We start from the raw sequence: 72,089 nt of genomic DNA, 5'->3' as shown, positions 1-72,089 counted from the left end.
GCGGTTGGAATTTCCTCATGAACAGATGGAGTGGGATGACTTTCTTCAAAGCCCATCTGAACTGTGGTTGCCGGGGACTGAGGAATTTGTTGGATAGGTGTGAATGGAGGAGTATTGGGATGCTGACTTTCCCAAAAGTCATCGTTCATCATAGGTGTGGTGCATCCAATATCCACATCTTCATCTTCAATTTCCTCAACACCAGCCTCTTCAGCTGTGAACTGAGACGGAGGTGAGGAAAGGACTGGCGTTGAAGGGTTTGCGTCCACTTCAATTTCATCATCAAGCTGCTCTGACGTAGCAGCAGAATGGTTTTCTTCATCATATCCACTTGGGATCTTGTAGTCTTCTCCATAAGGAACAATTTCCTTTGATGACATGGAGGAAATTGGAACAACATCAATAGGATTTTCAAGAGAGCTGGTCATTGGCTTCATCTTCTTCGCAGCCGAAGAATTTGACGCAGCTGATGCCTTCCTTTTCTTCACTGCAGCTCGCTCTGCAGCCTTGGTTTTCTTCACTTCATAGGCAGAAGGAAGAATTGGAGTTGGTGTAGGCGCGGGAGGAGCTGAGGAATCTGGTTGATTTTCTTCAGGCGCAACTGGTGCAGTTGCCCTGATCTCTTCAGTTTCTTCAGGCGCACCACTAGTGGATGCCCTGGCAATTTCTTCAGCGGCTGGGATGGAGTCATCAGCCCTGGAACTTGTATTTTCATCAGCAGGCTGAAAGTCATCAGCGGTGCTGGCATGTTTCTTCAGCAGGCTGAGCAGAGTCTGCCACCTGAGGGTTTTCTTGTTGCGATGGGGCTGCAACAGTTGTCATTTTCTTCGTCAGGTTGACGAATCTCACTTTGGCTCCTTGCCAATCAGCATTGTATGCATCAAAGTCTTTGCTGAGGGCTTGGATTTCAGATTGAGCCTTGAGAAGTTCCTCAGGTGTCATTCTGACAACATTTTTCTTCAGGACCTTCTCCTTTCTGTATTGAGCTCTCTTTATCTCTCTTGCCTTCTCAAATTTCCATTTCTCTTGAGTGATGAAATGGGTCAGCATGTGACTTTGACCGGGAGTCAGAGGCAGATCAGGCATTGGAGTGTTTGGATCCTTGTGCCAGAGATCAATGTAATCGAGGATCTTCTTCGGATCCAAAAGCAGTGGCACAGATGTGCCTTTGGCTCTAGCGGCCTTCACTTGTCTGTCTCTGATGATTTCTGCAAGTTCATCATCAGAAGCTTCATCATCAGAGGGCACTTGGAATGCGACTTGTTTCTTCCTTGGACTTGGCCGAGGACCGCGTCTAGCTGTTGCTTTTGTCTTCAACAATGTAGGGCCTGATGAGGACATTGGTGCAGCTGAGGAACTCACTGAGACACCAGAAGCAATTGAAAAACCCGTAGTCCTTTGACATGTAGCTAGATGCACAGGAGTTGAGGACTTTGGTGGAATAGTAGCAGTCTGAGGAATTTGCCGTGAGGGCATTGCTGAGGAACTTGGCCGTGAGGGCGCTGTTGGTGAAGCACTTGGCTTGCGAGCAGGCTTCTTTGGCATTGATTTCCTCGGCTTGACCGAGGTCTCAGCAGCAGCAGCAGTGGCAGAATCCTCATTGAACTTCTTCACTGCCTCCTTGGCTTGTCTTGCCAATTTGGCTTGGCGCTTAGCCCATTCTTCAGGAAAGTCCTCACCACTTTTGATGCTAGTGGGATCAGCTTCTTGGCCAGGTGCCAATGGAGCTCTTGGGCATGGAGGATTGAGGGCGAATTTCTTCATGTACTTTGGAGTAACATATGGATATTCCCTCCATTCTCTTGCCCATCTCCGTTCAATCCTCTGTATGCGCACCTTACGCTGATTTTTGTTCTCTTTGCCAAACTTGGCTTCATCAGGTGTGCAATAATCCTTGTATATGTCATCAGGGATCTCGAAAGCAGTCATGACCTCAGGCCTCTTTCCTCCTTTCTGCGGTCTCTTTCCTTCAGCCATATTCTTCAGATGAGGAATTTGAACAATAGAGCACTCTGAAGAAGTATGCAATTTTTCTTCAAGGAACGCCGAACTAAAGAACACGACGAACTGAGATGAACAGAGGTGAAGTTCGTCAAGTTAGATCTCCCACGCCCTAACTTGGTAGAGGGAGACAGCTACGGCGGCAACGGAGTGAAGATTTCCACAACCGGCACGAGTACGACGGCGACGAGGTCGAGGCAGCGAAGCTCTTCCTCACCGGCGACGATGGAGTAGCGGTGGCGCTAGGGTTTGAGGAGCTCAAGCGAGAGACAGCGACCGGGCGGAGTAAATGAAGTGAGGAAGGGGAGAAGGGTATTTATAGCCACGGTGAAAAACTGTTCGCCCGAAGATTTTGGGACGAACATGCCCCTGCCCTTTCTCCTTCACGCGACATGTGTCACCCACGTACTGAGCAGATGAGATCGTGTAAGATCGTGGGTGAATATAATAATGCATCGTGGGATGCGGAATGGTTTGAGCGGTAAAACCGAAAATCTGGATAAGATTTGTTTTAAAGTTTCATTCGCAATTTCTTCAGCTGACAAGGACACAGTGAAGATTTTGAACGAGTTTCAATTAGAACGCACATGAAGAATTTATGAATAGATTGGGTTGAGTATAGCATAGAGGGGGAAGGGTCCGATCACATTCACTTAGCAGAAAACACAACTTGAAGAAATAGCCATAAGTGAATGCTGTAGAGGACATAAACTCCTATATATATATATATAGCCATTGAAGAACAACGACGGAAACAGTGAAGATTTTGTAAAGTTGAAGAATTTGAAAAACTGAAGAATTTCAAAAATGAAGAAAAACTCAAATTGAAGATTTTCAACTTTTTGTGTGGTGGCGTGTCCCACCGTATAAGAATGATGATTTCAGACACCGCATACAATTGTCATAGGGTTCTGAGAATCAAATTCTTCATTAATTTCTTCACACTTAGAGTGTTATTCTTCATTGATTGAAGAAAAACGTTTCTTCATGTGTTGCACATCTAAGTCATCAATTCTACATAAGGGTTAGGATGTGTGTCCTTTTCAAAGAACATTCGAAGATTCTAAGATATTTAGCTCACACCGCAACTTGCTAAATCTCTTCTCATCCAAGGGCTTAGTGAAGATATCAGCTAGCTGTTCTTCAGTCTTCACATGCTCGATGGAGATGTCGCCCTTCAACACATGATCACGAAGAAAATGATGACGAATCTGGATGTGCTTTGTCTTCGAGTGCTGAACTGGGTTGTGAGCAATCTTGATGGCACTCTCATTGTCGCAGAGGAGAGGCACATTCTTCACGTTGACGCCATAGTCCTTGAGGGTTTGCTTCATCCAAAGCAGTTGAGCACAGCAAGAGCCAGCAGCAATGTATTCAGCTTCAGCAGTAGACAGTGATACGCAGTTCTGTTTCTTCGAGGACCAACAGACCAAAGATTGTCCGAGGAAATGACAAGTGCCAGATGTTGACTTGCGGTCCACACGATCACCAGCATAGTCAGAGTCAGAATATCCAATGAGATCAAAAGCAGAGCCCTTGGGGTACCATAATCCTAGTGTTGGTGTGTGAGCTAGATATCGAAGAATATGCTTCACAGCCTTATGGTGTGATTCCTTCGGTGCAGCTTGAAATCGGGCACACATGCAAACACTAAGCATTATATCTGGCCTAGATGCACATAAGTACAATAAAGAACCAATCATGGAGCGGTATACCTTGTGATCGAAGTCAATACCATTTTCATCAGTGCATAGATGGCCATTTGTGGGCATAGGAATTTTGACGCCTTTGCAATCTTGCATGCCGAATTTCCTCAGTACATCTTTGAGGTATTTCTCCTGAGATATGAATATGCCATTGCGCTGCTGACGAATTTGAAGACCTAAGAAGAATTTCAACTCTCCCATCATAGACATTTGATATTCTTCACTCATCATATAGGCAAATTCATCACTATAATGTTGGTCAGTACAGCCAAAGATAATATCATCAACATATATTTGGCACACAAACAGTTCACCATCATAAGATTTAGTAAAGAGAGTAGGGTCGAGTGAACCGGGTGTGAAGCCATTCTTCACGAAGAATTCCTTCAATGTATCATACCACGCCCGAGGGGCTTGCTTGAGGCCATAGAGGGCCTTATTAAGTCTGAAGACTTTGTCAGGATTCTTTGGATCTTCAAAACCTGGGGGTTGAGCAACATATACTTCTTCCTCAAGCTTACCATTGAGGAATGCACTTTTCACATCCATTTGATATAAGGTGATATCATGATGGTTAGCGTAAGCAAGTAATATGCGAATAGCCTCAAGTCTAGCAACAGGTGCAAAAGTTTCATCGAAATCAATTCCTTCAACCTGTGTGTAGCCTTGAGCTACCAATCGTGCCTTATTCCTCACCACAAGGCCATTTTCATCTTGCTTGTTGCGGTAGATCCACTTTGTGCCAATGATATTATGCTTGCGAGGATCTGGGCGATTGACCAGTTCCCAGACATTGTTAAGCTCGAACTGATGTAATTCTTCTTGCATAGCCTGAATCCACTCCGGCTCCAGAAATGCTTCATCTACCTTAGTGGGCTCTGTGATAGAGACAAAAGCATAGTGCCCACAAAAGTTAGATAAATGTGAAGCTTTTGAGCGTGTGAGAGGACCTGGTGCGCTAATGTCATCGATGATCTTCTCTACTTGCACTTCTTTTGCAACGCGAGGATGAGCTGATTGTCGCTGAGGATTTTGATCAGCACCATTTCCTCAGGATTTTCTTCAGGTGCATCAGCTCGACGTTCTTCATGAACAGAAATGAATTCTTAAGCAGATTCTTCAGTTGGAATGACATCCTCAGTTGCCTTGAACTTGATAGAATCCTCAGGTGCTGGTTCATCTAACACAGAAGGTAGGTGCTCTCTTTGCGAGCCATTAGTTTCATCGAACCGCACATCTACAGTGTCAACAATCTTGTGAAGAACAATGTTGAAGGCTCTGTAGGTGTGCGAGTCCTTTCCGTAACCAAGCATAAAACCTTCATGTGCTTTCGGTGCAAATTTAGAGTTGTGGTGAGGATCTCTAATCCAACATTTAGCACCGAAGACTTTGAAATAACTCACATTGGGTTTCTTGTCAGTGAGGAGTTCATAGGCCGTCTTTTTGAAGAATTTGTGAAGATATACTCTGTTGATGATGTGGCACGCAGTATCAATTGCATCAATCCAAAACGCTGAGGCGTTTTGTATTCATCAAGCATAGTGCGAGCCATCTCAACAAGAGTTCTGTTCTTGCGCTCCACGACGCCATTTTGCTGAGGAGTATAGGGAGCAGATAACTCATGAGTAATACCAAGTTCATCAAGATAGGCATCAAGACCGGAATTCTTGAACTCAGTTCCATTGTCACTTCTGATGTGCTTGATCTTCACACCAAAGTTGGTTGAAGCCCTCGAGGAAAATCGTTTGAAGACTTCCTGCACTTCATGTTTGTAAGTAACAATGTGTACCCATGTATATCGAGAATAATCATCAACAATGACAAAACCATATAGAGATGCATCATTAGTGACTGCTGAGTAATGATTAGGTCCGAAGAGGTCCATGTGAAGCAATTCGAATGGACGGGTAGTGGTCATGATAGTCTTCGCTGGATGCTTGGCCTTGGTCATTTTTCCAGCTTCACAGGCTCCGCATAAGTGATCCTTGAGGAATTTGACATTCTCAATGCCAATGACATGCTTCTTCTTCGCAAGCGTGTTCAAATTCCTCATGCCTGCGTGACCAAGTCGTCGATGCCATAGCCAGCCTTCTGAAGCTTTTGCAAGTAGACACACGGCTGGTTGTGGTCCTGTAGAGAAATCAACAATATACAAATCTCCTCTCCTAAAGCCTTCGAAGACTTTGGAATTGTCAGCTTCCATAATCACAACACAGCGATACTTGCCAAAGACAACAACCATATCAAGATCACAAAGCATTGAGACTGACATGAGATTGTATCCTAAGGACTCAACAAGCATGACTTTGTCCATGTGTTTATCCTTAGAGATTGCAACCTTACCAAGACCCAATACCTGACTTTTGCCTTTGTCAGCAAAGATGATATGCTTCAGAGGTGACGGTGATAAGGGAGCATCCATCAATAGATTCTTGTCACCAGTCATGTGATTTGTACATCCACTATCGAGGACCCATTCAGTAGTTTTGGGTTGATCATCCTGCAGATGAATTAGTGTAGCTTACAATCTCATATGCTTCATCAGTGAAGAATATGATATCAAGTTCATCAGATGAATTTCATCAAGCAGTAAACAGATATAGCAGTATGAGGACGTGTGAAATGAAAGTTCATTTCATCATGATTCGCCTGCGTCCTTTCAGGCATTTTGTCAGGTCCCCAGCAAATTCTTCAGACGTTAAAGCACGTCTGGAGACCTGACCCTGCAGAAGAGATTAGTTCTTTTTCTTCACCACCCACATCTGAAGGGGTGGCAAAGAATTCATCACTCTGCGAGCACCATATGAGAAAGGTGGCAAAGATGCCAAACCATTTCGTTTCACATAAGAGGGGTTAGGGTAAGCATATGAATAAGCAGAGAAATTCTTCGAGGACTTATGAACATAATGGTTTGAAGAATAATGCACATATTCATAGCCCTTAGCTCTACCCTGCGAGACAGAGTTGTTAGCACGATGATAATCATATGAGGACTTTGATCCTTTTGAGGAATTTGATCCATGTGAGGAATTTGGTCCGTATGAGGACTTGGATCCATATGAAGAATTTGGTCCATATGAAGAATTTGATCTGGGGTTCCTGTTCTTCACAGGTGGTGTCATGAGGACATTCACCTGAAGACTTTCAAGCAACTTTTGGGAACCCAGATTTTCTTCATAGGGGAACCGTTCCTGCAGTTAGTGCCAACATATCTAGCAAATACTTCACCATTCTGATTTTTGAACAGTTTATAGTTGGAGTCAAATGACTCATCAGAAGAATGAGGAGATTCACATGTAAAGCCAGATAAGTTAGATGGATCAACTGGAGGTCCCTTTGCAGCAACCCATGAGGTTTTGGGGTACTGCTCAGGCTTCCAATATGTTCCATCAGCATTGAGTTTCCTCTCAAAGGCAATACCCTCTTTCCTAGGGTTTCTGTTGAGGATCTGCTTTTTAAGCACATCACAAAGAGTCTGATGCCCTTTGAGGCTTTTGTACATGCCTGTCATGTACAATTCCTTCAGCCCTGCATTGTCAGTGATACTAGCAATGTCCTCAGATGAGGAATTAGTGATAGCAGAGGCAGATGAAGAATTTGTAACAGTTGAAGCATTTGAACATTCAGGTGAAGAATTAGCAGATTCACGTTCAATGCACTTTAAGCATGGAGGAACAAATTCTTCCTGAGAAGCGCTGATTTGTTGAGCTAGTAATGAATCGCGCTCCTTCTGAAGATCTTCATAACACACTCTTAGCTTTTCAAGATCTTCCTTTCTTTGAAGAGATTCAGAGGAAAGCTTCTCGTGATCTTGCTTTTCTTGAAGAAATTCATAAGAAAGTTTCTCATGATCAGATAAGAGAGTGTTATGATGACTTTGAAGGTTATCAAACCTAGACTGAAGTCTCTGAAGATTTTCAGTCAGGGCTTTAGTGCGATCCATTTCTTCACCCAACATATCATCACTTTTGTCTAGCATGTTTTGAACCTTTTCAAAAGCCCGTTGTTGTTTTACAGCAATCTTAGCAAGTTTAGAGTAGCTGGGCTTGAGATCCTCATCAGATTCATTTTCACTAGATTCAGAGGAGTTGTATTTGAGTACCTTTGCACCTTTCGCCATGAAGCAATAGGTGGGAGCGTAGCCATCATTATCTTCATCAGGCTTGTCGGTGGGGTCAGTTTCTTCAGTGTTGAAGATGGACTTGCTAACGAAAGCAGTAGCGAAGGCCAGACTCGCCACACCAGATTCAGATTCTTCAGACGCCTCCTCTTCATCATTTTCCTCAGATTCAGCTTCAGAGTCCATTTCCTTGCCAATGAATGCCCGAGCCTTCTTGGAGCTGCTCTTCTTGTGAGATGAAGACTTCGAGGATTTTGATGACGAAGATTTTGACGATTTCTTCTTTTTCTTTGCATCATCAGAACTGTAATCCTTGTATTTCTTCTTCTTCATTTCCTTTTCCCACTGAGGACAATCTTGAATGTAGTGACCAGGTTTCTTGCATTTGTGGCACAGCCTTCTCGTATAGTCACTTGATGAGGAATCACTGCTTCTTGAGGATTTTCCAAAGCGACCACGTCTTGAGAACTTCTGGAATTTCTTCACGAGCAGTGCTAGCTCCTGGCTCAATTCTTCAGGATCACCAAGGCTACTACCAGAATCCTCATATTCAGAGTCAGACACAGCCTTGGCCTTCAGGGCACGTGGTTTGCCATAGTTTGAACCATAGAGATCTCTCTTTTCAGCAAGCTGGAACTCGTGAGTATTTAGCCTTTCGAGGATATCAGCAGGATCAAGAGACTTGTAGTCAGCACGTTCTTGTATCATCAGTCCCAGAGTATCAAATGAGGAATCAAGCGATCTCAACAGTTTCTTCACCACCTCATGATCAGTGATGTCAGTGGCACCGAGGGCTTGAAGCTCATTTGAGATGTCAGTGAGGCGATCAAAGGTTTGTTGGACATTTTCATTGTCGAGTCTTTTGAAGCGGTTGAAGAGATTCCGAAGAACATCAACTCGAGAGTCACGCTGAGTTGAGACTCCTTCATTTACTTTGGACAGCCTATCCCAGATAAGCTTAGCAGTTTCCAAAGCACTCACTCTTCCATACTGTCCTTTACTCAGATGGCCACATATGATATTCTTCGCTTGAGAATCGAGTTGCTTGAATCTCTTCACATCGGTAGCGTTCAGTGAGGGTGTGACAGAGGGGACACCATTTTCCACAACATACCAGAGATCGTTGTCAATTGCCTCAAGATGCATTCGCATCTTGTTCTTCCAGTAGGGGTAGTCCGTCCCATCAAAGGTAGGACACCCAGCCGAGACCTTGATCATACCTGCGGTCGACATAACTAAAACTCCAGGCGGTTAAACCAAAATCACACAGAACAAGGGAGTACCTTGCTCTGATACCAATTGAAGGTGCGTTATATCGACTAGAGGGGGGTGAATAGGCGATTTTTATGAATTCTTCACTGAGGAATTTGCTGGTGAGTAAATTCCTTAGCGAAGAACTACTTGCAGCGGAATAAGTACTCAGAAGTAAGCATAACATAATACAAGCATGGTCATCATGATGAAATGAAGACAAGCACAGAGTACAGAAAGCGTAATCACAGGATAACACAAGATGAAGACAAACAGACTGAAGAAATTGAACTGAGGAAATTGAGAAAGTCTTCAGTCAAAGTCTTCAAGCACAGATATGAACAAACACTCAACACAGTAATGAGGAAATGAAAGGGTTGAGGAAATAGAACCAGTTAGTTGGTGAAGACAATGATTTGGTAAACCAATTCCAACTGCTGTCTCAGTTGTACGTCTGGTTGGAGCGGCTAAGTATTTAAACTCGAGGACACGCAGTCCCGGACACCCAGTCATTGAGCCGCAACTCAGGACACCCAGTCCTCACCGTATTCTCCTTGAACTAAGACCACGCAGGCCTCGTCCAATCACTCGTGGTAAGTCTTCAGGTGACTTCCAAACCTTCACAGACTTGGTCACTCGGCGATCCACAATTCCTCTTGGATGCTCTAGACCTTGACGCCTAACCGTCTGGAAGAAGCACAGTCTTCAAAGGTAACAAGCGTCGGATCCACGCAGGATCAATTTCTTCAGTGATGCTCAATCACTTTGGGTTTGTGGGGGTTTGGTTTTGGGATTTTCCTCACTTGATGATTTTCGCTCAAAGTCCTCGGAGGATGGGTTGCTCTCAAATGACAAGTGTCAAGTTCTCTCGGAGCAGCCAACCAACTAGTGGTTGTAGGGGGCGGCTATTTATAGCCTAGGGAGCAGCCCGACATGATAAGACATAAATGCCCTTCAATGATATGACCGTTAGGTGGATAAGATATTTTGGGACAGCCGGCGCGCAGCACAGCAACGGTCGGAAATTTGACTCTCAAATTCCTCAGGGCTATCATGTTCCTCACTGTGTAGGCAATTCGCACTGGCAAATTCCTAACTCCTCAGTCAGAGCAAGGTCCTCAGTGACCAGAAGAACTGCATCTCTGTCACTGAAGAAAATGACTGAACTGTATGAGATTTCCAATGGCTTCACTCGAAGGGATTGGTAGGTGTAGGATTTTGAGTTGAGCATCACATGGAAATTTTTCCTTAGTATTTCCTCGACCCCCTTTAACAGTACGGCGTTTCCTATGACTCAAGAAAGAGAAAATGAAACTACGAACACAAAAGTCTTCACGCTCCATGTTCCTCAAATGAATATCAAGTCTTCAAGGTCACACCAATTTCTTCACTTTCAAAGTCTTCAGAAAGTCTTCAGAATATCAAAGTCTTCAGTCAAAAAACTTCATTTTTAGGGGTCGACTTTCTCTGTAAATATCAAACTCCTCATAGACTTATAGATCTGTGTACACTCACAAATGCATCAGTCCCTTAACCTATAAGTCTTCAATACACCAAAATCACTAAGGGGCACTAGATGCACTTACATGCCACTTCACTGATGCACCAGTGAGGTCGTGCCCCTGGCTCTTTGCCTCACTGCTATTGCCTTGCAAAGCTTCGCTGCGAGTCGCCCGTCGTCGATGTGCCTCTGTTCCTGCTCCTGCTTGTGATCAGCGACACGGTTGTATAATGTGGTGTACTGGTGGATGGCAGTGTCGATTCTTCACCCTATTAAGAAATTACGATCAAAGTTAGCCATTTCATCCTCTGGCAAGAGAGGGGTGAGCAACAAAACCAAGGAGAGAATTGGGTAAAAGCAACAAGTGAAAAAAAACCCGCATGCAGGCGCATGCACATCGACAGAGAAAGGGACAGGACAAAGAACCTGTGTGCATGCAAAAAGGTGGGGGAGGAGAACGTGGGCAGAAGGATACAGTGGCTCTAAGCCGATTATTGCAACTGCCCGACGCCTCTTCCGTAGAAATCCAGGAGTAAGACAATTTGATTTTTGCTGTGGTATGCGGGATATGCATAAACGCCGAGAAAAAAGATCAGAGGCAGTACTAATACTCCAACCGCTAGTCTGTATTTTGACTACAGGAAGACCATGGTGCAGAACATTACTCCATGAGGTGGTGATACGTCCATTTTGCATCATGCTTTTATATCAATATTTATTGCATTATGGGCTGTTATTCCACGTTATGTCACAATACTTATGGCTATTCTCTCTTATTTTACAAGGTTTACATGAAGAGGGAGAATGCAGGCAGCTGGAATTCTGGGCCGGAAAAGGAGAAAATATTGAAGGCCTATTCTGCTCAACTCCAAAAGTCCTGAAACTCCACGGAATATCTTAAAATAAATAAAGAAAAATCATCGCCAAAGATGAAGGCCAGGGGGCCCACACCTTGCTCACGAGGGTGGGGGCGCGCCCTCCCCCTGGGCGCGCCCCCTACCTCGTGGGCCCCCTGGTGGATCTCCGACGCCCATATTCTCCTATATGTAGTCTTTCGATGAGAAAAAAATAGAAGGCAACCTTTCGGGACGAGACTCCGCCGCCACGAGGCGGAACCTTGGCGGAACCAATCTAGGGCTCCGGCAGAGCTGTTCTGCCGGGGACACTTCCCTTCGGGAGGGGGAAATCATCGCCATCGTCATCACCAACGCTCCTCTCATCGGGAGAGGGCAATCTCCATCAACATCTTCACCAGCACCATCTCATCTCCAAACCCTAGTTCATCTCTTGTATCCAATTCTTGTCTCCAAGTTCGGGATTGGTGCTAGTAGGTTGCTAGTAGTGTTGATTACTCCTTGTAGTTGATGCTAGTTGGTTTATTTGGTGGAAGATCATATGTTCAGATCCTTTATGCACATTATATCCCCTCTGATTATGAACATGAATATGCTTTGTGAGTAGTTACGTTTGTTCCTGAGGACAAGTGAGAAGTCTTGCTATTAGTAGTCATGTGAATTTGGTATTCGTTTGATATTTTGATAAGATGTATGTTGTCTAACCTCTAGTGGTGTTATGTGAACGTCGAATACATAACACTTCACCATTATTTGGGCCTAGAGGAAGGCATTGGGAAGTAATAAGTAGATGATGGGTTGCTAGAGTGACAGAAGCTTAAACCCTAGTTTATGCGTTGCTTCGTAAGGGGCTGATTTGGATCCATATGTTTCATGCTATGGTTAGGTTTACCTTAATACTTTTGTTCTAGTTGCGGATGCTTGCAATAGAGGTTAATCATAAGTGGGATGCTTGTTCAAGTAAGAACAGCACCCAAACACCGGTCCACCCACATATCAAATTATCAAAGTACCGAACGCGAATCATATGAGCGTGATGAAAACTAGCTTGACGATATTCCCATGTGTCCTCGGGAGCGCTTTTCCTATTATAAGAGTTTGTCCAGGCTTGTCCTTTGCTACAAAAAGGATTGGGCCACCTTGCTGCACTTTATTTACTTTTGTTACTTGTTGCTCGTTACAATTTATCCTATCACAAAACTATCCATTACCACTTATTTCAGTACCCACAGAGAATACCTTGCTGAAAACCGCTTATCATTTCCTTCTGCTCCTTGTTGGGTTCGACACTCTTACTTATCGAAAGGACTACGATAGATCCCCTATACTTGTGGGTCATCAAGACTCTTTTCTGGCGCGGTTGCCGGGGAGTGAAGCACCTTTGGTAGGTGGAATTTGGTAAGGAAAAATTTATTTAGTGTGCTGAAATTTTCTATCACTTGTTACTATGGAAAGTAATTGTCTGAGGGGCTTGTTCGGGGTATCTTCACCCCGTCCAGTAGAGCAAAGAGTTGCTCCTCAACCTACTGAACCTACTGAAAATGAAACTCCTTTTCATATTCCTTCGGGTATGATGGAAAATCTGCTAGCTAACACTTTTACAGGAGATGGAACAAAGCATCCTGATGAACATCTACGCTATGTGGATGAAGTTTGTGGACTATTTAAGCTTGCAGGTATACCCGATGATGTTGTTAAGAAGAAGGCTTTCCCTTTATCTTTGAAGGGAGACGCATTGACATGGTATGGGCTATGTGATGATATGGGATCATGGAACTATAAAAGATTGAAGTTGGAATTTCATCAAAAGTATTGCCCTATGCATCTTGTTCATTGTGATCGTAATTATATATATATTTTTTGGCCTCGCAAAGGAGAAAGCATCGCTCAAGCTTGGGGGAGGCTTAAATCAATGTTATATTCATGCCCCAATCATGAGCTCTCAAGAGAAGTAATTATGCTAAGTTTTTATGCTCAGCTTTCTGATAACAATTGCACCATGCTCGATACTTCTTGTGCTGGCTCTTTTATGATGAAGACTATTGAATTTAGATGGAATTTATTGGATAGAATTAAACACAACTCTGAAGATTGGGACCTCGACGAAGGTAAGGAGTCAGGTATGACACCTAAGTTTGATTGTGTTAAATCTTTTATGGATACCGATATTTTCCGTAAGTTTAACACTAAATATGGACTTGACTCTGAGATAGTAGCTTCTTTTTGTGAATCTTTTGCTACTTATGTTGATCTCCCCAAGGAGAAGTGGTTTAAATATCATCCTCCCATAGAAGTAAAAGTAGCTGCACCTATTAAAGTTGAAGAAAAGATGTCACTTATAATGATCCTATTGTTCCCACTTCTTGTGTTGAGAAACCACCTTTCCCTGTTAGAATGAAGGATCATGCTAAAGCTTCAACTGTTGTTCGTAAAAGCAATACTAGAACTTATACACCTCCTAAGAAAGTCAAAGTAGAACCTAATATTGCTATTGTTAAAGATCTCTTGTCTGATAATATTGATGGGCATGTTATTCAATTCTGTGGTGAAACTGCTAGAATTGCTAAACCTTGTGCTAGAGATAAACATAGACCTGTGGTAGGCGTGCCTGTTATTTCTATTAAAATAGGAGATCATTGTTATCATGGCTTATGTGATATGGGTGCTAGTGCTATGTTATACCCATTGACTTATACAAAGAAATTATGCATGATATTGCACCTGCTGAGTTAGAAGATATTGATGTTACAATTAAACTTGCCAATAGAGATACTATATCTGTAATGGGAATTGTTAGAGATGTTGAAGTCTTGTGTGGAAAAACCAAATATCCCGCTAATTTTCTTGTTCTTGGTTCTCCACAAGATAGCTTTTGTCCCATTATATTTGGTAGACCCTTCTTGAATATCGTTAGCGCTAAGATAGACTGCGAAAAGAATGTTGTTACTATTGGCTTGGATGATATGGTTCATGAGTTTAATTTCTCTGAATTTAGTAAACAACATCGTGCGGAAGAATTTCCTAGTAAGGATGAAATTATTGGTCTTGCTTCTATTGCCGTACCTCCTAGTGATCCTTTAGAACACTATTTGCTAGACCATGAAAATGATATGTTCATGAATGAAAGAAGGGAAATAGATGAAGTATTCTTTAAACAGGAACCTATTCTGCAACACAATTTTCCTGTTGAAATCCTAGGATCCTCCTCCACCCAAGGGTGATCCTGTGTTTGAGCTTAAACCGTTGTCAGATAATCTTAAATATGCTTATCTTGATGAAAAGAAAATATATCCTGTCATTATTAGTGCTAACCTTTCAGAGCATGAAGAAGAAAGATTATTGAAAACTCTAAAGAAGCACCGTGCCGCTATCGGATATACTGATGATCTTAAGGGCATCAGTCCCACTCTATGTCAACATAAAATAAATTTGGAAGCGGATGCCAAACCAGTTTGTGATCCTCAATGACGTTTGAATCCTAAAATGAAAGACGTGGTAAGAAAAGAAATACTCAAGCTTCTAGAGGCAGGTATAATTTATCCCGTTGCTGACAGTTAATGGGTAAGTCCTGTCCATTGTGTCCCTAAGAAGGGAGGTATTACTGTTGTCCCTAATGATAAAGATTAATTGATTCTGCAAAGAATTATCACAGGTTATAGGATGGTAATTTATTTCCGCAAATTAAATAAAGCTACTAAGAAAGATCATTACCCCTTACCTTTTATTGATCAAATGCTAGAAAGATTATGCAAACATACACATTATTGCTTTCTAGATGGTTATTCTGGTTTCTCTCAAATACCTGTGTCGGCTAAAGATCAATCAAAGACTAGTTTTACATGCCCTTTTGGTACTTTTGCTTATAGACGCATGCCTTTTGGTTTATGTAATGCACCTGCTACCTTTCAAAGATGCATGATGGCTATATTCTCTGACTTTTGCGAAAATATTTGTGAGGTTTTCATGGACAACCTTTTCATCTATGGTTCCTCTTTTGATGATTGCTTGAGCAATCTTGCTCGAGTTTTGCAGAGATGTGAAGAAACTAATCTTGTCTTGAATTGGGAAAAGTGCCACTTTATGGTTAATGAAGGTATTGTCTTGGGGCACAAAGTTTCTGAAAGAGGTATTGAAGTTGATAAAGCCAAGGTTGACGCTATTGAAAAGATGCCATGTCCCAAGGACATCAAAGGTATAAGAAGCTTCCTTGGTCACGCCGGATTTTATAGGAGGTTCATTAAGGACTTCTCAAAAATTTCTCTGCCTCTAACTAATTTACTACAAAAAGATGTACCATTTGTCTTTGATAATGATTGTGTAGAAGCATTTGAAATACTTAAGAAAGCATTAGTCTCTGCACCTGGTGTTCAGCCACCTGATTGGAATTTACCTTTGAAATTATGTGTGATGCTAGTGATTATGCTGTAGGTGTTTATCTAGGGCAAAGAGTTGATAAGAAATTAAATGTTATCCATTAAGCTAGTAAGACTCTAGACAATGCTCAAAGAAATTATGCTACTACGGAAAAGGAACTTTTAGCAGTTGTATTTGCTTGTGATAAGTTCAGACCCTATATTGTTGATTCTAAAGTAACTATTCACACTGATCATGCTGCTATTAAATATCTTATGGAAAAGAAAGATGCAAAACCTAGACTTATTAGATGGGTTCTCTTGCTCAAGAATTTGATTTGCATATTGTTGATAGAAAAGGAGCTGAGAACCCTGTTGCAGACAACTTATCTAGGTTAGAGAATGTTCTTGATGACCCACTACCTATTGATGATAGCTTTCCTGATGAACAATTAAATGTCATAAGTACTTCTCGTAGCACTCCATGGTATGCTTATTATGCTAATTATATTGTTGCTAAATTTATACCACCTAGCTTAACATACCAACAAAATAAAAGTTTTTCTATGATTTGCGACATTACTTTTGGGATGACCCACATCTTTATAAAGAAGGAGTAGATGGTGTTATTAGATGTTGTGTACCTGAGCATGAACAAGAACAGATCCTACACAAGTGTCACTCCGAAGCTTATGGAGGACACCACACTGGAGATAGAACTGCACATAAGGTATTGCAATCCGGTTTTTATTGGCCTACTCTCTTCAAGGATGCCCGTAAGTTTGTTTTGTCTTGCGATGAATGTCAAAGAATTGGTAATATTAGTAGACGTCAAGAAATGCCTATGAATTATTCACTTGTTATTGAACCATTTGATGTTTGGGGATTTGATTATATGGGACCTTTTCCTGCCTCTAATGGATATACACATATTTTAGTTGCTGTCGATTACGTTACTAAGTGGGTAGAAGTTATTCCAACTAGTAGTGCTGATCATAACACTTCTATTAAAATGCTTAAGGAAGTTATTTTTCCGAGGTTTGGAGTCCCTAGATATTTAATGACTGATGGCGGTTCACACTTTATTCATGGTGCTTTCCGTAAGATGCTTGCTAAATATGACGTTAATCATAGAATTGCATCTCCATATCACCCGCAGTCTAGTGGTCAGGTAGAATTGAGCAATAGAGAGCTCAGATTAATTTTGCAAAAGACTGTCAATAGGTCTAGAAAGAATTGGTCCAAGAAACTGGCGACGCATTATGGGCCTATAGAACTGCATATAAGAATCCTATGGGTACATCTCCGTATAAAATGGTTTATGGAAAAGCTTGTCACTTACCTCTCGAACTAGAACATAAGGCATACTGGGCTATTAAAGAGCTCAACTATGATTTCAAAGTTGCCGGTGAGAAGAGGTTATTTGATATTAGCTCACTTGATGAATGGAGAACCCAAGCTTATGAAAATGGCGAGTTGTTTAAAGAAAAAGTTAAAAGATGGCATGACAAAAAGATACAAAAGCGTGAGTTTAATGTAGGTGATTATGTGTTGTGATACAACTCTCGTTTAAGATTTTTTGCAGGAAAACTTCTCTCTAAATGGGAATGTCCCTATGTTATCGAGGAGGTCTATCGTTCCGGTGCCATAAAAATCAACAACTTCGCAGGCACAAATCCGAAGGTGGTAAACGGTCAAAGGATCAAACACTATATCTCAGGTAATCCTATAAATGTTGAAACTAATATTATTGAAACCGTAACCCCGGAGGAATACATAAGGGACACTTTCCAGACCGTTCCAGACTCCAAAAAGGAATAGGTATGTGGTACGGTAAGTAAACCGACTCCAAAACAATTTTTAAGGCAATATTTCTCTGTTTTGGAATATTTAGAAAAATAGAAAAATAAGTGGCAGTCCGGGAAGGACACGAGGTCTCCACGAGGGTGGAGGGCGCGCCCTACCCCCTGGTCGCGCCCCCTACCTCGTGAGCACCTCGTGTGCCCTCAGGACTTCGTTTTCTTGCACGATACGTATTTTGGTCGGTAAAAATTCATTATATATACTCCCGAAGGTTTTGACTCTCGTATCACGCAAATCTCCTCTGTTTTCGTTTCGAGCTATTTCCATTGCAGATTTAGAGCACCATGACTTCTCCCTCCTCCAACAATGAAGACAAGGATGCTTGGCTATTGAAGATAGAGTTGAAAAGAGAGGAACTAGAAGAGATCAACAAGGATGAAAGGATCAAGAAGGCCATGGAGGTGCCAGCTCCGGTGGTGAAAGAAGAAGACATCCCTCAACCTTTACCTAACCTTTTCACTCCAACAGAGATTGAAGCCTTCAAGATGATTGAGTTAGCCCGTATACAAAACAAGTATCTCACACAGGAGAATATTTTGTTGAAGGATCATATTGCTGGGCTCAAGGGCATTATCCGCAAGTTGGAGGAACTTTTACGCTCGATGTGCGATTATCCACCGCCGTCATCACCACCTCCATCACCTCCGAGGAAATAATCACCTGGGTATGGGCACTCCCCTTGGCAACTGCCAAGCTTGGGGGAGGTGCCCTGGTATTGTATCACCATCACAACTCCTATCTTTACCATTTTTCTTAGTTCGATCCTTTTAGTAGTATCTTGATTTAGTAGAATAAAGTTATGGCATGTTCCAGTTTTGAGTTTTTCTTTATGATCCTTCTTTGTAATCGAGTCTGTGAGCTATATAATAAAGATTAGTGTTGAGTCAAGGGCTTGATTATTTTGCCATGATCTTGGGTGATTAGAAGAAAAAGAATAAAAAGAATCAAAGAGTTGAGGTTGGACAAGGAAGACAACATAATGAGTTATGTTTTCTTACATCTGAGATAAAGTATGTTGTCATGGATCCTCTACCGTGTTGAGCTTGCCTTTTCCCCTCATGCTAGACAAATTCTCAACACCAAGTAGAAATACTACTTGTGCTTCCAAATACCCTTAAACTAGTTTTGCCATGAGAGTCCACCATATCTACCTATGGATTGAGTAAGATCCTTCAAGTAAGTTGTCATCGGTGCAAGCAATAAAAATTTCTCTCTAAATATGCATGACTTATTAGCGCGGAGAAATAAACTTTGTACGAACTTGTTGTGGACGTAATAAAAGCGACAGACTGCATAATAAAGGTCCACATACAAGGGGCAATATAAAGTGACGTTCTTTTGCATTAAGATTTTGTGCATCAACCCTAAACGCGCATGACAACCTCTGCTTCCCTCTGCGAAGGGCCTATCTTTTATTATTATCCTCTACCTTATGCAAGAGTCACGGTGATCTTCACCTTTCCTTTTTCATTTTATCCTTTGGCAAGCTCAGCATGTTGGAAAGAACATGATATATATATGTAATTGGATGTAGGGGAGCATGAATTATATTGTTGACATTACCCTTGAGGTAAAAGGTTGTGGGGCAAAACTATAAGCCCCTATCTTTCTCTGTGTCTGATTAAAACTCCGTAACCACAAGTATTGCGTGAGTGTTAGCAATTATGAAGGACTAAGTGATAGTTGAGTATGTGGACTTGCTTTTAAGCTCTGACATAGACTCTTTCCGATGTTATGATAAATTGCAATTGCTTCAATGACTGAGATTATAATTGTTGGTGCTCAATAAGGTTTCCGATTCATACTTTGGCTTTGTGAAAAGATCATCACTTGAACATGAGTAATCATATGACAAAATCTATTTATGTTGTTGTTATGGAAATAATCATGATGCCTTCATGTCCGTATTTTATTTTTATCGACGCCTCTACCTCTAAACATGAGGACATATTCATTGTTATCGGCTTTTCGCTTGAGGACAAGCGAGTTCTAAGCTTGGGGGAGTTGGTACGTCCATTTTGCATCATACTTTTATATCAATATTTATTGCATTATGGGCTGTTATTCCATGTTATGTCACAATACTTATGGCTATTCTATCTTATTTTACAAGGTTTACATGAAGAGGGAGAATGCCGACAACTGGAATTCTGGGCTGGAAAAGGAGCAAATATTGAAGGCCTACTCTGCGCAACTCCAAAAGTCCTGAAACTCCACGGAATATCTTAAAATAAATAAAGAAAAATCATCGCCAAAGATGAAGGCCAGGGGGCCCACACCCTGCTCACGAGGGTGGGGGCGCGCCCTCCCCCCTTGGACGCACCTCCCTACCTCGTGGGCCCCCTGGTGGCTCTCCGACGCCCATCTTCTCCTATATGAAGTCTTTCGATGAGAAAAAAATAGAAGGCAACCTTTCGGGACGAGACTCCGCCGCCACGAGGCGGAACCTTGGCGGAACCAATCTAGGGCTCCGGCAGAGCTGTTCTGTCGGGGACACTTCCCTCCGGGAGGGGGAAATCATCGCCATCGTCATCACCAACGCTCCTCTCATCGGGAGAGGGAAATCTCCATCAACATCTTCACCAGCACCATCTCATCTCCAAACCCTAGTTCATCTCTTGTATCCAATTCTTGTCTCCAAGTCCGGGATTGGTGCTAGTAGGTTGCTAGTAGTGTTGATTACTCCTTGTAGTTGATGCTAGTTGGTTTATTTGGTGGAAGATCATATGTTCAGATCCTTTATGCATATTATTACCCCTCTGATTATGAACATGAATATGCTTTGTGAGTAATTACGTTTGTTCCCAAGGACAAGGGAGAAGTCTTGCTATTATTAGTCATGTGAATTTGGTATTCGTTCGATATTTTGATAAGATGTATGTTGTCTAGCCTCTAGTGGTGTTATGTGAACGTCGACTACATAAAAATTCACCATTATTTGTGCCTAGAGGAAGGCATTGGGAAGTAATAAGTAGATGATGGGTTGCTAGAGTGACAGAAGCTTAAACCCTAGTTTATGTGTTGCTTCGTAAGGGGCTGATTTGGATCCATATGTTTCATGCTATGGTTAGGTTTACCTTAATACTTTTGTTGCAGTTGCGGATGCTTGCAATATAGGTTAATCATAAGTGGGATGCTTGTTCAAGTAAGAACAACACCCAAGCATCGGTCCACCCACATATCAAATTATCAAAGTACCGAACGCGAATCATATGAGCGTGATGAAAACTAGCTTGACGATATTCCCATGTGTCCTCGGGAGCGCTTTTCCTATTATAAGAGTTTGTCCAGTCTTGTCCTTTGCTACAAAAAGGATTGGGCCACCTTGCTGCACTTTATTTACTTTTGTTACTTGTTGCTCGTTACAATTTATCCTATCACAAAATTATCTGTTACCACTTATTTCAGTACCTACAGAGAATACCTTGCTGAAAACCGCTTATCAGTTCCTTCTGCTCCTCGTTGGGTTCGACACTCTTACTTATCGAAAGGACTACGATAGATCCTCTATACTTGTGGGTCATCAGGTGGTCAGAGGCGTCTGCCGATTGTCGGACTAATGGGCCACGGGTAGGCTAACCCGAGTTCCAGAACCTTTCAAGACATCGGGGCAGGCTGCGCCCCTCAAGTCCCGGAGGCGACTTCAAGATAAGCCGAGTCCCAGAGGCGACTCCCAGATAAGACGAGTCCCAGAGGCGACTCCAAGATAAGACGAGTCCCAGAGGCGGCTCCAAGATACGCCGACTCCAGGCCGGCGACTTCTGAAGAGGCCGGCTATAGGAAGTCGGCCCGTGACTTCAACCACCCTATTAATTAAGGGCAGGCATGGCCACAGTGCGCCGTACCCACGCAGATCTCCGTCCGGCGCGGCACTGTTGCCCTGCCGGCCTTGACATCAGCCCTTGGGGGCGGAGCCCTGTGCCCACGACGGCCTGTCTGTACGACCCAAAGACGGTGGGCCCCACCAGTCAATGGGAGCACTGAAGACGGCAAGAGCACCAAGAGACGGACCCGTTGGGAGTCGGCCCCCAGGAGTCGGCCGGCCCCTCCCTTGGGCCCCACACTCCATTAACCAGACACGACGGGGAATGGCGACAGTGATCGCCCGTCCGGCGGCGGCACTGTTGCCATGACCCCCTGACCAAGCCAGCATCATTAGAAGCATGGCTACAGTAATCTGCAGCCGGCAAGACCCGCACGCGGCGGACAAGGGCTGACGCCCCCGTACCAGGCCTGTCGGCGGGACCCGCCAGTCGGCGGGCCCCAGGAGTCGGCGGAGAAGACGACGACCTGAGAGACAGACGGCTGGCCTTGCCTTCAAAGGCCCCCATGCAAAGGGTTCGAATCCATTAGCACTAGACAGACCATATAGGAAGGAGAGAGAGCCAGCCTTGCCTTCTCCTACCTCCAGAAACAGCTCAAGGAGCAACCTTGTACTCACTTTGCCTTAGTGATCATGCGGAGACCCCGCAGAGCAGCAGTAGGGGTATTATCTCCACGGAGAGCCCCGAAGCTGGGTAAGATCCGCCGGCGTGCATGTCTTCGCCTCATCCCGTTTCTAGGCACCGGCGATGTTCTACTCGGCCCCACCATGATAAGCCATCCTTTGGCATATGTCGCACCCAACCCCCGACATTTGGCGCCCACCGTGGGGCGAGGTGCACCGTCGTCCGGAGATCTGTTCTGGACGGGAAACCTTTTCCTCCCTGGCGAGCGCAGCCAGCCAGGCTCGCCAGACGGAGTCTGCATCGACGCGCTGCGCGGTGCTGAGGCCGCCTGTGCAGCGAGGTGCCTCGCCGAACTTGTCGGTGAGGTTCGCCTCTCCGACGAGCCTGCATCCGACGCAGGCATGGGCGGCCCTGAGAACTTCCTCGCGGGCCTCCTTGACCTACTCTACATCACCGGCGAGCCTGCCGTGGACCTGGAGTCCGTAGGCTCCACCGACCCGATGCTGGTCGACTCTAACGCCGCAACGCTCGACGCGTTCCCCACCAATGTAGTGGTCTACGACGAGCCACTCCCTCATGAGGAGAGTGGCGGAAGCGCCGTCATGGAGGTGCTTGTCATCATTCATGATGAGCATTCCAGCAAGGGAGCTCATGACCCACTCGACGCGGCTCTGCAAGACCTGACTGCGCCTATCCCAGAAGACGCAGACGCCGAGACGCTGGAGGCACGCTGCCTTCAGATCATCGAAGGCGCCAAGAAGCTGGCAAGCATGAGGCGCTTGTCAGAAGCCTACCAGCGCGAGATGGATCGCGCTGTGGGCGGCTCACCGGCTCTGACTGGGCCTAGCCGCCTAGGCGCGGTCCGACAGCATGGTGCGACCATCGCCAACCTGTTCGGGGCTAATCGCCTCGTATACGCCATGCTAGCGGAGAACATCCGCGCCACCCAGGCTGCGACTGACGAGCTGAAGAACTTTGAAGGCGAAGAACGCCGCATGATTGCGGAGCGAGTCCAGCAGCTCCTCGAAGCGGTTGCCGCGCAGAATGCAGCCGACGGCCGCAAGGAGGCGCCGCAGCAACCAAACGACGACCTGCCTCCCCGCCGAGATCAAGGCGCGACGTCTCGGACGCCGACTGGCAGAGTCCGCGGAAGAAAAGACAAAGAGCCGGCTGTCAGCCACAGTCGGACTTGCATCACCATCGAGCGCGACCAAGACGGCCGCCCAAGAGCAGTGGAACGGCAGGGCAACTATCTGCCTCCCCCGCCGAGAAGAGAAAGACGAGTTTCCCCACCACCTGTTGAGCATCCGACTCTTGGTGGCCGCCTTGGCCGCCGAGAGGGAGTCGGAGAGAATGACGCCCGCCACCGGATCGACCGACTCCACCGATCCCTGGCGCTGGAAGAAGAAGACGAGCTGGGTCCGCCATGCTTCGGACCCCGCATCCGAGACACACCCAAGTATACCGGCTCCGTGAAGCCGGAGGACTGGCTAGTTGACTACTCCACAGCCATCAGCATAGCGAACGGCAACAAGCGTGTTGCCGTAAAGTATGTTCCACTCATGCTCCAGGGCATGGCCCGGACATGGTTGAACAGCCTGAAGCCCCGCAACATCAACAGCTGGGTCGACTTCACCAAGACCTTCATCCGCAACTTCACGAGCACGTACAAGCGACCTCCCAAGCCTCGCCAGCTTTCCTTGTGCGTGCAAGGCCCCGACGAATCAACACGCGACTACCTCACGCGCTGGGCCGAGCTTCGGAACTCCTGCGAGGGCGTGCACGAGGTACAGGCTATCGAATACTTCACCGCCAGGTGCAGAGAAGGCACCCTCCTCAAGCACAAGCTCCTCTACGACGAGCCGGAAACCCTCGACGAGCTGCTAATCATAGCAGACAAGTACGCCACAGCCGACTCCTCCATGAAGACGGAGATTCAAGTTAACGCGACTGGAAAAGTGGCCCCTCAGGCTCCCAGAACTCCGGCTGGAGACGCCAGTCGGCGACAACAACAGAACAACAACAAGCGCAAGGCCCCCCTGCCGACTTCCAGCAGTCGGTAGGTTGCGACAGTCGAAGATCAACAGCCGGAGGGGCAGCCTCCGGCCAAGCGACAGAAAGGCGGCAAGTCCAACTGGTTGCCGGCCTTCTCTTACGAGCAGACTCTAGATGGTCCCTGCAAGTTCCACAGCAGCGCGAAGCCGTCATACCACACCACCAGAAAATGCCACTGGCTCACCAGAATCGCCAAGGGAGACGGCCTCCTTCCTCCTCCGCCTGCTGGGCCGCCGCCTCCATCACCGCCCCAGCAGCCGGCTGCCAGGCCAGTCAGCGCAGTACGAGATGAGTACCCAGAAGAGCATGGAGCCTATGTGGTGTTCACCAGTGTGGCTGATGATCGACGCAGCAGGCGGTTGCAGCGGCAAGAAGTAAATGCAGTAGCATCAGAAGCCCCGGAGTTTATGCATTGGTCCGAGAAGCCTATCAGTTGGAGCAGAGCCGATCACCCAGAGGTGATGCCGAATCCAGGCTCCTTCGCCCTGGTTTTGAGTGCCACCTTGGCCACAGATAGGCGGGCCGCTCGCTTCTCGCGAGTGCTGATAGACGGAGGCAGTAGCATCAACATCCTGTACAAGGATACCATGGAGAAGTTACGAATCAAGCCAAGACAGCTGCAGAGCAGCCGGACTGTGTTCCATGGCATTGTACCTGGCCTTTCCTGCTCACCAATCGGCAAGATACTGATAGACGTCCTCTTCGGAGACAAAGATCATTTCCGCCGAGAGCCAGTTTGGTTTGAGGTGGTGGACCTCGAAAGCCCATACCATGCGTTGCTTGGCCGACCTGCGTTGGCCAAGTTCATGGCGGTCCCCCACTACGCCTACCTTAAGATGAAGATGCCGAGTTCCAAGCGGCTTCTAACCATCGCCGGCGACTACAAGAAGTCGTCCGCTTGCGCAGCCGAGAACAGTCGGCTGACCCAGTCCTTGGTGATCGCAGCTGAGAAGCGGCTCCTTGATCGGGTCGTGGCGATGGTCGGAAAGCAGCCAGAGATGTCGCCCGACCCCAAGGAGTCGGAAGCTGAGGGTTCGTTCAAGCCGGCCAAAGAGACCAAGAAGATACCCTTGGACCCGGAACACCCAGAGAGGTATGCTATCATAGGTGCAAACCTCGATAGCAAATAGGAAGGCGAGCTCATCGATTTCCTCCATGAGAATCGAGACATCTTTGCATGGTCCCCTAAAGACATGCCAGGTGTACCAACGGAATTCGCCGAGCACAAGTTACATGTCCGACCTGATGTGAAGCCCGTCAGGCAGCCCTTGCGCCACTTGTCAGAAGAGAAGAGAAGAGTTGTTGGAGAGGAGATAGCCCGGCTCCTGGCAGCCGGCTTCATTATGGAGGTGTTTTTTCCAGAGTGGTTGGCAAACCCCGTCTTGGTGTTGAAGAAGAACAAGCAGTGGCGGATGTGCATTGACTACACAAGCCTCAACAAAGCTTGCCCCAAGGACCCCTTTGCTTTGCCAAGAATTGATCAGGTGATAGACTCCACAGCCGGATGCGAGCTACTGAGTTTCCTAGATGCATATTCAGGATATCACCAGATCAAGCTAAACCTGGCAGACAGACTAAAGACCACCTTCATCATGCCGTTCGGAGCCTTCTGCTACCTGACCATGATGTTCGGCTTAAGGAATGCTGGCGCCACCTTTCAGCGTTGCATGCAGAAGTGCCTCCTCAAGCAACTCGGTAGAAACGCCCACGTCTATGTAGACGGTGTGGTGGTGAAGACGGAAAAGCATGGGACGCTGCTGGAAGACCTCAAGGAAACTTTTGAGAACCTGCGCCGATTTCAGATCAAGCTCAACCCAGAAAAGTGCGTCTTCGGAGTACCAGCCGGCCAACTCCTTGGCTTGCTAGTCTCTGAACGCAGCATAGAGTGCAACCCTGTGAAGATCAAGGCCATCGAGAGGATGGAGGTACCCAGCCGACTGCTAGACGTATAGAAGTTCACCGGCTGCTTGGCGTCAATCAGCCGATTCATCAGTCGGCTGGGCGAGAATGCCCTCCCTTTGTACCAACTGATGAAGAAGACCACCTTTTTTGAGTGGAACCACAAGGCGGATGAGGCATTCCTCCAGCTGAAGAAGATGTTGACTACTCCCCCTGTGCTGGCGGCTCCGACTCCTAAAGAGCCCATGCTCCTATACATTGCCGCCACCAGCCAGGTAGTCAGCACAGTCATCATAGTTGAGTGCAAGGAGGAAGGCAAGGCGCTCCCTGTCCAGAGACCGGTATATTACCTGAGCGAGGTACTGTCGACCTCCAAGCAGAACTACCCCCACTACCAGAAGATGTGCTACGGCGTGCACTTTGCCGCCAAGAAGTTGAAGCCTTACTTTCAAGAGCATCCGATTACGGTGGTTTGCACGGCCCCGCTGGCTGAGATCATTGGGAGCCGAGATGCTTCTGGCCGAGTGGCCAAATGGGCCATAGAGTTTGCTCCCTACACCATCTACTACCAGTCCCGCACCGCCATCAAGTCGCAAGCACTGGCCGACTTCCTCGTCGACTGGGCCGAGACCCAGTATCTGCCGCCAGCGCCCGACTCCACTCATTGGCGGATGCATTTCGACGGCTCCAAGATGCGCACCGGCTTGGGAGCCGGCGTCGTCCTCACCTCCCCTAAAGGCGGCAGCTCAAGTATGCGCTGCAGATCCACTTTGCCGCCTCCAACAACGTCGTCGAATACGAGGCGCTCATTCACGGGCTCCGGCTTGCCAAAGAACTCGGCATTCGCCGGATCCTGTGCTATGGCGACTCCGATTTGGTGGTCCAGCAGTCATCTGGCACTGGGATGCCAAAGATGCAAACATGGCGAGCTACCGCCTCCTGGTGCAGCAACTCAGCGGATACTTCGAGGGGTGCGAGTTCCTTCACGTGCCAAGAAACGACAACGACCAAGTAGACGCCTTGGCACGAGTCGGCTCCACCCGCCAAGCGATACCATCTGGCATCGCTCTTCAACGCCTCCTCAAGCCGTCTATCAAACCTTCACCAGAATCAGACTCCATCTTTGTGCCGCCCCCCCCCCCCCGAAGAAGTCGGATCCGACTCAAGAACCCCAACAGACGGCTGCAAGAAAATCGCAGTCGAATTCGGCCCCGGGACTTCGGAACCCGGCCCGGGGACTACGGCAACCGGCCCGAAGACTTCAGAACTCGGCCCAGGAACTGTGCCAGTCGGCTCGGGGACTGCGCCAGTCAGCCCTGGGACTGCGCCAGTCGGCCCGGGGACTTCGTCTATCCAGCAAGCGGCCGCAGACTCCGACCCGCCGCCTCCCAGCCCAACCGCCCTTGTCCAAGTCGTAGTGGTGGCGATTGAAGAAATTGCAGCACCCTCATGGGCGCAGCCCATCCTCAAGTTTCTAGTGAACAAAGATCTGCCAACTGATGAAATCTTGGCCCGGCAAGTGCAACACCGAGCGGCAGCCTACACCATAATCGACAGAGAGCTGGTCAGGCGCAGCGTCACTGGTGTCTACCAGCGTTGCGTTGAGCCAGAGCAAGGCCAAGCAATTCTTAGAGACATCCATCAAGGCGAGTGCGGCCACCATGCGGCTTCAAGAGCACTCATCGTCAAAGCCTTTCAACACGGTTTCTTCTGGCCAACTGCCCTGGAAGAGGCCAAGGAATTAGTCCAAAAATGCAAGGGATGCCAGAAGTTTCGCTCCAAGTCGCTTCAGCCGGCTTCTGCACCGAAGACAATCCCCATCGCCTGGCCCTTTGCGGTTTGGGGCCTGGACATGGTGGGACCATTCAAGACGGCCCGAGGCGGCCTAACTCACTTACTTGTCGCAGTGGACAAGTTCACCAAATGTATAGAGGCAAAGCCCATCAAGAAGTTGAACGGTCCGACTGTAGTGACTTTCATCGCCGACATCATAGTTTGGTACAGCATACCGCACAGCATCATCACCGATAATGGCACAAATTTTGCCAAAGGTGCCTTGGCCCGTTTCTGCGCGACACAGGGCATCCGATTGGACTTAGCGTCCGTTGCCCATCCGCAGTCAAACGGCCAAGTGGAGCGAGCCAACGGCCTCATCTTATCTGGCATCAAGCCTCGACTGGTCGAACCACTCGAGCGTTCGGCTGGCTGTTGGCTTGAGGAGCTGCCAGCCGTCCTCTGGAGTCTACGCACGACTCCAAACAAGTCAACCGGCTTCACGCCTTTCTTCCTCGTCTACGGTGCTGAAGCCGTCATCCCAACGGACATAGAGTTCGACTCTCCATGAGTCACCATGTATACCAAGGAGGAAGCAGAAGAAGCACGTCAAGACGGCGTCGATCTGTTGGAAGAGGGCCGGCTGTTGGCACTCAGCCGGTCCAGCATCTACCAGCAGAGTGTGCGCCGATACTACAATAGGAAGGTCAGGCCGAGATCCTTCCAAGAGGGCGACCTTGTGCTCCGACTGATCCAGCGAACAGCCGGCCAGCACAAGTTGTCGGTGCCTTGGGAAGGCCCCTTCATCATCAGCAAAGTGCTGGGCAACGACTCCTACTACCTAATCAACGCCCAGAAGCCCCGAGCACGCAAGAGGGACGACTCCGGCAAAGAATCGGAACGGCCATGGAATGCAAATCTTCTCCGAAGATTTTACAGTTGATGCAGTATGTACCACGCTATCCTTTGTATTAAAGTACTGAGACCTTGGGCCCCTCGAGACGAGCTCGGGGACTGCCCTTTTTTGTTATCTGTATGATAAGAATTATGCCTTCGAGTATGCTACTCTTTGTTATGCCGCTTGGTGCCGGGTTCGACTAGTCGGCCCGGGGACTCGCCGTCTTGCGCTATGAAATGCTTCCTACAGTCGGACAAGTAGTGTGTGGCGCTTAAAGCCGTCTCCTGTCAGAAGCTGCAGCTCACAGAGCGACTGTTGGTGGGCAGAGAGTAAGGAAGAATGAGCGCCCACACGAAAAATGGCTAAGGACTCAAAGCATAACCATAGCCCAAGCCGGCTTCCAGCCTCTCTTCGCAGAGCCGACTCTTGAATAGTCGGCTAGCCGCCTTCTATCCAACTTGTTAAGAGACTCTAAAAAAGGCCAAGTACTTGCCTTCCCTAAGGTAGCCAAGCATTTGACCCAGCGGCAGTCCGCAGAGCGGTTGTTCGTCTGGCAAAGCAGCGACTGTGGGAAAGCGGCAAAGGAAAAAGCCAAAAGAGTGACGAGCAAGGAAAGATAGAATTCGGATAGATATTTACATAACATAGGCCCCTGGCCAAGTTCAAAATACACCCCGCGGGTGGAATTGTTCAAATTAACAAGTTTTTTCAAAGGACTACTAAAGCAGATAAAATAAACGCAAGACGGCAGCCTAAGAAGCGGCAGTCGGGTTCGGAGGGTCGGAGGAGACGGCGGTGTCAGGCGCCAGGGCGGCCGGCTGGGCAGTCTCGGCTTGATCGCCTTCGGTGGCAGCCGGCTCGGTCGGACACGGCTCGTTGCTAGAGGCGCGGTCGAGCTAAGGCTGGTCGCCCGCTCCGTCTTCTGGCACCTCCGTCTCGCCTCCGTCCTCTGCCTCGCCTTCCTCCTCGGTGCTGGAGCCGATCACCTCCGCCGAGTCCTCGTCGTAGTCCGGGTTCATCCCGAACCACTCCGGCGGCACCTCCTCGCCGTCTGCGGCCCGCTCAGCGACGAAGACGCTGGTGTCTGTGTAATCGGCAATCGCCGCCGCACGCTTGACGAGGGCGCCTTCCACAGCCACCAGCTCTGCCTGGGCCTCTGACCGGAATGCGGCCAGCCGGTCCAGGTCCAGCCCCGGATACCAAGCCTTGACGAATTCCAAGGCCCGGCGCGCTCTAGCCCGGGCCGAGGAACCCTTCCAAGCCTCAAGACGGCCAGCTGCGACCTCCAGCCAGTCGGCAGTCCGACTGGGAGTGCGCAGAGCCGGCATGTCTGGCCACAGGGCGGCAATCGCCTGGGCCCCGGCACGTTGAAGTCGGCGCAGCAACTGATGGGCCGGCCGCAGATGAGTCTCGATGCTCAGGAGCTGCTCGTCGATGGTCAGGGGGGCGTTGGCCGCGATCTCCGTGCCATTTGCCCTCCACGCCTCGCGATCAGCCTCAATGGCTCGATTGACCGCCTGTGACTGGCCAGGGAAGAAGTCTGCCAAACAATAAAGAAGCAAGAGAAAGAGTCAGGAGTTGGCCTGACTTACAGTCGGCGGCTCAAAGAAAGAAAGCAAAGAAACTCACCGTCGATGATGTCTTCGATCTCATGGAAGCCGGAGGTCAGCATCGCCTCCTTGTCGGTCCAGGAGGAGCGCTCGCTTTCGAACTCGGCCAGGAGAGCGGTCTCTCTGTTCTCCACCTTCTCCTGCGCCTTCTTGAGCAGCTCCTTCTGCTCCGCCAGCTGCGCGGCCAGCAGGTCGCGCTCTGTGGCGAGCTTGCTGCACTCCTCCTCCTTGGCGCATAGGGCAGTGCTGACTTTGCCCAACCGTTCCTGAAGAGCGGCATTGGACTCTGAAGAACAATGGGAAAGGACGTTAAGTCGTCAACAAAGAAGGTCGCCGGGAAGATCTGGCCCGACTGCTCAGCAGTCGGCCCGAATCTCGGGGACTACAGCCCGCGGGTGCGCCAGCGCGCCCCCACGAAAAAGAGAAAGGACTCACTCCGGCTCTCCGACAAGTCGGCAATCCGCTTCCCCAGCTGCTCAACATTGCGGTTGAAGGCAGTGACGCGGAGGTTGTGATACTCATGTGATAAACAATCAGACAAAGGTGAATATCTGGAACACGCCAGATGGAGTTCCGGGCCGCCTGCTCAGCAGCCGGCCCGAAACTCGGGGACTACACCCAGTGGGTGCGCTGGCGCGCCCCCACAGAGAAGAACGAGAAAAAACAAAGTCAAAGAAGAAAGCATACTCGGATAACTGCTCGCGACGCCAGATGCGCCTTGGTGCAGCCCTGGATGGCCTCGCCCTCAGCTTGCAGCTTCGCCTGGACCTCCAGGAGCGCTTGGTTCAGCAGACCGTCACCGCCTCCTCGCACCCACCTAGTAGGCGCGGCGCTTGTCGCCTCGGCATCTGGGATGGCCGAGCTGGCGGCGCCGGCCTCCAAGGGGCGTGGCGCCGAAACCGCCTTCTCAAGGCGACGGCGCGCTGGTGAGGCGACTTGAAGGAGCAGCCTCGCCACCGCCTCGTCTTTAGTCGGCGGCGTTGGCGGGCCTGCCGGCTGCTTGCCATGCGCACTTCCCCACGGCGGCGGAGGCGGCAGTGGTGGCATGGTCGTGCCCGACGCGGAGGCTTTGCCACCGTCCTTCTCCATGATGGGGTTCTCCCCGCCGGCTTCTCCAGTCTTCCCCATGAAGTCCGGGGGTGGCGGTGCGGAGTTCAGCAGGATGACGAGCATCACCGATTGGCGGTGCACGGTCTCCTCAGCCCGCTGTCTTGCCGCGACGGCGGCTTCAGCCTCCTCCAGTTTCTTCTGGGCGGAGGCCGCCGCTTTCTCGGCCTCCGCCTTCTCCAGGCGGTCGGCCTCCTCCTTGTCACGCTTCTCCCGCGTGTTTTGCTCCGTCGCCTCCCGGAGGTCAACGGCGGGGTCAATCCGCCGAGTATTGGCGGATGTCTCGGCCGACCCCATGACAGAGGGGACGGCGACCCTCTCAAGAGAAAGAGGGGCCCTGAAGCAAAGAAGGAATGAAAAAGACTCGGAAAAGATTCATCAAAGAAAACAAGACGGAGGCAGAGAGCACTTACGCAGAGACTAGTGGCGGCTTCTTCACTTCCTTGCGGAAGCGGTTGGCCTTCACGACTGCCTCCTCCCGCTTGGTCGCGGCGGCCACCCCCTTGAACTTCTTTGGCCGGCTGCCGAGCGAACTCGGCCCGGCCCAGCGCTTCTTCGCGCCAACTTGACCGGCCAAGCCGGCGGAGGAACTCGCGCCTGGATGGCCGGCTTTCGATCGGTGGCGCGGGGCGACTTCCCCTTCGGTGTCGTCTTCTAGCCAGTCGGCGAAGGTGGCCAAGGGCCTAAAGCCGCCTTCCGCTCCTCCTCCTCTGCCTTCGGCGGCGGCCTCCATTGCCGCTGCCCCCAAGTCGGGGTCATCGACATCGCTCTCCGCTCGGCCGGGGACGAATTCACGGGGCGGTCCCGAGGCACCGGCTGCCGGCTGGATGAGGGGGTTCTGACTCGAAAAAACCAAGAGGATCAGAAGTCGGATTCGGCTGCAGAAGAAAAATAGAAGAACAAAATATACAACTTACCACTGGCGAGGGGCTGGCGCCCGAGTACGGCTCTTTGCCGAACTGCCAGTCCGCTGCGAGCTCACAGTTCGTGATGTGGTTCACCATGTTCGCCACCTCCGCGTGGGGCATGTCCCTGGTGCACATCCAGCTCGGGTCCCGGTGGTCACTCATCTGACAGATCAGATGAGGTCGGCCTTGGAGTGGGAGGACTCGGCGCGCCACGAAGGTGGCCAGCAAGTCGTCCCCAACCAAGCCTTCCGACTGCGTCAACACTCAGAGTCGTGCGACGGCAGCGACACCCGCGAGAGTCAGCGTCTTGGCCCGGTGGGACCAGCTGGGAAGCCTCCCAGCCGGCGCGCCGGCTTCGTAGGGTGGCAGGTTGACCCAGTCTCCTTCTAGGGCGACATTCTTCACGTAGAAGTACGACCGCTGCCACATCTTCACCGACTTGATTAGCACGATGGAGGGGAATGGGTTGTCGGCGGTCGACCTGCGCATCGCGATGAAGGCGCCGCACTGAGCCGGCACGCCAGCGACGTGCGTGCCGAGCTTGGATTGAAAGGACTCTCCCCACAGCTCGATGGTGGGGAGAACACCAAGAAAACCCTCACACAGGGTGGCGAAGGCGGCCAACAGCACCACCGTGTTCGGAGTGAGGTGGTGCGGCTGGAGCCCATTGAACTCCAAGAAGGAGCGGAAGAAGCCGCTCGCCGGCAGCCCCAGGCCGCGCATGAGGTGCGAGCGGAATATGACCCGCTCGCCCTGCTCCGGCGCCGGCCTTATCTCCCCTGCCGGCACGGCGGGCTCGCACCAGGTTCGCGCTGGGGAGCCGACGCGTTTTTTGGAGGAACTCGATGAGGTCGTCGTCCACCTCGGAGCCGTCCCACACGCCGGAGCGCATGACAGGGGCCGCGGTAGCGGAGGAAGAACTCATTGCCGCGGGCGCGGCGCGGTTTGGTGCGTCGACGGCAAGAAGAAGAAGAGGCAAGAGGAGGCAGGGGAGCAGGGAAGAATGGCGCGCGTGTTTCGCCGTCCCGCTCCCCCCGCCTACTTATAGGCCCATAGGCCGAGAAGTCGATGGGGCGGGCGTGGGATTAACTGTGCACGGGACCCCACGCCCCCCCCACGATTTACCCCACGAAGTTACTGTGCGCAGTAACGATGTGGGAAACCCAACCGTCCGCACGGCCACAATGGATCCGTTCGCGTGCCAAGGCGCGGTAGTGGCGGGCCCCGCCTGACGGCCTGTCCCGCCGCGCGCGTGGGTAGGCAGACTGCCCCTGCCACGTGGCGCCACGCGACGGGGCCGCGGCGGGCGACCGCGGGAAGCGTACCCGGCATGCCGCTTGGTTCCCGCCGCGACTTTCAAAACTCCTTAGGGGGGCAAGACGGCCCTCTGCGAGTCCGACTTCAGTTAGTCGGCTTGAAGGAAGATGGCAAGCAAGGCCCAACTTCCACCACCAGAAGAATGAAACTGTTGAGGCCCCACGACGTATCACCTTCGGAGCCTCACCAGCTTCGGGGACTATTGTCGGAGTAATGGGCCACGGGTAGGCTAACCCGAGTCCCAGAACCTTTCAAGACATCGGGGCAGGCTGCGCCCCTCAAGTCCCGGAGGCGACTTCAAGATAAGCCGAGTCCCGGAGGCGACTCCCAGATAAGCCGAGTCCCAGAGGCGACTCCAAGATAAGCCGAGTCCCAGAGGCAGCTCCAAGATACGCCGACTCCAGGCCGGCGACTTCCGAAGAGGCCGGCTATAGGAAGTCGGCCCGCGACTTCAACCACCCTGTTAATTAAGGGCAGGCATGGCCACAGTGCGCCGTACCCACGAAGATCTCCGTCTGGCGTGGCACTGTTGCCATGCCGGCCCTGACATCAGCCCTTGGGGGCGGAGCCCAGTGCCCACGACGGCCTGTCTATACGACCCAAAGAAGGCGGGCCCCGCCAGTCAACGGGAGCACTGAAGACGACAAGAGCACCAAGAGACGGACCCGTTGGGAGTCGGCCCCCATGAGTCGGCCGGCCCCTCCCTTGGGCCCCACACGCCATTAACCAGACACGACGTGGAATGGCGACAGTGATCGCCCGTCCGGCGGCGGCACTGTTGCCATGACCCCCTGACCAAGCCAGCGTCATTAGAAGCACGACTACAGTAATCTGCAGCCGGCAAGACCCGCACGCGGCGGACAAGGGCTGACACCCCTGTACCAGGCCTGTCGGCGGGACCCGCCAGTCGGCGGGCCCCAGGAGTCGGCGGAGAAGACAACGGCCTGAGAGACAGACGGCTGGGACCCGCACCCAGCCGGTTTTACCATTGTACCCCTGGGGGGTAGGCCTATATAAACCCCCCAGGGCACCCATGCAAAGGGTTCAAATCCATTAGCACTAGACAGACCATATAGGAAGGAGAGAGCTAGCCTTGCCTTCTCCTACCTCCACAAATAGCTCAAGGAGCAACCTTGTACTCACTTTGCCTTAGTGATCATGCGGAGACCCCGCAGAGCAGCAGTAGGGGTATTATCTCCACGGAGAGCCTCGAAGCTGGGTAAGATCCGCCGGCGTGCATGTCTTCGCCTCATCCCGTTTCCAGGCACCGGCGATGTTCTATCGTCCCCACCATGATAAGCCGTCCTTTGGCATATGTCGCACCCAACCCCTGACAGCGATTTAAAAAGATCGGACAAAGTTCAAAGTATATCTGAGAACTCTTTTCGTCCGACTATATCATCCACTGTTGATGCCCGCGTTTGTCTGACAAGTTGCCAGGTGCTATCTTTTCTATATATTTTATTAGCGCATATTAATTTGTTTGAAAACAGTTACTCTGTGTTTCAATATATTTTATGCAGGATAAAGTCCACTACAAAAGTGGCATCGTACCATGGACAGGACGCTCGCACCGGTTTAAATGTCTTGGCGAACTCTCGCACCCGCACCGACTACCGCTGCCGCGCCCGAATTGTCAGTACGCACTGATTTAGAAATGCCACGGCCGACTCTCCCGTCCGCACCGCTTACAGCACCGTGGCCGAGTCATCTGTTTATGCCGCCTCTGAAGTCGCGGTCGTCTTTCGTCGTCCGTCTATCGCAACCTGGTCTACATCAACATACTGGGCCGCACCTGTCTGCATGAGCTGTTTATTGAGGATGAGCAAGTCACTGCTTGGGTAGCCCGTTTTTCTTCCAACAAATTGGAGGCAAAATTATCATGTATTATCAGCCGCCGTCTGTGCTGGATGGCTCAATGGGCATGCGCACAAGTCGCTGCCACTATAGTTTGGTTAACTTCAAACAGCCCGTTGGAAGGAACCATTGGCCGAGTTGCTGACATGGCTCATATAGGATCATTTATAACCCGCCGCAGTCATTTCAACATTCTGTGGATTCACATCGCGCTATCAACACCAATGATATACACCTTCTCCTATGGTCAAATATGAAGAATCTCAAGCCAACTCCTCGAGTCATCTTGAGACGCGGGGACTACAGTGGCATGACTCGGCAGAATTGGCCGATTTCAATGCATTCAAGAACTCTGGGTCATGGGAGGGAAAAATAACCCGGCCCTGGAGATTACTGCTCTATCGATGAAAATTTAAAAGGCCGTCAGAAAAATTCCGGCTCACAATGATGCTTCCGGTTCAAAATCCGGTTCAAGGGAAAGATGTCTCCCATAAAGCTTTGAAGCTCTCAATATCCGGTTTAACATCCGGTTCAAGAAGAAATATCTCTCGCCAAGTTCGAGTTCTCAGAAAAGTCAAAAAGGGGACAAAGAGGGTTTGTTGCACAACACAACTCAAACATAGGCACCCGGCGAGCACATCTCAGAAATATATCGCTTGGGGGCTTCCTGTTCAAACATAGGTGTATTCACCAAAGAGAACATGGCATTACTATCCTCTTGATACGGCTATCAAGCCAATATTATCATAAGAGCACAACTTGGATTTTTCAGTAATCCGGCTATCAAGCCAATATTATCATAAGAGCATAGCTTTGGATTTTTCAGTAATCCGGCTATCAAGCCAATATTATCATAAGGGGCCAAAGAGAGTCTGCTGCACAGCACAACTCAAACATGGGTATCCCTTGAGCACAGCTCACAATATCACTTGGGGGCTATGTTCGAACCATAGTCACACCTCTTGATAGGCATAAGGGCCACCTAGGAAATCATTTGGGGGCTTGGTCGTGTCCGAACCATAGTCACACCTCTTGATAGGCATAAGGGCCACCAAGGAAATCATTTGGGGGCTTGGTCGTGTCTGAACCATAGCTACACCTCTTGATAGGCATAAGGGCCACCAGGGAAATCACTTGGGGGCTATGGGTTCGAACCATAGCTACACCTCTTGATAGGCATAAGGGCACCAGGGAAATCGCTTGGGGGCTTGGTCGTATTCGAACCATAGCTACACCTCTTAATCGATGCAATGCCACAATTATGACTACTTGGGGGTTCTAGTCGTATCTGAACCATAACTTAAACCCTCTTGATCATACACATACATCATTATATATTGCATCATCATTACATCATCATAGCATGTATCATATGTCCACGGATATACCGGTTTATATGGCAGGAATCAGTTTTCAAACCAGGTTATATTATTCAAATCCTTAATAGCCAACATGGCTAGATTTTTATTATGGTTATCAATAACCAATATTATGATTGAGGTTTTCAAAGTCGCTTTAGCGCAATGGCTATTATTTTATCAATGGATATGATTTATTCTACAATGGAGGGAATAGTCCCTAGTCGCTGCAGGCTTACGACCCGACACTTGGGGGCTACATTATTCAAATTGAGATTACATCAAATGTGCAAGTCCCATGTCAATGCTAGCATGCACCATGGCACTTGGGGGCTAATGCAAAGTCATTGTTTGCTCACCTTATTGAAGACCCGACTCATCACATTGTAATGAGTCGGCCCTTAGGGGCTACCAATTGCTCCTGTCAACTATTCAAGGTACAAAGCTTTTTTATCCATTATATTGAAGGGTCCACTGCTCAGTTGGTAAAGCACAAAGCTCTTAACCTTGTGGACATGGATTCAAGCCCCATGATGGGGGTTACATCATATGATGTTATTTTCGTTGAAGTATATATCAACTCCCAGTTCAATATTATCTTACCGAGCCAGCCCTTGGGGGCTACACGTTGCTGTTCAAAGTTTACATGATTATATTTGCAAAGTCCCTCTTCATTATTGCATAATGACCCGGCCCTTGGGGGCTACACTGGTTGAAGTTTTTATGAGCATCAGGAAATTACAAGTCCCGGGTTGCTGGAAGCATGACAACTCGACACTTGGGGGCTACATATGTGGAATACTCAGTTCTGACTAGTGATTGAGATGAACAAACTGGATTTCTTCAAGCTTATGACATTCATATTGAAGCAAATCTTAAGCTGTTACTACGTTGCCTTCTTAGGATTTGAGGGCTACAAGTGATAGACATATAAGACGTATATTTTCAAAAGCTGATGTTAACAAACAGTTATGATCCGGTGGCATCAATATTTGTAAACTGGCAAGTTCAACATTCTTAAACCAGCTGAAGATCAGATGAGTATTTCAAGGACCAATATTTTTTCATTGGGAGCTGAATCAAAGGAGTTATTCTTTACAATATATTTTCTATGAGAAATCAATGACAACAAGTTGATTATGAAGCTGGCCTATTAAACCGGATTTTCTAGAAGAAGGAAGTGACAAGGACTTAAGGATGATGAGGATCAGTTTAACATGGATAAATCCAAATTAAACTGGGGGCTAATGTCGGGGATATACCCCATGGTATGACCCGGCCGGGACTTGGTAAACCGGCGGATGGTAAACCAGCAAACAGTTAAGATAGATGGATAAGACAGACGGTAAACCGGCGAGTGGTAAACCGGTAGGTGGTAAGACAGATGGTAACACCGGCAGGAGTTAAGTCAGATGATAACCCGACAGGTGTTAAGTCAATCATAAACCGACAAACCATGTTAAACCGACAGACCATGTTAAACCCGCAGACCATGTTAAACCGATAGACCATGTTAAACCGGCAGACGGTAATAACTGGGTTGCCATGGGTTATGAAGCCCATGAAGGGAAGTCAAAATAGTTTAAGTCTTAGTCCGAGATAGACTCTACATGTAACCCCCCTTCAACTTAAATAAGGAGGGGCAGGGCTCCCCAAAGAGGGAGGAAAACAAGAAACAATCTCTAGGGCTAGACACAACTAGAGGAGAGCCGGTTTACGGTGACTCCCACGTGATGATAATCAGACCTAGCCTCAAACAACATGTAGGGTTATTACCGGATGATGTTTCCCGAGGCCCGAAGCTGTCTAAATCTTTGTCTTGCGTGTTGCGTCACTCGATTCTTCTCAACCCCTCTCAAGCTACCACATAGATGCGTTGGCCTTGCGACTAAGTCCTCACACTAAGGACATCTACCATGACAATTCCACGAGAAGACTCGACCTAGCATGCATGCTATAACTTAGGGCGCCAGCGCTTCGTTTATTTATGCTTAGGGTCTGCGTCTGGCTTTGTACAAAGGAACAATTTTATTGGTGCCCCTAGTTGGGTCACGCTCAACTGATTTGCCCCTAGTTTTTCAATAATTGCGGTTTTGCCCAGCTCACTTCACTCGCCTTGTGTTTTTGCCCTTCCGGGCCGATTCCGACCAATTACGGTTTGCCATAAAACCGCAATTATTGAAAAACTAGGGGCAAATCAGTCGAGCGTTACCCAACTAGGGGCACGAATGCAAAAATCCCTAGTACAAAGGGTTACATGCCTTGCCGGCAAGGCTTGTACAAAAGGTGGCTTGCCGGGAGGCCCGGCAGCCGCGCCTTATGGGTAAAACTTGTGAAGATGTTCGATGTTCCAGGAGTTGCTCACTGGAATGGCATCTTCGGTCTCCAGGCGGACTGTGCCGGGCCTGGTGACTCGAGTTACCCGATAAGGGCCTTCCCACTTTGGCACCAACTTGTTGGAATTCTTGGCCGACTGAACGCGCCGAAGAACAAGGTCGCCTTCGTCAAAGCTCCGGGCATGAACCTTGCAGCTATGTTAGCGGTGCAAGGCTTGCTGGTAGCGTCCCGCTCTCACAGCCGCCCGCAGATGATCTTCCTCAAGGAGTGCTGTGTCATCTTGCCGCAATCGCTCTTGCTCAAGGTCATCATAAGCGAGCACTCGAGGGGACCCGTATATGAGTTCCGTGGGAAGAATTACTTCTGCCCCGTAGACCAGGGCAAAGGGTTTGGCTGGTGGCTCGATTTGGCGTCATTCTGATCGACCAAAGAACTGTCGACAACTCATCAATCCAGCATCTTCCACTCTTGCGCAGCCTGTCAAAAGTCTTCATTCTTAAGCCTCGCAGAACTTCAGCCTTTGCTCTCTCCGCTTGGCCGTTGCTTCGTGGGTGTGCCACGGAAGCGAAACAGACGTTGCTGCCGAGATCTTCAATGTACTGCATGAAGACGTGGCTTGTGAACTGTGTGCCGTTTTCGGTGATGACCCTGTTGGGTACCCCAAAACGGCAAACTAGCCCCTTGAAGAACTTGATGGCTGACTGCGCTGTCACCTTCCTCACCGCTTCCACCTCTGGCCAGTTTGTGAACTTGTCGATTGCAACGTACAAGTACTCAAAGCCCCCGACGACGCGAGGGAAAGGGCCCAATATGTCGAGCCCCCAGACCAAGAAGGGCCTGGAGAGGGGGATGGTTTAAAGGGCTTGAGCTGGTTGATGAAGCTTCTTTGAATGGAACTGGCACGCTTCACACTTAGGTACTAGTGTTGTCGCATCCTGGAGGGCAGTGGGATAGAAGAAACCTTGTCGGAAAGCCTTGCCAGCAAGGGCCCTCGACCCTATGTGGGATCCACATATGCCTCCATGTATCTCTGCCAACAGCTCTAGTCCTTCCTCCCGGGAGATGCACTTCAATTTCACCCCATTCGGTCTTTTTCTGTACAAGAAGTTGTCAACAAATTGGTACAGAGCAGACCGGCAGGCTACTCTCTCTGCTTCTTCCTGCTCCTCAGGAAGCTCTCCTTTTTGGAAGAATCGAACGGTGTGCCGTGCCCAGGCCGGAGCTTGTGGCTCGACGACAAGGACCAAAGGCATCTCTTCTGCCACGGGAGCGACCGTCTCTATGGCCATGGCCTGAGGCCCTGCCGGAGTCGGTTGCCTCACGGTAGGATCGGCATCCATGGCAACATCTTCGCCAGCGGCTCCGGGGAGCTCAGTGGGGAATACTTGCCGGGGCCTAGCTTCCTTCGCTTGTTCTGCCCGGTTGATGGTTCAACGGATGGTTGAGTTAACCGAAGCACAAAAGTACCTAGTTCCATAGGTAGCTTGAGGGCAGTGCGCTTTGACAGGTAGTCGGTGATGTCGTCTTCCGTCCGAGGGACGTGCTCTGCTTGTATACCGTCAAAGCGCTCCTCCAGTTTCCTCACTTCATCGACGTAAGCTTCCATCAACGGGCTTTGATAATCTTTGTTGATCTGCCTGACGACAAGCTGCAAGTCGCCCCGATGATGAGCTTTTTGACTCCGAGGTCCGCCGCGATCCTGAGACCGGCAAGCAAGCCCTCGTACTCGGCGGTGTTGTTAGTTGACATCTCCTGGGGAAAGTGCATTTGGACGACATACTTGAGGTGCTCTCCGGTGGGTGCGACAAGCAGCACACCAGCACCGGCGCCTTGCAGCGGAAAAGCCCCATCGAAGTACATGATCCAGTTGCGGCTCGTTTCCTCGCCGGGGAGAGCGGTCTCCCGTACCTCTTCACCGGGCGTCGAGGTCCATTCTGCAACAAACTCCGCCAAGACTCTGCTCTGAATCGTCGAGGTGCTTTCGAACTTTAAACCGAAACTTGACAGCTCCATGGCCCATTCCACGATCCTCCCCTTTGCATCTGGGTTATGCAGTATCTGTTGCAATGGGAGGCGGGTGACCACGGTGATCTCATGCGCTTGGAAGTAATGGCGCAGCTTCCTCGAGGCCATAAGGAGGCCGAAGAGCAATTTTTGCACACCTGAGTACCTCGACCTAGCCCCCTACAAGAGGGAGCTGACAAAGTAAACTGGGTGCCGCACCATTTTCTTCCTCTGTGCCACTTCACCCAGTCGCACGGGCCCTGTCGCACTGGCGTCAGCCTCTGTCGGGGACTCGGTCTTGCCGGGACCGAGCCATGCCGGGGAGGGTTCCGGTTCGCCATCCGTTGACTCTGCCGCTGCCGCTGCCTCTTTGTCGACCTCTCTCTGCGCCACTAGTGCGGCGCTAACCACCTGATTCATTACCGCTAGGTACAGCAGCAACGGTTCTTGTGGTTTGGGCGCAACCAGCACTGGGGGTAGAGGAGAGGTACTTATTCAAATCTTGTAGCGCTGCCCCGGCCTCCGGGGTCCACTCCATTGGGCCCGTCTTCTTCAAGATCTTGAAAAAGGGAAGGGCACGCTCCGCAGACTTGGAGATAATCTACTCATGGCGGCAATGCAGCCAGCGAGCCGACGCACGTCTTTGATCCATTTAGGTGCCTCAATTTGCTCGATGGCCTTGATCTTGTCTGGGTTTGCCTCAATCCCGCGCTGCGACACAAAGAACCCGAGAAGCTTGCCAGACGGGACACCGAAGACACACTTCTCAGGGTTCAACTTAAGGTTGATCTTGCGCAGGTTTGCAAATGTTTCCTCCAGATCTTGCACAAGTGTTTCTTTGTCCTTGGTTTTGACCACTATGTCATCCATATAAGCTTCCATATTTCTATGTAGCTGGGGTTCAAAACCAATTTGGACTGCTCTGGCGAAGGTTGAGCGAGCACTCTTCAACCCAAAATGCATCCGTAAAAAGCAATACGTACCACATGGGGTGATGAATGCTGTCTTCTCCTCGTCTTCTTTCGTCATGAAGATCTGGTGGTACCCTGAGTAGGCGTTGAGGAATGATAAAAGGTCACACCAAGCCGTGGAGTCGACAATCTGGTTGATGCGCGGTAACGGGAAGGGATCCTTTGGACAAGCTTTATTGATGTCTGTGTAATCAATACACAGTCTCCACTTCCCGTTTTCCTTGTGCACCACTACCGGGTTGGCTAACCACGTCGGATGGAGCACTCCCCTCACCAAGCCTGCTGCCTCTAGTTTTCTGATCTCCTCCGTGATGAACTCCTGCCTCTCCAGAGCTTGCTTCCTGACCTTCTGCTTGATGGGCTGTGCATGAGGACAGACAGCAAGATGGTGCTCAATCACTTCCCTGGGAACGCCAGGGATGTCGGAGGCTTGCCATGCAAACACATCAACATTTGCCCGCAGGAAAGTGACGAGCTCACTTTCTTATTTGCTATCGAGGGTGGAGCTTATAGTAAAAGCTCCCCCCTTACCGTCCTCCTTGACGAGCTCTGGACTTCTTGCTATTGCCGGTGGAGCTCTCTGGCACGTCCTCAACGGGAGCTCAACACCCCAAAGAGGTGCGCTTGCCGGAGTGGGTGCGAGGGGTCTCGCCGGTCTTTTTCCTCCCGGGGCTCCGCCGGCAGGAGCAGGTGCCTTGGTGGCAGCTGCTGCAACTGCTTCCCGGTAGAGTTGGTCGGTGCAAATCAACGCGTCTTTCTTGTCGGAGGGGACGGTGATGATGTTCATTGGCCCCGGCATCTTCAGCGTGTTGTAGGCGTTATGTGAATCCGCCATGAACTTGGCTAGTGCCGGGCGGCCGAGGATCCCGTTGTAGGGCAATGGGATCTCGGCTACATCAAAGACAATCCTCTCCGTCCTGTACTTCAGCTCGCCTCCGAACGTCACGGGCAGCGTGACTTTTCCCTTCGGCTGGCTCCTCCCCGGGTTGACCCCTTGGAACGTGCCCGTCTCCCCGAGGTCTCCATCAGGGATCTGCAGCCTCTTTATCATAACAGGCGAGATCAAGTTCGGACCGGCCCCGCCATCAACCAGCATCTTCGTCACCTTGAGGTTGCAGATTGTTGGTGAAACCAACAACGACAAGCATCCAACCGCAGTAATGCGGTCAGGATGGTCCTCGGTGTCGAAGATGATAGGCGTGCTAGACCACCTCAGCGGCTTCCGTGCGTCGAGTGGTGGCTCCATCGCTGTGATCTGACGCGCCCACTGCTTGAGCTGGCGGTGGGATGTATGCAGCGAGGCGCCACCATCGACGCACATGGCTTCTGTGGCTTTCTGGAACTCGTGGTCGCCGGACTCATCGTCCTCGTCGTGATCATCATCTTCCTGCTTCTTGTCGCGGCCCCGGGCGGGCCTCTCCTGCTGATTATCTTTGCCGCGGCGACCTCCTTGGCCGCACGCTTCTTGTCAGATCCCTCGGCACCCTCTTGGCCCTTCTCCTTGTCCCGCCGCTCATACTCGGCTTTCTGCTTCTCGGCGAGCAGTTCTGGAGGTCATGGCCCTTGGTGTGGTGGATCTTGCAATACTGCTTGCCGGGGCCCCCTAGCTTATCGGCAGCCGCCAAGGCCTAGCAAGCGACACACCCGGCAACCTCCTTGCCGGGGTCACTCGCCTTGGGTTTCTGGGTGGCGCCGGTATCGTCGGACCCCTCGACGGCAAGCACGGTCTTGCCCTTGCGCTTCCTGTTACAGCGCCGGCCCTTCTTCGTCGAGGTGGTGGTATCATCCGTGGAGTCGGTTTTCGCACCGGCGTCTTTGCCGGGGTACTTCCTTCCCTCTTCAGCACGAGCGCATCGATCGGCCAGTACATAACGTTTGGCCACATCCTTGGCCTTGTTCATCGCTAGCTCCTCACGCATCTTACGGTTGCGCACATTTTGATGGAATGCATTGATCACGGTGGCAGGATGAACGTCGGGGATGTTGTACTGCACTCGGCCGAACCTTTGGATGTACTTGCGCAAGTTTTCTCCTTCCTTTGGGGGGATGATATGCAAGTCACTCGCCTAGCCATGATCTTGATGGCCGCCCGTAAAGGCGCCAACAAACTCATGACACAGACCCGCCCAAGAAGAAATGGAGTCCACCGGCAAGTGCATCAACCATGACATAACATTGGGCTTGAGTGCCAACGGGAAGTAATTGGCAAGCACCTTATCGTCACAGGCCCCAGCAGCTTGCATCGCGATGGTGTAGATGCTGAGGAACACCGGCGGGTGAGTCTTGCCGTTGTACTTCTCGCCAATGTCGGGCTTGAACATGCGGGGGGAGGGCCACTGGAACTGCCGCAGCTCACGGGTGAAGGCCGGACAACCCACCTCGTAGGGTAGGCCACCGTAGCCTCCCGGTGTTGGGTGGTCCGTAGTGGGCCCTGCCCGCCTGTCCGACTGGTGGCGCACGTCACGCCGGTGCTCGATGGTGGTTCGAGTGTCTTCATGAGCTCGCTCCCGAAGAACTTGACGCTGGTCGCGGTGGGTTCACGGGTCGGACGATGCTATGGAGATATCATCACGAGCATCATCGTGACGGACCGACACCCGCGGTGGTCGGGATGGAGGAGGGGAGTGCACCGTGGCCGCATCGCCTCCGTCCCGACCTCCGCTGGCATGCGGTGGCTCGACGGAGCGATGACCTACGGGTCCTGCCGGCCGCAACTCGTCGTTTTTAGCGATGCCGACGAGGCTCCGGACGGTGGCCCTCCATTCGTCAAGCTTCTCCGCAGCAGGAGGAAAGTCGAGGAGTAGCTGCGCGCGTGCTAGGGATTCTGCTAGTGTGGGCGACGGCGAAAGCTGTGTGGACCGCAATGCGCTTCGACTTCTAACCGCGTTAGAAGGAGCCCCATCATGGCCCCGCAGCCGTCCACCACCTCCGCTAGCACCTCGGCGTGCATGCTGACCCTCCTCATCATGTGAAGGGCGGATGGGACTCTTCCCAGGGCGGCGCCCAGGGTCACCAGCAAGGCAGCGCTGCTCATCGCGCACGACCTGAGAAGAGCGCGCCGTGGGTGCTAGTGTTGGCGTCTTGGAGGTCGCCGCGCCGCTGTCTGGCGGCACGGCGATGCCCTTGGAGGGCCCCACGCCGCCTGTGGGGGGCCCGACTCCGTCTCTGGAGCCCACGACGCGTAGCTCGTCGCCTGGCGCATGAACGACGCCGCTCACCAGGCCTGGACTGCTAGGGTGCTGTGGATGTTCGCGGGCCGCGCCATGGGTCCTCTCCGCGACTGGCCCGCTACTGGTCCGCACCGGTACTGGCAGTCCGGTCCCAGATGAACTGATCGCCGTGGTCATCTTCTTCTTAGGAGCCATGGCGAGGAAGAACTGCTAGGCCAACTACTAGACCCGATTCTCACAATCGCGCCCCTACCTGGCATGCCAAAGATGTCGGTGGGAAACGACACCTATGGTATCACAAGAATCCCTACTATGGTTGCGGCGTGCGGGGTTGTGAGAAGAGCAGGATTAGCAATCAGCACAAGGATCGTTTACCCAGGTTCAGGCCGCGAGGATGCGTAAAACCCTAATCCTGCTTTGGTGGGTGTATTGAGTGTTCTTGAGCACTTGAACTAGCTACGGTAGCTGCGTGGTTCAAAAGAGCTGAATCCCCCTCCAGTACGCCATGGGCCTCCTTTAATAGTTGAAAGGGGCTGCCACAGTGGCACACAGGATGTGGAAAGGCCTACAGTCCTGTGAGCTTATCGCTTGTATTACAGGACAAGGCGCATTTAATGCGTAGCTTAGGTGTCCTCTCGCTTTATCAGGGACTGGAGCGAGGCCCGTCCCGTCCGTCGCCGCTCCCCCTCGCTTCGACACGCGCCCTGGCCAGCGATGCATGCGACGCCATGTAGGCAGGCAAGCGGCTGAGGTGGCGCGGTGGGGGAGCCATCATGAAGATCTACATGCCGCCACGTAGGCATGTGCTGAGTTGGCCTGGAAGCTGCATGTTGCCACGCAGGTGCGTGCACAGCTGGTTGGGCTGGCAGCTGCATGTGAATGGCGGTGGAGACTTGGTTGGTGCGGACCTGGCAGTGACCCTGCTGACGCCCTTGGCTAGGGTCTCGCTGGGTGTCCCGGCAAGGGTCTTGCCATGGCGCGCTGTCGTCCCCGGCAAGGATCTTGCCGGGGGTCTTGTGGATTTCCTCGGCAAGGATCTTGTCGAGGATCGTTGCCTTCCAATCCTCATCTGATCTTGAATATTATTTGTCTTCACAAAGATCTACATGCCACCATGGAGGTGCCTCCCGAGCCCTGGGTCCAGCTGTAGTTGTTGGTGATGTTGGAACCCTTGGGCTCAAGGGTGGCTCTCTCTATTGGCATTGGGCAAGTTGCCCCGACAAGGCTCTTACCGGGGCCGCGGAGGTCTCCCCGACAAGGGTCTTGCCGGGGGAGTCCACCTCGCCCTCGTGCTCTTTGGTGTTGCTGGTCTTGGCGTTGCCTTGTTTGATCATCTTGCGGCTTTGACTCCTCCCTTTTTCCTTGCCAAGTGTGGCTTCGGCCCGTGGCTCTAACTGCCCGCGCACAAGTAAGGGTACAAAGGAGTGCCCCTACTTTAGTACACCGACACGTGGCCTCCTCGTAGAGTCCTAGACTTAAACTCCAAGTCTCCTGGATTGCTTTTGGTCCAAGAAAGATCCTTGCGAAGGTTTCATTCCGTTTGGACTCCGTTTGGTATTCCTTTTCTGTAAAACACTAAAATATGCAAAAAAAATAAACTTGCACTGGGCCTCCGGTTAATAGGTTAGTCCCAAAAATAATATAAAAGAGCATATTAAAGCCCATTAAACATCCAAAACAGATAATATAATAGCATGGAACAATCAAAAATTATGGATACATTGGAGACGTATCAAGCATCCCCAAGCTTAATTCCTGCTCGTCCTCGAGTAGGTAAATGATAAAAATAGAATTTTTGATGTGGAATGCTACCTAGCATAATTATCAATGTAATTTTCTTTATTGTGGCATGAATGTTCAAATCCTAAAGATTCAAGACAAAAGTTTAATATTGACATAAACATAATAATACTTCAAGCATACGAACAAAGCAATCATGTCTTCTCAAAATAACATGGCCAAAGAAAGTTGTCCCTACAAAATCATATAGTCTGGTTATGCTCTATCTTCATCACACAAAGTATTTAATCATGCACAACCCCGATGACAAGCCAAGCAATTGTTTCATACTTTTGATGTTCTCAAAACTTTTCAATCTTCACATAATACATGAGCGTGAGCCATGAACATAGCACTATAGGTGGAATAGAATGGTGATTGTGGAGAAGACAAAAAGGAGAAGATAATTGATACATCTCCAATGTATCTATAATTTATGAAGCATTCATGCTATTTTATTATCAGTTTTGAATGATTACGGGATTTATTATACACTTTTATATTACTTTTGGGACTAACCTACTAACCAGAGGCCCAGCCCATATTGTTGTTTTATTGCCTATTTCGGTATTTCGAAGAAAAGGAATATCAAATGGAGTCCAAACGGAATGAAACCTCCGGCAGCGTGATTTTTGGGAAGATTATGACCCAGGAGACTTGGAATTGAAGTAAAGGGAGCATCGAGCAAGCCACGAGATAGGGGGGCGCGCCCTACCCTCTCGTGGGCCACTCGAGGCTCCCCCGTCCGACTTCTTTCGCCCATATAAGCCTACATACCCTAAAAACATCAAAAAGAAGATAGATTGGGAGTTCCGCCACCACAAGCCTCCGTAGCCACCAAAAACCTCTCGGGAGCCCGTTCCGGCACCCTGCCAGAGGGGGAAACCATCACTGGTGGCCATCTTCATCATCCCGGTGCTCTCCATGACGAGGAGGGAGTAGTTCACCCTCGGGGCTGAGGGTATGTACCAATAGCTATGTGTTTGATCTCTCTCTCTTGTGTTCTCTCTATGGCACGATCTTGATGTATCGCGAGCTTTGCTATTATAGTTGGATCTTATGATGTTTCTCCCCCTCTACTCTCTTGTGATGAATTGAGTTTTCCCTTTGAAGTTATCTTGTTGGATTGAGTCTTTAAGGATTTGAGAACACTTGATGTATGTCTTGCCATGTTTATCTGTGGTGACAATGGGCTATCATGTGCCACTTGATGTATGTTTTGGTGATCAACTTGCGGGTTCCTCCCATGAACCTATGCATAGGGGTTGACACATGTTTTCGTCTTGACTCTAGGGTAGAATCTTTGGGGCACTCTTTGAAATACTCTGTGTTGGTTGAGTAGATGAATCTGAGATTGTGTGATGCATATCGTATAATCATTCTCACGGATACTTGAGGTGACAACGGAGTATCTAGGTGACATTAGGGTTTTGGTTGATCTGTGTCTTAAGGTGTTATTCTAGTATGAACTCTTGAATAGATTGATCTGAAAGAATAACTTTGAGGTGGTTTCGTACCCTACCATAATCTCTTCGTTTGTTCTCCGCTATTAGTGGCTTTGGAGTGACTCTTTGTTGCATGTTGAGGGATTGTTATATGATCTATCTATGTTATTACTGTTGAGAGAACTTGCACTAGTGAAAGTATGAACCCTGGGCCTTGTTTCCTATCATTGCAATACCATTTACACTCACTTTTATCATTAGTTACCTTGCTGTTTTTATATTTTCAGATTACAAATACCTTTATCTACCATCCATATTGCACCTGTATCACCATCTCTTCGCCAAACTAGTGCACCTATACAATTTACCATTGTATTGGGTGTGTTGGGCACACAAGAGACTCTTTGTTATTTGGTTGCAGGGTTGTTTGAGAGAGACCATCTTCATCCTACGCCTCCCACGGATTGATAAACCTTAGGTCATCCACTTGAGGGAAATTTGATATTGTCCTACAAACCTGTGCACTTGCAGGCCCAACAACGTCTACAAGAAGAAGGTTGTGTAGTAGACATCAAGCTCTTTTCTGGCGCCGTTGCCAGGGAGGTGAGTGCTTGAAGGTATATCTTTAGATCTTGCAATCGAATCTTTTTGTTTCTTGTTTTATCACTAGTTTAGTTTATAAAAGAAAACTACAAAAAAATGGAGTTAAGCTTGTCTCATATGCTTCATCTTTTTAATATATTTCGTGAGTTTGATGAAAAGGAAAATTGTGCTGAAAGTGCTAGAAGAAGAAATTTATAGAATGTTTGATATTAAATCTTTGAATGATGAGCATGATTGCAATGTTATTAGTATGAACTCTTTGAATATCCATAGTACTAATGATGATTGCACTAGTTATGATGAAAATGTCTCCTATAAGCATGTTGATTTTTGTGGAGTATATTGGATTTGCATGGACACACAAAATAGAGAAAATAGATATTGCAAGACGCATAAGTATTTAAAAACTAAAGTTTTGCAAGAAAGTCTTAACGAGTGTGCTAAAAGATTCAATATTTTTCGTGCCCCTTGTGAACTTTGCAATGAACGTGGTCATTTAAATCTCCAATGCATATTGTTTCATGATCGAATCGTGTACAAAAATTGTGATAACTTGATTACCCTTGGGCATCATAAAGAGCTTAGTCTTCTTTTGGGGTATGAAGAAATGAAACGTATAACTGAGGGTATTCTAAAATTTAATCTTGATAGATTTCTTGATTTTGATTTAGAGGAGATTTATTTGTTTTGTGCGGTGAATTGCATTGAAAATCCTTATATTGCCAATTACCTAAAAAAAGAAAGCAAATAGAAGATGATGAGAATACTAATGAAAGGGAAGAGGCTTCCCAATATCCTCCTATTATTTCTTATGATGAATCAGGTAACGAGGAGGAGCTTTCTATTCAACCAATCTCATCAATAAGGAGCTCAAAGAGGAAGGTTGAACCCACACATAATGTGAAGAAGAAAAAGAAAAGAAGGAGTAACAAAGGTAGAAAGGTATCCCTCCCAAATGATGTTGCTCCGACTACTCATTGTGATGATGATAATTGCTTTACTATTGGTGCTATCCATATTTTTAATGATGAGAGTGATTATGCTTATGATATGAAAAGACCCAAGCTTGGGGAAGCTATGTTTGATGAGGATGACATATTTGAGAATATATTTGCTGAAATTAATGTTTGTCCCAAGCTTGGGGATGCTATGTTTAATGAAGATGATATTTTTAGCATCCCAAGTTTTGATATGCAAAGTTGTTATGATGATAGCATGCCTCTTACCTACGATGATTATATTGATGAAAGTGGGTTTGGAAGAGTGTCAACTTTAGGAAGTAGTTATCCCACTATTTTGGAGGATGTTGAATCTTATTGTGATGAATACGAAAGTGGATTTGGACGAGTGTCAACTTTATTTAGTGATTCCACTATCTTGGGAGAGGTTTCAATCAATTATGATGAGAACGAAGTTGCTACTTATGATGATTATTGTGATGAAACTTATGCTTAAAAAGTAGTGATGATTATATTTATAAAACTTGTCATGATTATGATTACCCTTTTTCTGAACATTACTCTTTTAATATGGAAGCAATTTTTAGTGTTCAAGTCTCTTATGATACTCCCACTATTCTGAATGAGAAGAATTTTTCTTATGTGGAGAGTAGTAAATTTTCTATGCTAGTAGATCATGAAAAGAATGCTTTAGGTGCTGGTTATATTGTTTAATTCATTCATGATGCTACTGAAAATTATTATGAGGGAGGAATATATGCTTGTAGGAATTGCAATAATGTCAAGTTTCCTGTCTATGTGTTGAAAATCTTGAAGCTATGCTTGTTTTACCTTCCTATGCTAGTTGATTATTGTTCCCATAAGTTGTTTGATCACAAAATCCCTATGCATAGGAAGAGGGTTAGACTTAAATGTGCTAGTCATATGCTTCTTGATGCTCCCGTTATGTTTCAATTCTTATCTTTTATGTGAGCATCATTGTCATCATCATGCCTAGCTAGAAAGGCATTAAAGAAAAGCGCTTGTTGGGAGACAACCCAATATTTACCCTTACTGTCTTTGTGTGTCCACATGATTATTCTATTGTAGTAATCATGTTTTATAGCTTTTGTTTCAATAAAGTGCCAAGTAAGACCTTTAGGATAGCTTACAGTGATAGTTGTGTTGATCCTGCTGAAAATCAGAAACTTTTGCACCCAGTAAATTAATTTTGTTAATTCACAGAAACGTGATTTTGATCTTATTCTTTTTGCTCTGGATTGTTACACACATTGCTTAGGACTTCCTAATTTTTTAGAATTTTTGGAGTTCCAGAAGTATACGTTTGATACAGATTACTACAGACTATTCTGTTTTGGACAGATTCTGTTTTCTATGTGTTGTTTGCTTATTTTGATGAATCTATGAGTAGTATCGAGAGTATGAACCATAGATAAGTTGTAGTACAGTAGATATTACACTAATATGAATTTAGAATGAGTTCATTACAGTACCTAAGTGGTGGTTTTATTTTCTTATACTAACGGAGCTTACGAGTTTTCTGTTGAGTTTTGTGTTGTGAAGTTTTCAAGTTTTGGGTAAGGATTCGATGGACTATGGAATAAGGAGCGGCAAGAGCCTAAGCTTGGGGATGCCCAAGGCACCCCAAGATAATATTCAAGGACAACCAAGAGCCTAAGCTTGGGTATGCCCCGGATGGCATCCCCTCTTTCGTCTTCGTTCATCGGTAACTTTACTTGGAGCTATATTTTTATTCACCACATGATATGTGTTTTGCTTGGAGCATCATTTTATTTTGTTAGTATTTGATGTCTGTTATTTAGAATAATTTTTTGCATCTTTAGTTTCAATAAAAATGTCAAGGATAGCCTTTACCATGCTTATTTTGCTAGTATACATGTTGCTGTTTGAAAACAGAAAGTTTACCGCTGTTGCAAAAATTCCCTAGAAAAGTCAGAGAATGATATAATGTAGAAACCTTTTGCATCTTGATCTCTGATAAACTTACTACAGTGGGAATTTTATTTCATAATTTTTGGAGTTAGGAAAGTATTGATACTCTTGCATTCTTTACAGACTGTACTGTTTTGGCAGATTGCTGTTATGTTTGCATTGTTTGCATATGTTTGCTTGTTTAATGATTCTATTTGAGGATAGGAGTACTAAATATGCAAAGGCATATAGTATCCAATGTTGAATAATAATTTTATTGATTTGTTACAGTATAAAATGATAAGGTTTTGCATTGGTTTATACTAACCTATCTCACGAGTTCTTGTTGAGTTTGTTGTGGATGAAGCTTTTGATAAAAAGAGAAACCATGATATGAGAGGAATTAAGGAGACACAAAAGTTCAAGCTTGGGGATGCCCAAGGCACCCCAAGATAATATTTCAAGAAGTCTGAAGCATCTAAGCTTGGGTATGCCCCGGTAGGCATCCCACCTTTTTTTCAACAACTATCGGTTAGTATCGGTTGAACCTAAGTTTTTGCTTCTTCACATGAGTTGTGCTATCCTTGCAATGTCATTTTATTTTGCTTTGCTTGCTGTTTGTGAAATACCAAGATCCGAAATTCTTAAATGAGAGAGAGTCTTCACATAGTTACATAATTATTTAGCTACTCATTGATCTTCACTTATATCTTTTTGGAGTAGTTTTTCATTTACTCGTGTGCTTCACTTATATCCTATGAGTAAATTGTTGAATGAGTTGATTGTCATAAATCTGAAATTATATATGTCTCATTTGCTTATCCCATGGGGGGTAATGACTTCACATCCAAGAAATAGAGGTTGTAAATTTATTGAAGGTTAGCAAGCATTGTATTGGTCATTTGAACATTTCATGAAAGAATATTGAAGGAAGAGAGATTTCACATATAAATATACTATCCTAGACATCTTTTATAATTGGGAGCACTCATTAAGTATGACATGCTAAAGAGTTGATGTTGGACAAGGAAGACAATGTAATGGGTTATGTTTTTGCACATCTCAGTTAAAGTATATTATCATGGATAATTCAAACATGTTGAGCTTGCCTTTCCCCCTCATGCTAGCCAAAATTCCTTGCACCAAGTAGAGATACTACTTGTGCTTCCAAATATCCTTAAACCCAGTTTTGCCATGAGAGTCCACCATGCCTACCTATGGATTGAGTAAGATTCTTCAAGTAAGTTGTCATCGGTGCAAGCAATAAAAATTGCTCTCTAAATATGTATGATCTTTTGGTGTGAAGAAAATAGCTTTATACGATCTTGTTATGGAAGCAATAAAAGCGACAGACTGCATAATAAAGGTCCATATACAAGTGGCAATATAAAGTGACGTTCATTCACATTAAGATTTTGTCCAACCCTAAAAGTGCATGACAACCTCTGCTTCCCTCTGTGAAGGGCCTACCTTTTACTTTATGTCCTTTACTTTATGCAAGAGTCAAGGTGATCTTCACCTTTCCCTTTTTCATTTTATCCTTTGGCAAGCACCTCGTGTTGGAAAGATCCTGATATATAGATCCAATTGGATGTAAGTTAGCATGAACTATTATTGTTGACATCACCCAAAGGTGAATACGTTGGGAGGCAACACTATAAGCCCCTATCTTTCTCAGTGTCCGATTGAAACTCTATAACCATTAGTATTGCGTGAGTGCTAGCAATTGTAGAAGACTATATGATAATTGAGTATGTGGAGTTTGCTATTCCTGAAAATAAGATGAATTGCAATTGTTTGATGACTAAGAATGAAGTTTTCTAGTTTTCAAGAAAGTTTATGGTCTATGCTTTAACATGTGAATAGCTTGTTAGTTGATCGCGAGAAGTTTTATGAGATGAACTACTGTTATGACATATAATCATGCTAGAAAAGGTGATCAAAATTATCATTGATCAAACTTGTGCACCTTCTAGCATTCACACTTCATAAATTCTTTCTTTTATCATTTACCTACTCGAGGACGAGCATGAATTAAGCTTGGGGATGCTGATACGTCTCCAACGTATCTATAATTTATGAAGCATTCATGCTATTTTATTACCTGTTTTGAATGATTACAGGCTTTATTATACACATTTATATTACTTTTGGGACTAACCTACTAACCGGAGGCCCAGCCCATATTGCTGTTTTATTGCCTGTTTCAGTATTTCGAAGAAAAGGAATATCAAATGGAGTCCAAACGGAATGAAACCTTCGGCAGCGTGATTTTTGGGAAGATTATGACCCAAAAGACTTGGAGTTGAAGTAAAGGGAGCATCGAGGAAGCCACGAGACAGGGGGGCGCGCCCACCCCCCTGGGCGCGCCCTACCCTCTCGTGGGCCCCTCGAGGCTCCCCCGACCGACTTCTTTCGCCCATATAAGCCTACGTACCATAAAAACATCGAAAAAAGAAGATAGATCAGGAGTTCCGCCACCGGAAGCCTCTGTAGCCACCAAAAACCTCTCAGGAGCCCGTTCCGGCACCCTGCCGGAGGGGGAACCCATCACCTGTGGCCATCTTCATCACCCCGGCGCTCTCCATGACGAGGAGGGAGTAGTTCACCCTCGGGGCTGAGGGTATGTACCAGTAGCTATGTGTTTGATCTCTCTGTCTCTTGTGTTCTCTCTATGGCATGATCTTGATGTATCACGATCTTTGCTATTATAGTCAGATCTTATGATGTTTCTCCCCCTCTACTCTCTTGTGATGAATTGAGTTTTCCCTTTGAGGTTATCTTGTCGGATTGAGTCTTTAAGGATTTAGAACACTTGATGTATGTCTTGTCGTGTTTATCTGTGGTGACCATGGGATATCATGTGCCACTTGATGTATGTTTTGGTGATCAACTTGCGGGTTCCGCCCATGAACCTATGCATAGGGGTTGACACACGTTTTTGTCTTGACTCTCCGGTAGAAACTTTGGGGCACTCTTTGAAGTACTCTGTGTTGGTTGAATAGATGAATCTGAGATTGTGTGATGCATATTGTATAACCATGCCCACGGATACTTGAGGTGACAATGGGGTATCTAGGTGACATTAGGGTTTTGGTTGATTTGTGTCTTAAGGTGTTATTCTAGTACGAACTCTTGAATAGATTGATCCGAAAGAATAACTTTGAGGTGGTTTCGTACCCTACCATATTCTCTTAGTTTGTTCTCCGCTATTAGTGGCTTTGGAGTGACTCTTTGTTGCATGCTGAGGGATTGTTACATGATCTATCTATGTTATTATTGTTGATAGAACTTGCACTAGTGAAAGTATGAACCCTAGGCCTTGTTTCCTATGATTACAATACCATTTACATTCACTTTTATCATTAGTTACCTTGCTGTTTTTATATTTTCAGATTACAAATACCTTTATCTACCATCCATATTGCACTTGTATCACCATCTCTTCGCCGAACTAGTGCACCTATACAATTTACAATTGTATTGGGTGTGTTGGGGACACAAGATACTCTTTGTTATTTGGTTGCAGGGTTGTTTGAGAGAGACCATCTTCATCCTACGCCTCCCACAGATTGATAAACCTTAGGTCATCCACTTGAGGGAAATTTGCTACTGTCCTACAAACCTGTGCACTTGCAGGCCCAACAACGTCTACAAGAAGAAGGTTGTGTAGTAGACATCAATAATCTCACATCAACTAGGCATATCAATGGGCTATGGAGATGCCCATCAATAGATATCAATGTGAGTGAGTAGGGATTGCCATGCAACAGATGCACTAGAGCTATAAGTGTATGAAATCTCAACAAGAAAACTAAGTGGGTGTGCATCCAACTTGCTTGCTCACGAAGATCTAGGGCACTTTTGAGGAAGCCCATCATTGGAATATACAAGCCAAGTTCTATAATGAAAAATTCCCACTAGTATATGAAAGTGACAACATAGGAGACGCTCTATCATGAAGATCATGGTGCTACTTTGAAGCACAAGTGTGGTAAAAGGATAGTAGAATTGTCCCTTCTCTCTTTTGCTCTCATTTTTTTTATTTGGGCCTTTCTCTTTTTTATGGCCTCTTTTTTTTATTTAGTCCGGAGTCTCATCCCAACTTGTGGGGGAATCATAGTCTCCATCATCCTTTCCCTCACTGGGACAATGCTCTAATAATGAAGATCATCACACTTTTATTTACTTACAACTCAAGAACTACAACTCAATACTTAGAACAAAATATGACTCTATGTGAATGCCTCCGGCGGTGAATTGGGATGTGCAATGATTCAAGAGTGACATGTATGAAAAATTATGAACGGTGGCTTTGCCACAAATACGATGTCAACTACATGATCAAGCTAGCAATATGACAATGATGGAGCGTGTCATAATAAACAGAACAATGGAAAGTTGCATGGCAATATATCTTGGAATGGCTATGGAAATGCCATAATAGGTAGGTATGGTGGATGTTTTGAGGAAGGTATATGGTGGGTGTATGGTACCAGCGAAAGTTGTGCGGTACTAGAGAGGCTAGCAATGGTGGAAGGGTGAGAGTGCATATAATCCATGGACTCAACATTAGTCATAAAGAACTCACATACTTATTGCAAAAATTTATTAGTTATCAAAACAAAGTACTACGCGCATGCTCCTAGGGGGATAGATTGGTAGGAAAAGACCATCGCTTGTCCCCGACCGCCACTCATAAGGAAGACAATCAATAAATAAATCATGCTCCAACTTCATCACATAACTGTTCACCATACGTGCATGCTACGGGAATCACAAACTTTAACACAAGTATTCTTTAAATTCACAACTACTCAACTATCATGACTCTAATATATCCATCTTCATATCTCAAAACAATCATAAAGAATCAAACTTCTCATAGTATTCAATGCACTTTATATGAAAGTTTTTATTATACCCATCTTGGATGCCCATCATATTAGGGCTAATTTTATAACCAAGCAAATTACCATGCTGTTCTAAAATACTCCCAAAATAATATAACTGAAGCATGAGCGATCAATAATTTTTATAAAATAAAACCACCACCGTGCTCTAAAAAGATATAAGGGAAGCACAAGAGCAAAATTGTCTAGCCCAAAAGATATAAGTGAAGCACATAAAGTATTCTAATAAATTCCGCTTCATACGTGTCTCTCCCAAAAGGCGTGTACAGCAAGGATGATTGTGGTAAACTAAAAAGAAAAAACTCAAATCATACAAAGCGCTCCAAGCAAAACAGATATCATGTGGTGAATAAAAATATAGCCTCAAGTAAAGTTACCGATAGACGAAGACGAAAGAGGGGATGCCATACGGGGCATCCCCAAGATTAGGCTTTTGGTTGTCCTTGAATTACCTTGGGGTGCCTTGAGCATCCCCAAGATTAGGCTCTTGCCACTCTTTATTCCAAAATCCATCAAATCTTTACCCAAAAACTTGAAAACTTCACAACACAAAACTTCAATAGAAAATCTCATGAGCTCCGTTAGTATGAGAAAATAAACCACCACTTTAAGGTATTGTAATTAACTCATTATTTATTTATATTGGTGTTAAACCTACTATATTCCAACTTCTTTATGGTTCATACCCCCCGATACTACTCATAGATTCATCAAAATAAGCAAACAACACATGAAAAATAGAATCTGTCAAAAACAGAACAGTCTGTAGCAATCTGTAACTTCCGAATACTTCTGTAACTACAAAAATTCTGAAATAAGTTGGTGAACGTGAGAAATTTGTCTATTAATCATCTTCAAAAAGAATCAACCTAAAAGCACTCTCCAGTAAAAAAATGAAAGCTATTCTCATGAGCGCAAAAGTTTTGTTTTTTACAGCAAGATCGCAAAGACTTTACCCAAGTCTTCCCAAAGGTTCTACTTGGCACAAACACTAATCAAAACATAAAACCACATCTAAACAGAATCTAGATGAATTATTTATTACTAAACATGAGCAAAAAGTAAATAACAAAAATAAAATTGGGTTGCCTCCCAACAAGCGCTATCATTTCACGCCCCTAGCTAGGCATAAAAATACGAATAGATCTAGGTATTGCCATCTTTGGTATGCAATCCATAAGTGGATATCATAATAGATTCATAACGCAATTTAATTTTCATCCTAGGAAAGTGTTCCATGCCTTTCCTTAACAGAAACTGGAATCTAATATTTCCTTCTTTCATATCAATAATTGCACCAATCGTTCTGAGGAAAGGTCTACCAAGAATAATAGGACATGTAGGATTGCAATCTATATCAAGAACAATGAAATATACGGGCACATAATTCCTATTTGCAACAATAAGAACATCATTAATCCTTCCCATAGGTTTCTTAATGGTGGAATCCGCAAGATGCAAATTTAAAGAACAATCATCAAATTCACGGAAACCTAGCACATCACATAAAGTTTTTGGAATCGTGGAAACACTAGCGCCAAAATCACATAAAGCATAGAAATCATAATCTTTAATCTTAATTTTAATAGTAGGTTCCCACTCATCATAAAGTTTTCTAGGGATAGAAACTTATAGTTCAAGCTTTTCTTCATAAGATTGCATTAAAGCGTCAAGTATATGTTTAGTAAAAGCTTTATTTTGATTATAAGCATGAGGAGAATTTAGCACGGATTGCAACAAGGAAATACAATCTATCAAAGACAATTATCATAATTAAATCCCTTGAAATCCAAAATAGTGGGTTCATTGCTATGTAAAGTTTTGACCTCTTCAATCCCACTTTTATCAATTTTTGCATCAAGATCTAAAAATTCCAAATCATTGGGATGCCTTTTAACTAAAGTTGACTCATCTCCAGTCCCATATTTATCAAGATTCATATTGGAAAACAAAGATTTAATAGGAGTAACATCAATCACTTTTAGATCTTCATCATTATTATCATGAAAACTAGAAGAACACGCTTTCATAAAGCAATCTTTTTTAGCACGCATCCTACCGGTTCTTTCTTCGCACTCATCAATGGAAATTCTCATGGATTTGAGAGACTCATTGATATCATGCTTAGGTGGAATAGATCTAAGTTTCAAAGAATCAACATCAAGAGAAATTCTATCCACGTTCCTAGCCAACTCATCAACCTTAAGAAGTTTTTCTTCAATCAAAGCATTGAAATTCTTTTGTGAACTCATAAATTCTTTAACACTATTCTCAAAATCAGAGAGAATCTTATTAAAATTTCCATAAGAGTTGCTGTAGGAATTACCATAACTATTAGAGGAATTACTAGGAAACGACCTAAGATTAAAGTTGCCTCTATACGCGTTGTTACCAAAACTGTTCCTACCAACAAAATTCACATCTATAGATTCATTATTGTTCTCAATAAAAGTGGACAAAGGCATATCATTAGGATCAGAAGAAACACTTTTATTAGCAAACAATTTCATAAGTTCATCCATCTTTCCACTCAAAACATTAATCTCTTCAATCGTATGAACCTTTTTACTAGTGGATCTTTCGGTGTGCCATTGTGAATAATTAACCATAATATTGCCTAGGAGTTTAGTAGCTTCTCCTAAAGTGATTTCCATAAAAGTGCCTCCTGCAGCCGAATCTAAAAGATTTCTAGAAGCAAAGTTCAATCCGGCATAAATTTTTTGTATAATCATCCACAAACTCAAACCATGTGTAGGGCAATTACGTATCATTAATTTCATCCTCTCCCAAGCTTGTGCAACATGCTCATGATCAAGTTGCTTAAAATTCATAATATCGTTCCTAAGAGAGATGATCTTAGCGGGAGTAAAATATTTAGAGATAAAAGCATCTTTGCACTTATTCCATGAATCAATACTATTTTTACGCAAAGAAGAGAACCAAGTTTTAGCACGATATCTAAGCGAAAACGGAAATAACTTCAATTTAAGAATATCATTATCCACATCTTTCTTCTTTTGCATATCAGACAAATCAACGAAGTTGTTTAGATGGGTTGCGGCATCTTCACTAGGAAGGCCAGAAAATTGATCTTTCATAACAAAGATTCAACAAAATGGTATTAATTTCACAAGATTCATCATCGGTAGTAGGAGCAATCGGAGTGCTAATAAAATCATTGTAGTTGGTATTTAAAAAGTCACACAATTTAGTATTATCTTGAGCCATCATGACAAACAATCAATCCAACACACAGGAACTCAAGAAGCAAACGAAAAGAGACGAACGGAAGGGGGCGAAGAAAAGGCAAAGGTTTCGAAAATTGTTTTAGAAGTGGGGGAGAGGAAAACGATAGGGTAATGGCAAATAATGTAATGCGAGGGAGAGGATTTTATGATGGGTACTTGGTATGCTTGACTTGGCGTAGATCTCCCCGGCAACGGCGCGAGAAATCCTTCTTGCTACCTCTTGAGCATGCGTTGGTTTTCCCTTGAAGAGGAAAGGTTGATGCAGCAATGTAGCATAACTATTTCCCTCAGTTTTGAGAACCAAGGTATCAATCCAGTAGGAGAAGACACACAAGTCACCTAGTACCTTCACAAACAATCAAGAACCTTGCAACCAACGCGATAAAGGGGTTGTCAATCCCTTCATGGCCAATCACAAAAGTGAGATCTGATAGAGATAATAAAGTAAATATTTTTGGTATTTTTTGTTGTATAGATTGGAAAGTAAATATTGCAAAACAGTAAACGAGATGTGATGTGAATAAAAGAGATGTAATATAATAAGAAAGAGACCCGGGGGCCATAGGTTTCACTAGTGTCTTCTCTTAGGATAGCATGTGTTACGGTGGGTGAACAAATTACTACCGAGCAATTGATAGAAAAACGCATAATTATGAAGACATCTAAGGCAATGATCATGAATATATGCATCATGTCCGTGTCAAGTAGACCGAAATGATTCTGCATCTACTACTATTACTCCACACATCGACAGCTATCGAGCATGTATCTAGAGTATTAAGTTCATAATAATGGAGTAATGCATTAAGCATGATGACATGATGTAGAGGGATAAACTCAAGCAATATGATATAAACCCCATCTTTTTATCCTCGATAGCAACAATACAATACGTGCCTTGTTGCCCTACTTTCATTGGGAAAGGACACTGCAAGATTGAACCCAAAGCTAAGCACTTCGCCCATTGCAAGAAAGATCAATCTAGTAGGCCAAACTAATCCGATAATTCGAAGAGACTTGCAAAGATACCAAATCATGCATATGAGAATTCAAAGAAGAACCAAATAATATTCATAGATAATCTTGTTCATAAATCCACAAATTATCGGATCTCGGCAAACACACTGCAAAAGAATATTACATCGAATAGATCTCCAAGAACATCGAGGAGAACTTTGTATTGAGAATCAAAGAGAGAGCAAAATCCATCTAGCTAATAACTATGGACCCGAAGGTCCGTGGTAAACTACTCACGCTTCATTGGAGAGGCAATGGTGTTGATGTAGAAGCCCTTCGTGATCGATTCCCCCTCCGGCAGATCATCGGAAAAGGCCCCAAGATGGGATCTCATGGGTACAGAAGGTTGCTGCGGTGGAAAAGTGGTTTCATGGCTCCCCTGGTGTTTCTAGGGTATAAGAGTATATATAGGTGAAAGAAGTACGTTGATGGAGCTACGAGGGGCCCACGTGGGTGGGGGCGTGCCTACCCCCCTGGGCGTGCCCTCTTGCCTCGTGGCCTCCTCGTAGAGTCCTAGACTTCAACTCCAAGTCTTCTGGATTGCTTTTGGTCCAAGAAAGATCCTCACGAAGGTTTCATTCCGTTGGAACTCCGTTTGATATTCCTTTTCTGTAAAACACTAAAATAGGCAAAAAAACAGAAACTGGCACTGGGCCTCCAGTTAATAGGTTAGTCCCAAAAATAATATAAAAGAGCAGATTAAATCCCAATAAACATCCAAAACAGATAATATAATAGCATGGAACAATAAAAAATTATAGATACGTTGGATACGTATCAGTCGCGTGTTCCAGTGATGGTGCGGAGGCTTGAGGACCCCGTGGAGGTGGTATGTCACCGTGTCAGCGAGGAGGATGAGCACGTCCATCGCTACATGGTTGCGTTGGAGGGTAGGTTCTCCAATTCCTAGCAGGTTCTCTAGGGATCTCACTGGAGCAATGATCCTGTGATGGTTCCTTCTCTTTGGGTGTCCATCGCCCGGGCCGATACCCGTCGTTCACTAGGGTTTTAGCTGTATTAGTGAGGTTAAATGTATGAGACTATTCGAGATGTATTAGTGATAATATTCGACGATGTACGTACGCAAGAGATGATTTAGTTTTGCTTATTGAATGCATGCTAATTTGAATACTAATTTATTTTATGATTTAGTTTTGCTTATTGAATGCTCAAATTGGAGAACTACTCCTATTTTGAATGCTGAAATAGTAGAGCACTATTTTTAATACTATTTTGTTTTTGCAGCCAAATCTCCATGTCGTCGCCGCTGTCATCCCCGTCACAGGCCCCCTCCGACCTCGAGGTGAGACTATCCAAATCTCCATGTCAATATGAGTCCTATAAGATATTTTGAAATGTTTTTGTTCATATTTTCAACCATTGAAATGCAATGACCATCAAGTTTGAATGCAATGACCATCAAGTTGAATGCAAATAGGATATGTGCTTGCCCAAGTGGCCATGTTTGTAGGTAACACCTCCGAGTGGCCTATGTTTTGCCGGAGTGTTGATTAATTTCCATTCCGGCAAATTTCAGGCGCTCCATATGTCCTTTTTTGGCAAAGGTCATGCTGGATTTTTCCGTGAATTTTGGCATGACTTGTGCTAGAATATGTAGGAAATATCGAGTGGCCTGGATTTTCTAGAAAGATAATTAAACGACATTTCGGGTTGACTTTAAGTCTGTCGAGGCTCCATACATGACAATCAAAAAATGAGTGAGGGAGAAAGTCTGCACCATATATGAGAGAGGAAGAAACCCGACTGTTGTCGTGGGGGTCGTTTCTCTTTCTTCTCCCTATGCTAGACTTTTGTTCGGCACTAGGGGAAGGAGGAGTAACGACCATCACCGACGGTCGAAAAATCAATGAGGGAGTGTGTCCACCATATATGAGAGAAGAAGAATGCCGACTGTTGTCGTGGGGATCGCTCCTCCTTCGTTCCCGTGTGCTAGACATTTTGGTTTAATGCACTCGGGGGCGAAGGGAGGAGCGACCATCACCAACGGTCGAATATATACACCACGTGAGCCGAGAGTTTTCAAAAAAAGACTCGACGGACCGATAGTCAACCAGTTCTGAATAATAATGATCTAATTTAGTTTTTGTAGTACATATATTGAATTTTACAAGTTTAATATTTGAATTATGAACATAGGAAATGTCGTCGAACGAAAGTCTCACAAAGTGCTCCTGGTGCGGCGACAACCGGGGTTTCTGTGGCTCGCCTCACTTGGTAGAAGGTCGGCACTTTAGCATTAATCTCCAGGAGGCTTTCGATGTTGAAACGGTACACTACGACACAAAATGTTTTTTCGTAATTAAGCTCGACTTTTACTACTTCAACGTGTAATTTTCGTCTTTTACAATTTGACTAGCTTATCCCATGCCATGCAAGACACCATGTCTTGGAGAGGATGGGTTTTGAAGATCTTGAGAGTATGGAAACAAAGAAAATTAACCTAAGGACCCATCATGGTAGGGATTTTGAAGTAAATCTATACAATTCTGAGAGCGTATCCCATTTTGGTTGCCCGGATTGGGAACACTACAAAAAAAATACACTTCCATGATGATACATGTTTGTCACAGTAGGTCACTTTTCTGTCATGCATGTACATCCATGACGATTTTATGACAGAATCAAGATAGTCATACCTGTGCTGTTGTAGAAGTGTTCCATGACATTACCAAAATTATCATCATGGAAGTGTCCACTTCCATAACGATAAATCACGCGTTATAGAAGTGCTTTCGTCAAGGGTGACCGACACGTGGCATCCACCGTAACGGAACGCCGTTAAGCTATCGGGTCCGGTTTTGGATATGATAACCCGTTAACAGCCCCGACCAATGGGGATTTTCCACGTGTAAAATCATCATTGGCTGGAGGAAACACGTGTTGTCCCACTGTTGGGACAGATGTCATCCACTCATTGGACCAAAGGCGCCTATGATACATCGACATGTGGCACGGCCCAACAGAGGCCCATTCCCGTGAAAAGGCCGGCCCATTTGACTTGGTTAAAAGGTGGCGGGCCGGCCCATGAAAGCCTGTTAACGACCTATTTGCATATAGCCCATTTATAGCCCGCTAACACAGGGCCCGTTACGGCCTATCTGAATTAGGCACAGTAGCATCATCTGGGCCGTCCAATATGATTCCAGCCCATTTTAACTTCCGGCCCATGTATGGCCCATGACGTCTTTTGGCCCATATGAGGCCCTTCGTAACTCTTGGCCCATTAACGGCCCATGGTGAAACTAGCCCGTAATGAACAGTGTATCACTTTATACCCATTAACGGCCCATTATTCCATTGGGCTATTTCCAGCCCATGTTATCTTTCGGCCTTCTCAGGGCCCATTTATTCTTGGGCTAAGTGTCGGTGTCAAAACCGACGGATCTCGGGTAGGGGGTCCCGAACTGTGCATCTAAGGCTAATGGTAACAGGAGGCGGGGGACACAATGTTTACCCAAGTTTGGGCCCTCTCTATGGAGGTAATACCCTACTTCCTGCTTGATTGATCTTGATGAATATGAGTATTACAAGAGTTGATCTACCACGAGATCGTAATGGCTAAAACCCAAGAAGTCTAGCCTATGAGATTATGATTGTTCTCTATGGACTAAACCCTCCGGTTTATATAGACACCGGAGGGGGCTAGGGTTACACAAAGTCAGTTACAGAGAAAGGAATCTACATATCTAAATTGCTAAGCTTGCCTTCCACGCAAACGAGAGTCCCATCCGGACACGGGAAGAAGTCTTCTATCTTGTATCTTCATAGCCCAATAGTCCAGCCCAAGTACATAGTCCGGCTGTCTGAGGACCCCTTAATCCAGGACTCCCTCAGTAGCCCCCGAACCAGGCTTCAATGACGATGAGTCTGGCACGCAGATTGTCTTCGGCATTGCAAGGCGGGTTCCTTCTCCGAATACTTCAAAGCACCTGACTTAAAGAGCAGTATCTGGCTTCCCATTTAATGTCGCACTCATCGTTTTCTGCAGCTTCATGATTTCAGCTTCCATGTGTCGAGCGAATGCAAGAGGTCAGGGCATTTTTGCACTTACCACCCTGACCATGTGAGAAAATTGTCTATTTAAAGAGTGGGATCTTCGGATCTAATCCACACTGAGGGAGTCCTGGATTAGGGGGTGTCCGGATGGCCGGACTATAGCCTTTGGCCGGACTCCTGGACTATGAAGATACAAGATTGAAGACTTCGTCCCGTGTCCGGATGGGACTTTCCTTGGCGTGGAAGGCAAGCTTGGCGATACGGATATGTAGATCTCCTACCATTGTAACCGACTCTGTGTAACCCTAGCCCTCTTCGGTGCCTATATAAACCAGAGGGTTTTAGTCCGTAGGACGAACAACAATCATACCATAGGCTAGCTTCTAGGGTTTAGCCTCTCTGATCTCGTGGTAGATCTACTCTTGTACTACCCATATCATCAATATCAATCAAGCAGGAGTAGGGTTTTACCTCCATCGAGAGGGCCCGAACCTGGATAAAAACATCGTGCCCTTGTCTCATGTTACCATCCGCCTAGACGCACAGTTCGGGACCCCCTACCCGAGATCCGCCGGTTTTGACACCGACATTGGTGCTTTCACTGAGAGTTCCTCTATGTCGTCATCTTTAGGCCTGATGGCTCCTCCGATCATCAACAACGATGCGGTCCAGGGTGAGACTTTTCTTCCCGGACAGATCTTCGTATTCGACGGCTTTGCACTGCGGGCCAATTCGCTTGGCCATCTGGAGCAGATTGAAAGCTACGCCCCTGGCCATCAGGTCAGATTTCGAAGTTTGAACTATACGGCTGACGTCCGCGGAGACTTGATCTTCGACGGGTTCGAGCCACAGCCAAGCGCGCCGCACTGTCACGATGGGCATGATCTAGCTCTGCCGCCGGACAGTGCCCTGGAGGCCGCACCAGTGTCCGCTCCGACCCTTAGCTCGGAGCCGACTGCGCCGATCGAGGACGGGTGGCTCGACACCGCCTCGGGGGCTGCAATCTCTACGGCGATTGAGCCGAACACCATCCCTGTCCTTTGCGAAGCTCGTGACTCCAAGGTGCCGGACTCCTCTCCGGACTCCGAACCTTCCGCGCTCCTGCCAATCGAATCCGATCGGGCGCCGATCATGGAGTTCACCACCGCGGACATCTTTCAGCACTCGCCCTTTGGCGACATCCTGAATTTACTAAAGTCTCTCTCTTTATCAGGAGAGCCCTGGCCGGATTATGGTCAGCAAGGTTGGGATGCGGACGATGAAGAAATTCAAAGCCCACCCACCACCCACTTCGTAGCCACTGTCGAAAGTTTAAACGACGTGCTCGATTTCGACTCCGAAGACATCGACGGTATGGACGACGATGTAGGAGATAAGAATGAACCAGCACCTATAAGGCACTGGACAGCCACCTCATCTCACGATGTATACATGGTGGACACACCTAAAGGAAGCGACGACGAGGAACAACGGGACGCCACGAGGGATCATTCCCTCGAAAAGCAGTCAAAACGGCGACGTAAGCGCCGCCCAAAATCCCGCCTCGACAAAGACAGCAGCCATAAAGACCCAGCCATAGAGCAGGGCGAACCGGTGGACGACGAACATGCTATCGAGCAACCGTCCGAACAGGACAATATGGATAAACAATCCGTCCCCGGCGAAGATAACAGTCCGGGCGATCTCACGCCGGACAAGTTGCTGGAGCAGAAGAACCTCCACAAAAGGCTCGTCGCCACTGTGCGTAGCCTGAAAAAGCAGAAGCGGAGACTCAAAATAGCGGAAGATGCGCTCAAGATCAGATGGAGCAAAGTACTCAACACCGCAGACAAATACGGCGATAGTCGCCGAACAAAGAGCTACCCAAGCGAAAACTACTGCCCGAATTTGATGAGGAGGCCGTAGAGCCCCCGCAATCAAAGAACATAGAGACCACCTGGTAGGATAGACGACCCCATGGCAAACATAGAGTGGCAAACGGCGCCGCTCACAAGCCGGCACGCGATCCGCACACGGATTTGCATCAAAAAGATGGCCCAATTAGATCTATCTACGGGCCAAGAAAGGAAGCTCTAGTAAGCAATGCAACACATCAAGTATCCGAATATTACGGTACACCTAAATATAGGGGTGCCGCATACCCCCTATGTTTCACCGATGAGGTCCTGGATTATGAATTTCTAGCGGGATTCAAGCCCGTAAACATAGAGGCGTACGACGGAACAACAGACCCTGGAGTCTGGATTGAGGATTACATCCTCCACATACACATGGCTAGAGGAGATGACCTCCATGCCATAAAATACTTACCCCTCAAGCTCAAAGGGCCAGCCCGGCATTGGCTCAAAAGCCTCCCCGAAAACACCATTGGAAGTTGGGAAGAGCTCGAGGATGCTTTTCGGGCAAATTTTCAAGGGACCTATGTCCGACCTCCGGATGCAGACGATTTAAGTCACATAACTCAACAACCCGGAGAGTTAGCCCGAAAATTCTGGAACAGATTCCTTACTAAAAAGAACCAAATAGTCAACTGTCCGGACGCCGAAGCCTTAGCAGCTTTCAAACACAACGTCCGAGACGAATGGCTCGCCAGACACCTCGGCCAAGAAAAGCCAAGAACAATGGCCGCATTAACAAGCCTCATGACCCGCTTTTGCGCGGGAGAGGATAGCTGGCTGGCAAGATGCAGTACCAGTGACCCAGGTACATCTGAAGTCAGGGATGGAAACGGGAAATCGCGACGCAGCAAAGACCAGCGTTGGACCAAGGGAAACAGCCCGAAGAGCACGGCAGTCAATGCCGGATTCAAAAGCTCACGGCAGGATCATAAAAAACTGCCCCTTAAGGATAACAGGACGAGCTATCTAACTTAAACAAAATCTTGGACAAGATATGCCAAATCCACAGTACTCCCGGGAAGCCTGCAAACCATACCCACAGAGATTGTTGGGTCTTCAAGCAGTCCGGCAAACTCAACGCCGAACACAAGGGGCTCGACACACCAAGCGAGGACGATGACGAACCCCACAAGCAGAGCACCGGAAAACAAAAGAATTTCCCACAAGAAGTCAAAACAGTAAACTCACTTTACGTGACAAAAGGGAAAAACAGAACGGCGCCCATAGATATACGCGCCATACGGCCTATCCCAGAGGAGTCCCGCCACTGGTTGTTAAAACCAATCACCTTCGACCATCAGGATTACTCTAGAAGTATCCGGAATGCAGGATGGACTGCCTTGATATTAGATCCGATAATCGACGGACTCCAATTTACACAAGTCCTAATGGACGGCGGTAGTTATCTAAACCTGCTATATCAGGACACAATCCGCAAAATGGGGATAGACCCAACCAAAATTCGCCATAGCAACACTTCCTTTCAAGGGGTAATGCCAGGCCCATATGCCCATTGTACGGGCTCTCTACTGCTAGAAGTTGTGTTCGGCTCACCCGACAACTTCCGCCGCGAAAAGTTAACCTTCCACCTCGCCCCATTTACAAGTAGCTACCAAGCACTACTGGGACGCGAAGCTTTCGCCCGCTTTAACGCAATACCGCATTATGCATCCCTTACACTTAAAATGCCCGGTCCGCGAGGCATCATCTCCTTAAAGGGAAATATCGAGTGTTCAGCGCGGAAGATTGTGTGACTTCCTTGACAGCCACACACCAAACCGGCTTCACTAATCAAAGCACCTAAACAGGTCGTCCAGACCCCGGACACGGTTAGACGAGTCCGGCGTAAACATACAAGGGCTTACTAGCCGCATACCCCCGCACAAGGGGCTCCGCGCATGTACAACAAGAGACATTAAAGCTAAATTTTATGCATTTTTTGAATTGTACTTTGTTTATTTAGTATAACGTACATTTTCGCACGATCTTTTTCAACTAAAGTTCCTCTCTTTTACAGATGAACACTGTGATATACCCGTCCAGGATACGACACAACGGAGACACAGGCGCAGACGTGCAGTAGGGACCCGTTGCAAGGATTCTTTTCAGATTAAGACCCTGCGTAAACCTTTTTTACTGTCTCTTGTTGATACACATCCCCGGTTTCTTGCTATAACCGAGGAGGAGGCTGGCGTTTTGGCATGGGCCACGTCAGAATTTTGCGCGTACCTGGACACCAGGGGCTTATTACCAAGGGCGTTGTTCGGCCCGTTTTCATAAAGACCGAATACCTTAGGGAGTGTTCGGCGTCTCGAGTTAGGCCTTATATGCATCAGCTCCGAATCATGTCTTTGGTCAAATGTTGGGTTTGCCCGGCTCCTGTGTTTTGCTGCCTTACGTTCCGCTCTATCGGCTAACGCGGCACCAGGAGAACTACTGCGATTGTGCCCCGGTTCGTCCAGGCGAGCACCTCAGTAGAGAAAGCCGAAAACTGACTGTCATGATATAGCGTGAGACTGGTCAACCACTCGATGACCCGCCGGAATCTATAGGATTCCTCCGCATTGACGAAGGGCCGTTTCCCGGTCAGGCACATACGCGCCCCGAATTCGGGTGAGCGCGGTGCCCCTAGGGGCTATATAGTAGCCCCACTGTCAAACTCCTATGGCTAAGTGAAAGTGATAAAGCATTATAGTCCGGTTGCCTAGTTTGCTGCGCTACCACCTCCTTTATAGGACCAAGACGTTGGATCAAGTGTGAAAATGCGCCTTTTGCAAACACCCCCGCATTATATGCGTGGGGGCTGAAGCCGAAGACTGCCATCTTTCAGGTTATATACACATATACATTAACGGCCGCACAGGAGGTATTTTAATTCTTGAAGGCACAAGTATAAAAAGCTTTTATATTTCATCGAAACATTGTTTCACAATAATACATGTTATTCGAACATAATATCCTTCAAGCACTGCGTCTCTATTAAACGAGCGCCCTGCAGAACTTCCTGAAAATATTGCTCGACAGGTACTCGGCTCCTGTCCGAATTTGGGGATGCAACATCGGTGGCCTTCATCTCTGTCCAGTATGTCTTGACACGGGCAAGAGCCATCCGCGCACCCTCTATGCATGCCGACCTCCTCATTGCATTGCTATGCGGCACCACACCAAGGAACTGTTGCACCAAGCCAAAATAACTCTTCGGCTCGGGCCTTTTCGACCACAAAAGACTCACGACATCCTTCATGGCAAGTTCGGATAACCTATTCAGCTCCGCCCATTCGGCCAAGCGATCGGTTAATGGAAGAGGGCGCTCTGGGTTATGGAACTGCGACCAATAAACCTTTTCCATTTCGTGATACTTTTGATCTCGGAAGTGTTCGGTCGCGTCCGCGGCATTTACCGCCCAGTCCAGATAAGCATCCTCCGCACTCCACAGCCGGTCCAACCGAGCACATTTAGGATCCATGAACTGCCTCCACAGCAGGAAAGGCTTTCCAGCCGCGATATCTCCGGCCTGACGTAGCTCCTCCTTCATAGCTCTCATCGCAGAGCGAGAATCCTTGGCCTCGGCAGTGGCCTTCTTCAGGTCCTCTTGCACCGCTCGATCTTACTTTTCAAGAAGCTTGCAGCAGTCGGCAGCATTCTTCAACTTCATGGCCATCTCGGCCATTTCCTTCTTGCTTCGGCAATGAGTAGCCTGTTCGGCTTCTAGCTCTTCGGCCGCCTTCAAGGCAGCCGCATCACTCTTTCTGGCCTGCTCCTTGGCTCGGGCGAGCTTCGCCCGAAGGCTCTCCATGGCAGCGACACCATCTGCATCAAGCATACATGTTGTAAAGCAGGGGCATCAAGCTCCCTTACCAGGTGTCCGCGGAGAAATCAGATACCTTGTGACTCGTCAAGCCGCTTATTGACAAGCGTGATGTCGGCATCCGCCACGTCAAGTTGCCACTTTAGTTCGGCAAATTGATCAGTCTAGCTAGCCACCGGACACTTCGCCACCTACATAGGAAAGGCGGCATATTATACCTGGGATTATGATCCTCGGCGCGCTGTCACTTTTGACAACATACCGAGCCTCAGGGGCTACTATCTACACAGGGCGCATCTTATATGCGGAACTGTCAGAAGGTACATCATTTCGCGTACCTCAAAACCTGTCAGTAAACTTCTGACAGCTTTGTGCAAACCGCTTTCAGTGGATGAAATCCTTTCAATCACCGTACCCATTAACGCACGGTGATCTTCTGAGATAGACGCTCGCCCGAGCAGATCCTTCAGCCCCTCTGACCGTACACCAGATGGTGCCGGACTTGTCCGATGGCCTTTTCCGAAGGCCGGACACAGAGGGCTTTGAGGGGACATACGACTGCCTTCCGGCTCCGCCGGACTCGGCGAAACCCTCCGCGACGACACCTCAGGGTTGCCCGCCTCGCAAGACGGTACGGCAGGGGGAGGTGTTTCTCTCTCTATCATCTCCGGACGAAGATCCCCCGAAGATGAGCTCTGCTAAGAAGGGCTGAGATCCGAACTACAAGGTAAAATTTCGGTTATCTTCATCAGAAGTAGGGCAGGGATATCCTTTATTTTGAAAAAAACTCCCCTTTTTACTTACGGCTCGATGGAGGGCTGATCCCCTTGGGGGCATAATGCGGCCGAGGCATCTCTCGGCGCAGGACCCTCTGACGAAGATTTCTTCCCCCGCTTTGAGATCATGGTCTCCGGGTCTTCAGAGGCGGTCCTCTTCTTCCCTTGGAGGGAGGGATTCTCGATCCCCCCTTTCCTGACAGCATCCTTCGCGGAGGCGGTAGCTTCCTTGTTCCCCCCTTCACCTTCTTCCGAAGGCGCAACCTCCAGCATCCTGGTTAATACGGGATCCGACATGGTCTCTGGGAGGGGGGCCGGACACCTGATTAACTTC

Source organism: Triticum aestivum, chromosome 4B, assembly GCF_018294505.1.
Source record: "Triticum aestivum cultivar Chinese Spring chromosome 4B, IWGSC CS RefSeq v2.1, whole genome shotgun sequence".
Lineage (NCBI taxonomy): Eukaryota > Viridiplantae > Streptophyta > Magnoliopsida > Poales > Poaceae > Triticum > Triticum aestivum.
The sequence above is the reverse complement of the archived record's forward strand: the minus strand, read 5'-3'. Positions refer to the sequence as shown.